Consider the following 72,089-nt stretch of genomic DNA (forward strand, 5'->3'; position numbering starts at 1 on the left):
ACTGACAGCTCATGCCTGAAAAAATATTGCTGTGGCATTTGCCAAGTAGCAGTATTTTATGTCCATTCTTCCTCCTACATTTATTAATGAGGATTCTACTGAAGGGAGAATCTGTTTCATTTCCTCCTTTTATTTATATACATCACTATGGACCAAATAAATATTTTCTTTTCTATGAATATGAGAAATTCTTAAGATTGTACATGGACCTGTTAAACTGCCTTCGGAAAGGTTGCATAGATTTACATACCCTCAAAGAACTGCACAAGTCTGCCACCTTTCTATACTCACATCAAGAGTAATTTGTAAAATAAACAAATTCATTTTTTAAAAAAAGTATATATAGCCATTGCTTATCTTTACATTTTATGCCCACCAAAGTGAAGCTTCCTATGTACCTTTACTGTTCATTTGTTTTTCATCTTCCATCATTTTTTTATATTAACAATGCATATTTTACCCCTGCCACCTATGCATTAATGAGCGCTTTTGCACTGAGGCTATTACTGCAAATGTAATAATTTGAAATATATTTTCTCAATTTCTTTACCTTTGCTAATGGGTGTCAATGTTAGTTTTAAATGGTCAAATATATTGATTTTTTTTTTTTTTTGGCTGTGCACACAGCATGAGGAAGTTCCAGGGCAAGGGATCAAATCTTTGCCAAAACTGTGACCTGAGCCACAACAATGACAACACCAGATCCTTAACACACTATATCACAACAGAGAACTCCTATTCTTTTTTTTTTTTTGAATGGCCATACTCACAGCACATGGAAGTGCCCAGGCCAGGGACTGAATATGAGCCACACCTTCACAGTGACCCGAGCCACTATAGTCAGATTCTTAACCCATTGTGCCACAGCAGGAACTCCTGTTCTTTTTTTTTTTTAATGTGTGCTGTTGCAGAAAATTCTTTCCCAAATAAAGATACTGAACATGCTCTCTTAGACTTGATACATCCGAATTTTACATGTATTTCTTTTTATCCTTTTGGATTATATTCCGCTAGGCTTTCCAACATAAACTTTTTTCTTTGTTTCAATATTTTCCCCCAAATCCAGGAATTTTTGAAGGTAGAATTTAAATCATTTGAGGGGGAAAAAGCTCCCTACTTCACATTATTTATAAAAATGGATTCCACATGGATATATGTGTGTTAGGAAAATATTTTTTATCAAGAAAATACAAACTCTACAAATCTAGTCATCTGGATAAATACATGGCAGATATCTATCTCTGGACAGTTTGCTAGCATTCAATTAAATTGAAATAAATACGATTAAGATGTTCATCATACTGATACAGTATTTATATACTATTATTGCCTATTGTCTTAGATTATAACTGATAGCATGCACTATATAAATTTTTTTTACTGTCCACAAAAGTTTCTCTAAAAGTTTTGGTTACATTTGATTGTTCTTACAAGACAGCTTAACACTAAAGCAAGTTTTTTATTTGAATAAAAAGGGGCCTATAAGTTGAAATAAATAACACCATGAAATATACATTTACAAAGATTTATGATTGATAATATAAATATTAATTTATATTACATTTAAGCATAACAGAAGACAAAAAAGAGAGCTGCAATAAAGATGGGAAAAAATACAAAGCCATATTATCAGGAATCCAGATCTCTTTTTAACACAACACACACAAGTGCCCCAAATGCTATATATAATTAGTTGTAAATATCTCATCATAAACCAAACATCCAGAGGGCTCCCTCTGCCCATCAGGTATTACCTGATGTGGTATGCCCTGAAGCACTTGGCATGGACACCCTTTTGGCACTTCTCACAGCGAGTGTTGGTCTGTGAATGGCACAGGGCGCACCGGGTCCTCTTGTCCTGATGGATGATCCAGTGCCCAATCATGTCAAAGCGGCTCTCAGTTTCCAGCCGCCTGCTTCGCCTCCCTTGGGATGACGTGTCCGCATTGCTCTCTAGGTATACACAGGCCACATATCTTCGGAAGGCCAGAAGGTCCACCTGGGCATCGTGGCAGCATATCCGGTGCAGCTGCCATGCATTGTTAAGAGCAGCATCGATCACATAGCCAATGAAACTTGAGTACCACTTCATACCCCGGATCTTTACCTTGTACTTGGCGATGTTCTGGTCCATCCGGCTGACACCTCCCACCTTCTCCTGGTACAGCCTCAGGAGGGATGGCTGATGAACTTGGGTCTGCGTCTTGGTCACTCCTGAGGGAGGGCTGGTCAGCCCCACTGGCTCTATGCCCACAGCGTTGGAGCAGATGTTGACCACGCTGCTATCATGCCAGCGGCATACAATGATCTCCTCACTTTCGTCAACTTTGTAATCAAACGAACCCCTCTTCATTTTTTTCAGTTCTTTGGGATCTTTAAGAGGACATCGCTCAGTTCTGTATTCACGAACAGTTCCTGTGGCCTTCACTCCTTTCTTCCTCAAAATGGACATCAACTTGACACTTGTAAAAACCTTGTCAAAAAATATGTGATATGGCAGACAGCCACGCGTCTGAAGTGCATCCACAAATTTTACCACCATACTGCCTCCCAGGTCCAGCCCTCTGTCTGGCTTAGTGAAGAGTGTGCCCTGTGAGGGCTCAAACCACACCAGATAGCCCCTGCTAGTAGTCCCACACCAGATCTTATAGCCCAGCCGCATAGGCTTCCCTGCAGGCAGCTGCTTGGACCCCCGGTGTCCAAAGTACTCACACATGGACTCACCAAAGCTGTAGAACTCTTCCAAGGGTGCATGCTTCTGGAAATTGTAGTTCATGCGAACAATGAGAGGCCTGACCTTGGCAAATCTATCACTTTCATCAAGCTCATTATTATCTGCAAAATGCAGGTATGAGAAGATCAGTTCAAATCTGTCCCTTCTAATTGCATCAGCCACAAGATGATGATGTGAATCAGGAGATGTTTCCCAAAACATCCTTCTCCTTGGATAGGAGATATACCCACTTAAAATCAAAATGCCCAAAACACACTTTAATTCCTGGGCTGTAAGAGCCAGGTTGACATTTTTCTGCCAAGCATAACGATTGGTTTCATTAACAATAAAATTAATTGTTCCTTCATCAAAAAACAATTCAAAGAGGCCTACAGGACTCAGTTCCTGGCTTTTGAGATCTTCCATATGAGGATCAGATGCTGTCCAACTGCTGAAGTCCGGGTGGATATCTCTTTTGGTCCAAACACGTTGAGGTTCCATTACTCCCTTCCGCTTCTTCACAGCTGGTTGCAGCTGCAGGTCGTCATCCTCTTCCCCAGTGCCAGAGTCCTCGGGGACAACAAGGGCATGCAGCACATTGCCAGGCAGATGGGTCCCTCGCCGGCTGTCTTCATCACCCGAGTCCTCATCAGTGAAGTCCCCTGCAGCATTGTTGGGTGGTGCAATGAAGATCTCTTCCCTCCTGTGGCCAGATTCCTCCTCCTCTAGAGCATTCAGAACCTCGAGCAACTTCACGGACTTTAGCTTTGAGCCAACCCCTCTCCCAGTAGTGAGGCTGCTGCAATGACAGGAAATAAGAGTGAAGAGAGGCAATGCAGGAAAGCCAGCGCTTCAGCAGAAAACCCAATTAAAAGACTTCCCATTGCAATAGCACCTCATAGTGCCAGAAAGGTGAATTTTTCAGATAAACAGATTTTTCTTTTAAACACAAAAGAGATTAATGATGACAGGCATTCTTTTTTTTTTTTTTTTTTTTTTAAGAGCGCCACCCATGGCATATGGAGGTTCCTAGGCTAGGGTCATATTGGAGTAATAGCTGCTGGCCTACGCCACAGCCACAGCAATGAGGGATCCCAGCTGTGTCTGTGACCTACACCACAGCTCACAGTAACATCGGATCCTCAACCCACTGAGCAAGGCCAGGGATTGAACTTGAATCCTCATGGATACTAGTCAGATTCATTTCCACTGTACCACAATGGGAACTCCCATGACAGGCATTCTAAAGTGGTAGTCCATATTTCCTTTCCTTCTTAAATAAAATGTTCTGAATAGAGGATCCCTTCCAATGAGGAATCCAGGTGCCAGTCATTATCTGGTTAACAGTAACCACCCACAGAAAGCCTGGGCCGCTAAAGTGGCACCCACTGATGTCTCCTGACTCAGTGTCCCTAGCAGTTCTGCTTTCATGCTTCTGCCTTACCTATCTCTTCCTTTTCTCTTATTCATTTGACAAATATAAGTTTTCTTACTTTACAAATTCTCAAATTTTCCCTACTTGAACTCTCACTATCCAAATTCAGGACCAAAACAGATTCATACAGATCTACACATAGCTCCCTCACTATCTGATATCCTACCCCATACTAACTGCCAAATAGATTTGGCAACATGAAAACCCCTGCCATTCTAACTCTCCCTGTGTATGTGGGAACCAAATGAATAGTAAGAGACACTTGTATTTAATGAGGACAAACCACTAGCAGGTGCTTCCAGTGGGCACATACCATTCCCCAACCTGCACAGCATTTGTTTCCAAATGGTGGAGATCAGGAGTTCCTGTTGTGGCTCAGTGGTTAACAAATCCAACTAAGAACCATAGGTTGTGGGTTGATCCCTGGCCTTGCTCAGTGGGTTAAGGATCTGGCATTTCTGTGAGCTGTGGTACATAGGTAGCAGACGCAGCTCAGATCCCTTGTTGCTGTGGCAGTGGCGTAGGCTGGCAGCTATAGCTCCAATTTGACCCCTAGCCTGCAGGGGAAGCCCTGAAAAAGGCAAAAAAAAAGTGGTAGAGATCAATTACAGATAAACAAAGAGCATCAGGTAGTGATAAGGGCCATCCTGAGAAAGGGACAGAAAGTACAGCAAAGGAATAAGGCTGGGGATGCTATTTTAGACAGATGATGAGGGAAGGCTCAAAGGCCAGACAGCCTGGAGAAGTAAAGGGGTGAGCCTTGCAAAGTTGAAGAGAGGGCATCCCAGGCAGAACTATAGGTACAAGGCCCTATGTTTGAAGGGACTTGATATCTATGAACAGCAAGGAGGTCAGTGAGGCTACAGACGTAGTGAGGGGAAGAGAGCAGAGCAGAACAGGCTAGGTGCAGGGCCAAGACCCCACAGGGCTCCAGGGGTCCTCATCAGGACTTCTAGTTGTGCTTGGTTATCACAGGAAGCCCCTGAAGGGAGCAGAGTAGGGTAGTGAGGGGTCAGATACTGGCTAGGAGAATAGATTGGACTTGGGAAGATGGGCACTGCTGCTACTCTATGCGCTGGCCTCTGCATGATAAAAGCTATGTACCAAAGGGTGGATGCAGGCTTTACCACAAAGGCTATCTCTCTGCAGACCTGCCCTTAGACTTTGAAAGTTAGGTTGCATTAGAGATTCATTCCAACCTCACTTCCAGGATACTGACTACCAGTCCCCATGTTGGAGGCTAAGGCAGGTCTGACCTCTGCAGAGGTGAGGTATAACTCAAGCTCTCCATGGGCCAGCCAGGAAGAGAGAGCAAACATGAAGTCCTTCATTACCATGGGCCTTGAACTAAGACATGTTCTCAAAGGGCATCAGCCATCTTCAGGCCTCCCCCAGCCTCTCTGGTCTGCAGAAGTAGATCCAAGCCTGTCCAGCCATGGTCTCTAGTAGTCTCACCACTCAAGCTGCTACTCACTGACAGGCTCTCAAACATCTTCAGAACCTGGCTGTTTAAACTCTTGGGAGCATAAAAGCCTTAAGGAACTGAGGCAGCCCTGGAGACAACCATCTTGCATCTTAAAAAGATGAGGAAAGTAAATCATGTTTTTAGATCAAAAGCTATACAGCTGTACCAGTACTGTACCACACACATACTCCTTTGAATGCTTTGTCTTTTCTCCAATCTTTCTCTCTTCTCCCCTTCCTTGGTACTTCACAGACACCAATTGCCTAGGGTGACCAGTAGGACTAAGAGCTGAAAATGTTAGGATTTGACCTTTCAAAAGTAGATGAGTAAATACAGTTGTCCCTTGAATAACACAGGTTTGAACTATGTGAGTCAACTTATACACAGATTTTTTTCCCAATAAATCTATACTAGAGTACTACGTGACCACCAGTTGGTTAAAACTACGGGTATGGAGGGCCTCAACTATATAAAGTTATACACAGATTTTCAAATGCACAGAGGCCAGCAACACAGCCCCCATGTGTTCATGAGTTAACTGTACTCGCATAAGGCCTTTCATCAATCATTATTCCTACCTTGAAGATGAAGCCATCATGTACTGGGAACATAAGGTTGTCTTTACTTGCAGAGTCTAAGAATCTGTAACACAACAGAAGTCGGTTTTAAAGAAGCATATCTTAATTAGCAAGGCAACTGGATCTTCTCTACCATCTAAGGGAAAAGCATTTCTAGACTCCCTACCAACTGAGGGAAATGAATTAAGTACTCACAGGAAATGGTATCCAATTGACCAGCTACTCAGAGGGAAAAAGAACAAGCTCCCACATCTCACCTCACAACAAAGGACATTCTAGGCAGGGTTTACTATAGTTGGAACTACTGGCATTTTGGACTGAATGAGTCTTTGTTTTAGGGGTCTGCCCTACATATTGTGTGATGTTTAACTGCACCCCAGGCCTCCATCAGCTAGATACCAATAGAATAACCACCCTCCCCAGTTGTGAAAAACAAAATGTTTTCTAGACATTGTAAGTGTCCCTCATGGGGAGGGCAGGAAGCAAAATCTTCCCTGGTTGAAAACTACTGTCATATACCAGTATTGCCAATAGAACTTGCCACAATGATAGAAAAGTTTTGTATCAATGCTGTCCAATATGTAGCCATGAGCCTTAAGCATTGGATATATGCCTAGTATGATGGAAGATGAATTTTAATCTTATGTAAGACTTTACCAAACAAATAAAAGCTGAGAGGGTTCACCATAAAATCACATGAAGACAGTGTAAAACTCATTGGTGATTGTAAATATAAAGTCAGGTTTTCTATTATGGTATAGCAGTGCCTAATTTACTAACAACTCTAGGTTTAGAGTTAAAAATAAACATATTTGTGCTGTATATTACATACCAGATATGAGTGATATCATATAAAATCATGGATTTGGAAAATAGACTTGTGGTTACCCAGGGGGAGGGGGATGGAGTGAGAGGGATTGGGAGCTTGGGGTTAATAGATGCAAACTATTTTTTGTGTGTGTTCTCATTCTTTTTTTTTTTAATTTTTTATTACTCAAATGAATTTATCACATCTGTAGTTGTATAATGATCATAACAATCTGATTTCACAGGATTTCCATCCCATAGACCAGGCACATCCCCCCATCCCCCAAACTGTCTCCTCCGGAGACTATAAGTTTTTCAATGTCTGTGAATCAGCATCTGTTCTGCAAAGAAGTTCAGTCTGTCCTTTTTTCAGATTCCACATGTCAGTGAAAGCACTGGATGTTGCTGTCTCATTGTATGGCTGACTTCACTTAGCATGATAGTTTCTAGGTCCATCCATGTTGCTAAAAATGCTGTTATTCCGTTTCTTTTAATGGCTGAGTAATATTCCATTGTGTATATGTACCACATCTTCTTGATCCACTCCTCTGTCAATGGACATTTAGGTTGTTTCCATGTCTTGGCTATTGTAAATAGTGCTGCAATGAACATCAGAGTACATGTGTCTTTGCGAGTCACGGTTTTCTCTAGGTAGATGCCCCAGGAGTGGGATTGCTGGATCAAATGGTAGTTCTATATTTAGTTTTCTGAGGAATCTCCATACTGCTTTCCACAGTGGTTGCACCAATTTACAATCCCACCAATAGTGTAATAGGGTTCCTTTTTCTCCACAGCCTCTCCAGCACTTATTGTTTGTAGACTTTTTGATGCTGGCCATTCTGGCTGGTGTAAGGTGGTACCTCATAGTTTTTTTGATTGGCATTTCTCTAATATTGAGTGATGTTGAACATCTTTTCATGTGTTTCTTGGCCATCTGTATGTCTTCTTTGGAGAACTGTCTGTTTAGGTCTTCTGCCCATTTTATGATAGGCTTGTTTGTTTTTTTGGTATGGAGCTTCAGAAGGTGTTTATAAATTTTGGAGATTAATCCCTTGTCAGTCAATTCACCTGCAAAGATTTTCTCCCATTCTGTGGGTTGTCTTTTTGCGTTGTTTAGGGTTTCCTTTGCTGTGCAGAAACTTTGAAGTTTGAGTAGGTCTCATTTATTTATTTTTGTTTTTGTTGTCAATACTCTGATAGGTGAATCTGAGAAGATGTTGCTGTCATTAATGTCAGAGAGTGTCTGGCCTATGCTTTCCTCTAGGGGTTTGATAGTGTCTGGTCTTATATCTAGGTCTTTAATCCATTAGGAGTTTATTTTTGTGTATGGTGTTAGGGAGTGTTCTAATTTCATTCTTTTCCATGTGGCTGTCCAGTTTTCCCAGCACCACTTATTGAACAAGCTGTCCTTTCTCCATTGCATATTCTTGCCTAATAGATGCAAACTATTGCTTTTGGAATGAATTAACCATGAGATCCTGCTGTGTAGCACTGAGAACTATGTGTAGATAATTACAACGCAGCATGACAATGGGAGAAAAAAATATTGTATACATGTATGTGTAACTGGGTCCCCATGCTGTACAGTGGAAAAATAAATAAATTTTTTAAAAAATCCTAAATTTTTTTTAAATTAACATATTAAAACAATTTTAACTACACTATTAGGTACACACTAAAAAATATATAAATTGTAACATCAGTAATCTAAAATTTGAGGGAGAAGGGAAATAAAATTTAGAAAGCTATAGAAGTTAAGGTGCTTAAAATAAGGTGGTTATCATTTTAAGATTATTTATGTAAATATCATGGTAAACACAATAGTTTATAGTAGTTACACAAAAGAATATGACAAAGAAGTCAAGGATAACAATTAAACAAATCATAAAAGAACTCAACAGGAATAGAAAAAACAAAGGATTCATAAAACAGAAAACAATGAACAAGATAAAAATAGTCCTTATCTATCAGTTACTTTAAATGTTAGTGGATTAAATTATCTAATCAAAAGCCACAGAATGGCTGAGTGAATAGCAAATACTCATTTGATCTTGGGCATCAAGGCTGAGAGTAAAAATATGGAAAAAGATATTTTAAGCAAATAGTAATAAAAAATTAAAAGCTTGGGATAGCTATACTTATGTCAGTCAAAATAAACTTTATCCTAAAAATGGTTAAAAGATTTATACTAAAAATCTTTATACTAAGGTCATTACATAATGAGAAACAACAATCCATCAAAAGATGTAACAATTGTAAATATCTATGCACTAAATATCAGAGCACCTAAATATATGAACCAAATACAATGAGAACAAAATGGAGAAATGAACATCAATGCAATAATAGTGGGGGATTTTAATATTCCACCCTCAACAATGACTCAATCAAAATTCAGTAAGAAAACATCAGACTTGAATACCACTATAGATCAAACAGACATAACAGACATACATAGAACATTCTATTCAACAACAGCAAAATACATTCTTCTTAAGCACACACAGAACATTTAACAGGATTCATGTTAGGACACACAAAAAAAGTCCTAGCAAATACAACAAACTGAAACCATACTAAGAATCTTTCTTTTCTGATTGCAATGGCATAACGCTAATAATAACAGGAGGAAAACTGGAAAACTCGAGAACACATAGAAAATAATTCTCCATGGAGTTCCCATCATGGCTCAGTGGTTAACAAATCTAAGAATGAGGTTGTGGGTTCAGTCCCTGGCCTTGACCAGTGGGTTGGGGATCCAGCATTGACATGAGCTGTGGTGTAGGTTGCAGACATGGCTCGCATCCTGAGTTGCTGTGGCTGTGGCATAGGCCAGTGGCTACAGCTCTGATTAGACCCTTAGCCTGGGAACCTCTATATGCCATGGGTGCAGCCCTGGGAAAGACAAAAAGACAAAAAAAAAAAAAGAAAAAAGAAAAGAAAAGAAAAGAAAAGAATTCTCCTAAACATCCAATGGATCAAAGAAGAATTTAAAGAACAATTTTAAAGTATCCTGAGACAAACATAAATGGAAACACAACATATGAAAACATGGGATGTAGCAAAAGCAGTTCTAATAAGGAAGTTTATAGCTATAAACACATACATAAAGAAAAGAGAACAATTTCAAACAACCTACCTTTACACCTCAAGGAACTAGAAAAAGAACAAACTAAAAGGAAGGAAAGAATTGGATCAGAAATAAAAGAGAAATGAAATAAAATAGAAGAGAAAAACAAGGAAAGATGAACAAAACTAAGCATTTGCTCTTTGAAAAGATAAACAAAATTGACAAACCTTTAGCTAAACTACCCAAGGAGGTTAAAAAAAAAAACCCAAATCAGCAAAATTATAAATGAGAGAGACAACATTACAACTAATATCACAGGAACACAAAGGGTCATATAGGGTATTACAAAGATTTATCTTCCACTGCCAAGACAGTGGACAACCTAGAAGAAATGGATTATTCTTAGAGACAAAAAATATACCAAGACTGAATCAAAAAGAAACAGAAAATTTGAACAAACCAATTACAAGTAAGGAGACCAAATCAGTACTCAAAAACCTCCCAATACAGAAAAGCCAAGAACCAGATGGATTCAAGGTGAATTTTTTTACCAATGTAAAGAATAATTAGGGGAGAGGGGAAGGAGACGGGATTAAGACAGCAGAATAGAAGGACTGGAGCTCAACTTCTCTCCTTAAAACAACAAAATTCACAACTAAAGACTGAGCAATCTCCACCCAAATGGACTGGAAACCCATACCCTACTCCAGAAGAAAAAGAGGAGGCCCCATCAAGAGGTAGGAGGGGTGATTTCGTGATATAAACAACCCCATACCTGCCAGGTGGGAAGCTCCACAGACTGAAAACTAACTGGTTCACCTACAGGAGTGAGAGTTCTGAGCCCCACATCAAACCCTCACATGCTCGGATTTGGCACTGGGAGAAAGAGCCCCTGGAGCATCTGGCATTGAAGGCCAGTGGGGCTTGTGCACAGGAGCTCCACGGGACTGGGGGAAATGGAGACCCCATTCTTAAAAGGCACACACAGACTTTCACATGCACTAGGTCCCAGGGCAGAGCGAGGTCTCCACAGGAACCTAGGTCAAACCTGACTGCAGTTCTTGGAGGACATCCTGGGAAAACAGTGGTGAATGTGGCTTGTTGTGAGGGAAGGACATTGAAAGTGAAGCTCTAGGGAATATTCAGCAGTTGCCTTTCCCTGGAGGTGGCCATTTTGGGAAAATCTGGCCCCACCCATCAGTCAGCACTGAGAAGCCCCAGGGCAAACAACAATCCAGGTGGGATCACAGCCCCACCCCTCAGTAAACAGGCTACCTAAAGAGCCTCAGGCACACAGCTGCCCCTAATCCCATCCAGGGACTAAGCCCCACCCACCAGAGGGATTAGAATCAACTTCACCTACAAGTGGGCAGGCATCAGCTCCTCCCATCAGGAAGCCTACAGCAAGTCCCCATACAGACTTCAGCCACAAGGGGGGGCAGACACCAGAAGTAAGAGAGGCTACAGCTCTATTATCTATAAAAAGGTCACCACACCAAAAACCTATAAAAATGAAAAGACAGAGAACTATAACTCAGATGAGGGAGAAAGGAAAAACCCCAGAAAATCAGCTAAGCAATGGGGAGATTCTCAGCCTCCAGGAAAAAGACTTTAGACTGTTGATGCTGAAGATGATGCAAGACATTGGAAATAAACTGGAGGCAAAGATGGATAACTTACAGGAAACACTGACCAAAGGGATACAAGATATAAAACTTAAACAAGAAGAGATGCAAAATACAATAACGGAAATAAAAAATGCACTAGAAGCAGCTAACAGCAGAATACAGGAGGCAGAAGAATGAATAAGTGAGGTGGAGGACAGATTAGAAGAAATTACATATGCAGAACAGAAAAGAGAAAAAAGATTGAAAAAAAATGAAGAGAGTCTCAGAGAACTCTGGAACAATGTTAAATGCACCAACATCTGTATTATAGGGGTGCCAGAAGGAGAAGAGAGAGAGAAGGGGACAGAAAAAATATTCCAAGACATAATAGCTGAAAATTTCACTCAAATCCAGGAAGCACAACGAGTACCATATAAAATAAACCCAAGGAGGAATACACCGAGACACATATTAATCAAACTGACCAAAATTAAAGACAAAGAGAAACTCTTGAAAGTAGCTAGGGAAAAGAAACAAATAACATACAAGGGAACCCCAATAAGGTTATCAGCAGATTTTTCAGCAGAAACTCTGCAGGCCAGAAGGGAGTGGCATGATATACTTAATGTGATGAAAGGAAAAAACCTCCAACCAAGATTACTCTACCCAGCAAGGCTCTCATTCAGATTTGAAGGAGAAATCAAAACCTTCTCAGATAAGCAAAAGCTGAGAGAATTCAGCAACACTAAACCAGCCTTACCACAATTACTAAAGGAACTTCTCTAGGCAGGAAAGAAAAGACAGCAACAGGAAACAAAAATAGCACAAATGACGAGGCTCACCAGTAAAGGTATATATACAGTAAAGATACGAAATCATCCATGCACAAAATCAGAAATCATGAGAAGAGGTGGGTACAAATGCGGGACACTGAAGATGAACTTGCAATTAAGAGAACAACAACTTAAATCAATCTCATATACGTATAGATTCTTACATCAAAACTTCAGAATAACTGCAAACCAAAAATCTACAATTGATACACAAACAAGGAATCTCTGAAGAAGAAATATATCTCATAGTAAATAAGTGCATAATCCACCATGAAGGGGGTCATTTGACATCATTCTTGGAATGCTGAAGTCTTACATCTGATTCTGATTTCCTCTCCATCAAAGAATTTATGATAATTATAATTAAACAATGCCACTGTACAATTAAATAATACAGTTCTACAATTCTATTATTAATAACCATTTCTCTCCATGGTACAATGTAAGGTCTATAATGTCTTGTTTATCACATCACCTAGAATGGTGTAATGCCTATATTGAAGAATCAATAAGATGTAACAAATTGTGAGCACATATTTATATAGTTACATTGTTTTTTAACCAATTAATGCATGTTATATTTTACTTATTTTCAGAGGGTGTATTATTTTTGTTATTCTTACCAGTTGTTATTCTTTTTATTATGCTATATGAAATATTTAATGGTATATAAGGCTTTCTTCTTTATAAATTTTAGTTGCATAATATAACAATTTTAATATAATGCTAATTTTTAAAGAAAAATTGAAATGTAATAGATAAAACTAAGTAGTAAAGATGAAAGCCATAAAAATGGGATAAAGTATAGAATAAATTTCCTATTTGTCTCAGCATATATTCCATTCCACTTCTCCAGTGGGAATCACTTAATCTGTTTCTTAAGATCCATGATATAATAATCTGTGTGAATGTAATTGTGTTTAAATGTATGTATTTTATTCTGTAAAAAATAAAAATAAAATTTCAAAAAAAAAATTTAAAAAAAAGAAAAAAAAGAAACATGCTTTTCCTGGGCTGTAAAAATGTAAAGTAAAATAAAAATAAAATCAGAGTGATAAAGTAAGAAAATGAAATAAAAGATATCAGAATTGGAAAGGAAGAAGGAAAAAATGGCTCTATTTACAGATGACATATGATACAAAAAACCCTAAAGACCTAAAAAAAAATTTAACAAATTCAGTAAGGTTGCAGGTACAAAATCAACATATGTAAATCAGTGGTATTATTATACTTTAAAAATGAATTCTCAGGAGTTGCCATTGTGACTCAGCAGGTTACAAACCCGACTAGTATCCATGAGGATGTGGGTTCAATATGTGGCCTTGCTCAGAGGGTTAAGGATCCAGAGTTACCATGAGCTGTGGTGTAGGTCACAGATGCAGCTCAGATCCCTCATTGCTATGGCTGTGGTATAGACCAGCAGCTGCAATTGCACTCCAACCCCTACCCTGGGAACTTTCATAAGCTGCAAGCATGGCCCTAAAAGAAAAAAAAATGAATTCCATCATGAAGAACTGGAGAATACTACCTCACACATAGCATTAAACAATATAAAGGAATAAATTTAACCAAGAAAGTGAAAGATCTCTATACCAGAACTACAAATCACTAATGAAAGAAGATAGAAAAAAATTGAAGAATATCCCATGATTATGTATTGGAAGAGTTAATATTGTTACAATGCCCATACCACCCCAAACCACCTACAGATTCAGTGCAATTCCCATCAAGAGATTTCAATGAGAATAGACTTGTGGTTGCCAAGGGGGAGGGGGGAGGAAGTAGGGTGGATTGGGAGCTTGGGGTTGATAGATGCAAACTATTGCCTTTGGAATGGATTAGCAATGAGATCCTGCTGTGTAGCACTGGGAACTATGTCTAGTCACTTATGATGGAACATGATAATGTGAGAAAATAGAATGTGTACATGTATGTGTAACATGGTCATCATGATGTACAGTAGAAAAAAAAACTGTATTGGGGAAATAACAATTAAAAAAAATAATTAACAAAAAAGAAGATTTCAATGGAATTTTTTATAAAAGTAAGAAAAACAATCCTAAAATTTGTATGGAACCATGAAAGATCACAAATAATCAAAGCAAACCTGAAACGAATAACAATGTGGGAGGAATTCAAACTATATCATAAAGCTACAGTAGTTAAGGACATCAAGACAGCAGAGTGAGAGGCCTTGGAGCCCAACTTTCCCCACAAACATGTCAAAAATATATTTATATATGGAAAAATTCTCACTGAAAACTAACTGTACAGTATGCAGAAGGACTACTGTACAAAGACAGATGTAGGAAAGATATATACATGACTGGGTAGGAAGCAAAGAAAAGATCATCTGGTCAGGACCTGTGCCCCTGAAAGGGCACTCAGAGGAAGGGAGATTACAAGGGCAGACTCCTGCCCTGGGAATTGAGCCATTCAAGCCACGGATTGGTTGCCTCAGTTCTGGGGTGATACATGGAAGAGATTAGACATTTTTCTAAAGAAAATATCAAATGGTCAACAGGTACATGGAAAGATGCTCAACATCACTCATCAAAAAAATGCAAATCAAAGCCATCACCTCACATCTGTTAAAACGGCTGTCATCAAAAAGACAAGAGATAACAAATGTGGAGAAAATTTAAACCTTGCACACTATTAATGGGAATGTAAATCAGAGCAGCCAGCATAGAAAATAGAAAAGAGGTTCCTCAAAAAATAATAATAATAAAGCTACCATACAATCCAGCAATTCCACTTCTGGGCATATATCCAAAGAAAATGAAATTACTATGTTGAAGAAATATCTGCATCCCTACATTCAGTGCTGCATTATTTTCAATAGCCAAGACATGTCCATTAACAGATGAATGAACAAAGAAAATGTGGTATGTATGTATGTATGTGTGTGTGTGTATATATATAGCGGAATGTTATTCAATCATAAAAAAAGAATGAAATTCTATCATTTGTGACAACACAGATGGACTTGAGGGCATTATGCTAAGTGAAACACATTAAACAGAGAAAGACAAATACTGTATGATTCCACTTATGTAGCATCTTAAATAATAAATAAATAAATAAATAAACTCATACAAAACAATCAGATTTGTGGTTACCAGAGGTAGTAGATTTGAGTAGAGGGAACTGGATAAGGAGTTCAACAGCAGAGTTGTGAAGGGAGAAAAAAGGACTGAATATAGGACTGTTAAAATCATCAAATCTTACAACAGGAAAATATATATGAAGAAAAGTGAGCAAACCCTAAGAGACTTGAGGGTCACCATCAAGTGAGGCAACATACACATTTTAAGAATCAAAAGAAAACAGGCACAGACATTACCTGAAAAAAATAACAGCCTGAAATTTCCCAAATTTGAGAGAAGTTACATATCTACAAATCTAAGAAGCTCAACAAAATTGCGGTAGAATAAACTAAAGAGACCCACACCAACACACACTGTAATTAAACTAGCCAAAACCAAAGCAAGAGTCTTTAAACAAAGAAGAGAGAAGCAACTCATATTACAAAAGATCTGCAATAAAATCATTAGTCAATTTCTTATCAGGAAACCTCAGAGTCCAGAAAGCAGTGAGATGATATTTTTAAAGTGCTGAAAGAAAAAAATTACAAACCAAGATTTCTATATTCAGCAGTACTGTCCTTCAAAAAGGAGGAAGAAATTAAGATATTCCCAGACAAACAGAAATACCAATACTAAAGAGAGTCCTTGATGTTGAAAGGATGCTAGACAGTAACTCAAAGCCATACTCAAAAAAATATGAAGTTACCAGCAAAGGGAACTATATAAACCAATATTTTTAAAAAATACTGTCATTTAGTTTTTCACTCCACCTTTTTATTTTCTATAAAATTTTAAAGATAGGCGTTCCCATTGTGACTCAGGGGGTTACAAATCCAACATAGTACCCACAAGGATACAGGATCGATCCCTGGCCATGCTCAACTGGTTAAGGATCCAGTGTTGCACAAGCTGCGGCATAGGCTGCAGATCCAGCTCAGATTCAGCAATGCTCTGGCTGTGTTGTAGGCTGCTAGCTGAAGCTCCAATTCAACCCTCAGCCCTGGAAAGTTCCATATGCTACAGGAGTGGCCATAAAAAGAAAAAAAAATTCTAAGATAAAAGTATACAAAACAATTACAAGAAATAAATGGTATCCAAATTGGAATATGAGATAAAAATTGGCACTGTATGCAGACAACATGATACTATATATAGAAAACCCTAAGGACTCCATACAAAACCTACTTGAACTGATCAACGAATTCAGCAAAGTAGCAGGATACAAGATTAACATCCAGAAATCGGTCACATTTCTGTATACTAACAATGACATATTAGAAAAGGAATACAGGAGTTCCCGTTGTGGTGCAGTGGTTAACGAATCCGACTAGGAACCATGAGGTTGCGGGTTCGGTCCCTGCCCTTGCTCAGTGGGTTAACGATCCGGCGTTGCCGTGAGCTGTGGTGTAGGTTGCAGATGCGGCTCGGATCCCGCGTTGCTGTGGCTCTGGCGTAGGCCGGTGGCTACAGCTCCGATTGAACCCCTAGCCTGGGAACCTCCATATGCCGTGGGAGCGGCCCAAGAAATAGCAACAACAACAACAACAACAAAAAAAAAAAGACAAAAGACAAAAAAAAGAAAAGGAATACAGAAATACAATACCTTTTAAAATTGCACCCCAAAAAATCAAATACCTGGGAATAAACCTGACTAAGGAGGTAAAGGACTTATATGCCGAGAACTATAAAACATTAATCAAGAAAATTAAAGAGGATTCAAAAAAATAGAAAGATATTCCATGCTCCTGGGTTGGAAAAATTAGTATCATAAAAGTGACCATACTACCCAAAGCAAACTACAGATTCAATGCAATCCATATCAAATTACCCAGGACATTTTTCACAGAACTAAAACAAACAAAATGAAAAGTTATGTGAAACCATAAAAGACCTAGAATTGCCAAAGCAGGGGGCATAACTCTCCCAGACTTCAGGAAATACTGCAAAGCCACAATAATCAAGACAGTGTAGTACTGGTACCAAAACAGACAGACCGACCAATGGAACAGAATAGAGAACCCAGAAATAAACCTAGACACATATGGTCAATTAATCTTTGACAAAGGAGGCAAGAACATAAAATGAGGAAAAAACAGTCTTTTCAGAAAGTGGTGCTGGGAAAACTAGATAGCCGTATGTAAATCCATGAAACTGGAACACACCCTCATACCATGCACAAAAATAAACTCAAAATGACTTAAAGACTTAAATATAAAACAAGACACTATCAAACTCCTAGAAGAGAACATAGGCAAAATATTCTCTGACATCAGCCTTCCAAAAGTTTTCTCAAGTCAGTCTTCCAAAACAATAGATATAAAAGCAAAAATAAATCAATGTAACCTAATCAAACTGACAAGATTTTGCACAGCAAAGGAAACCAAAAAGAAAACAAAAAGACAACTTAGAGAATGGGAGAAAATAGTTTCAAATGATGCAACGGACAAGGGCTTAATCTCTAAAACATACAAGCAACTTATACAGCTCAACAGCAAAAAAAGCCAACAACCCAATGGAAAAATGGGTAAAAAACCTGAATGGACATTTCTCCAAAGAAGATATACAGATGAACAACAAGCACATGAAAAAATCCTGAATATCACTGATTATTAGCAAAATGCAAATCAAAACTACTATGAGGTACCATCTCATACCTGTCAGAATGGCTATCATATGTCATATGTCAACAGAATGGCTATCATATGTCAACAAATGAATGCTAGAGAGGGTGTGGAGGAAAGGGAACCCTCCTACACTGCTGGTGGGAATGTAAATTGGTACAACCTCTATGGAAAACAGTGTAGAGGTACCTCAGAAAACTAAATATGGAACTACCATACGACTTAGCAACCCCATTCTGGGGCATATATCCAGACAAAACTTTCCTTAAAAAGACACGCACCCATATGTCCATTGCAGTACTATTCACAATAGCCAAGAGTGGAAACAAAGTAAATGTCCATTGACAGAAGAATGGATTAAGATGTGGTGTATATACATAATGGAATACTACTCAGCCATATAAAAGAACAAAATATTGCCATTTGAAGCAACATGGATGGAACTAGAGGCTCTCATACTAAGTGAAGTAAGTCAGAAAGAAAAAGACAAATGCCATATGATATCACTTATATCTGGAATCTAATATATGGCACAAATGAACCTTTCCACAGAAAAGAAACTCAGAGACATGGAAAATAGACTTGTGGGTGCCAAGGAGGAGGGGAAAGGAGTGGCAATCTGGGGTTAATATATGCAATCTACTTCATTGTAATGGATAAGCAATGAGACCCTGCTGTAGAGCACTGGGGACTATATATGGTAACTTGTGATGGAGCATGAAGGAGGATAATGTGTGACTAGGTCACTTTGCTGTACAGTAGAAAATTGACAGAACACGATAAATCAACTATAATAGAAAACATAAAAATCATTTAAAGATTTTTTTAATTATATGTTAAAGATGTAATTTTTGATATCAGTAATATAAGAGGGGAAGAACTTTATAAGAGTTTATCTATGCAACTAAAGTTGATATCAACTGAAATTGGTTACAAAGATATTCTATATCATCCCATGGTAACTGGAAAAAATACCTAAAGAATATGCATGAAAGGAGATTAAAGGTGTATCACTAGAAATGAAATTGAATACATTATAAAAACAATCCCTACAAATAAAAGCCCAGCACCAGGTGGCTTCACAGGCGAATTCTACCAAACATACAAAGAGGATTGGTGCACATCCTCCTTAAAATTTTTCAAAAGGTTTGGAGAAGAAGGAACACTCCCAAAGATATTCTATGATGCCACCATCACCCTAATTCCAAAACCAGACAAAGATACCACCAAAAAAGAAAACTACAGGCCAATATCTTTGAAGAATATAGACACAAAAATTCTCAACAAAATTTTAGCCAACTGAATCCAACAACATATCAAAAAGATCGTACATGGACTTCCCGTGTGGCTCACAACATAACTACTTGGCGTTGCTTCTACAGTGGCTGTGGCTTGACCCCTAGCCTGGGAACTTCCATATGCTGTAGGTGCGGCCATTTGTTTAAAAAAAAAAAGAAAAAAAAAAAAAGAATCGTACACCATGACCAGGTGGGATTCATCCTAAGTGCACAAGGATGGTTCAACATACACCAATCAACCAACACCATGCACCACATTAACAAAAGAAAAGTCGAAAACCACATGATCATCTCGATAGATGCAGAAAAAGCATTTGACAAAGTCCAACATCCTTTCATAATAAAAACTCTCACCAAAGTGGGTATAGAGGGAACACTCCTTTAGATAATCAAGGCCATTTATGACAAACCCACAGCAAATTTAACACTCAATGGAGAAAAGCTGAAAGCAAGCGTTCCCACTAAAATCTGGAACAAGACAGGGATGCCCACTCTCACCACTGTGATTCAACATAGTATTGGAAGCCCTAGCCACAGCAATCAGACAAACAAAAGGAATCAAAGGCATCCAAATAGGAAGAGGAGAGGTAAAACTGTCACTGAATGCACATAACATGATACTATACATAGAAAATCCTAAGGACTCAACCCCAAAGCTACTTGAATGGATTAACAAATTCAGCAAAGTAGCAGGACATAAGATTAACATTCAGAAATCAGTCCCCTTTCTGTACACTAGCAGGGAAATATTAGCAAAGGGATACAAAAATACAATACCTTTTAAAATTGCACCCCCAAAAAATCAAATACCTGGGAATACACTTGACCAAGGAGGTGAAAGACTTATATGCTGAGAACTAGAAAACATTAGTCAATGAAATTAAAGAAGTTGGAAAGAAATGGAAAGACTCTTGGGTTGGAAAAATTAACATTGTAAAAATGGCCATACTACCCAAAGCAATCTACAGATTCAATGCAATCTGTATCAAATTACCCAGGACATTTTTCACAGAACTACCAGAAACAATCCAAAAATTTATATCGAACCACAGAAGACCCAGAATTGCCAAAACAATCCCAAGGAACAAAAACCAAGCAGGAGGCATAACTCTCCCAGACCTCAGGCAATATTACAAAGCCACAGCCATCAAAACAGTGTGGTACTGGTACCAAAACAGACAGACAGACCAATGGAACAGAATAGAGAACCCAGAAATAAACCCAGACACCTACGGTCAACTACTCTTTGACAAAGGAGGCAAGAACATAAAATGGGAAAAAGACAGTCTTTTCCACAAGAATTGCTGGGAAACCTGGACAGCTGCACGCAAATCAGTGAAACTAGAGCGCACCCTCACACCATGCACCAAAATAAACTCAGAATGGCTGAAAGGCTTAAATATAAGATGAGACACCATCAAACTCCTGCAAGAGAACATAGGCAAAACAGTCTCTGGCATCAACCTTCCAAATGTTTTCTCAGGTCAGTCTCCCAAAGCAACAGAAATAAGAGCAAAAATAAACCAGTGGGACCTAATCAAACTGACAAGCTTCTGCACAGCAAAGGAAACCAAAAAGAAAACAAAAAGACAACTTACAGAATGGGAGAAAATGGTTTCAAATGATGCAACGGACAAAGGCTTAATCTCTAGAACATACAAGCAACTTATACAACTCAACAGCAAAAAAGTCAACAACCCAATGGAAAAATGGGCAAAGACCTGAATAGACTGTTCTCCAAAGAAGATATACAGATGGCCAACAAGCACATGAAAAAATGCTCAACATCCCTGATTATTAGAGAAATGCAAGTCAAAACTACCACAAGGTATCACCTCACACCAGTCAGAACGGCCATCATTAATAAGTCCACAAATAACAAGTTCTAGGGGTTGTGGAGAAAAGGGAACCCTCCTGCACTGTTGGTGGGAATGTAAGCTGGTACAGCCACTATGGAGAACAGTATGGAGGTACCTTAGAAATCTATACCTAGAACTACCAGCAATCCCACTCCTGGGCATATATCCAGAAAAAAACTTTCCTTAAAAAAGACACATGCACCTGCATGTTCATTGCAGCTCTATTCACAATAGCCAAGACATGGAAACAACCCAAATGTCCATTGACAGGCGATTGGATTAGGAAGATGCATTGTATATATACACAATGGAATACTACTCAGCCATAAAAATGCCATTTGCAGCAACGTGGATGGAACTAGAGACTCTCATCCTGAGTGAAGTCAGAAAGAGAAAGACAAATACCATATGATATCACTTATATCTGGAATCTAAGATACAGCACAAATGAGCCTCTCCACAGGAAAGAAAATCATGGACTTGGAGAACAGACTTGTGGTTGCCCAGGGGAGGGGGAGGGAGTAGGAGGGATCAGGAGTTTGGGGTGTAAGGATGCAAACTATTGCTCTTGAAATGGATTTACAATGAGATCCTGCTGTGTAGCACTGAGAACTATGTCTAGATACTTACATCACAACATGACAATGGGAGGAAAATTATGTATACATGTATGTGTAACTTGGTCCCCATGCTATACAGTGGAAAAAAAATAAAAAAATAAAAATAAAAAAATAAAAGTAAATCAAGACATGTCACTACAATAAAAATCAATAAATACAAAAAAAAAGTAGGTAGTAATGGAGGAAATAAGAGACTAGAAAGCTGTGAGACAAGAGTTCCTGCTGTGGCACATCAGGTTAAGGATCCAGCAATGCCACAGCTATGGCATAGGTCAGAGTTGTGGCTTGTATTTAAACCCTGACCATACGCCATGGTTGTGGGGAAGAAAAAAAAAAAAAAAGCTGTGGGGAGTTCCCGTTGTGGTGCAGTGGTTAACGAATCCGACTAGGAACAATGACGTTGCAGAGAAATATTCTCCTCTGAGTACTAATTTGATAGAGTATTGGAATGACCGGTTGAAACATTGGTTGTCTAAAATGGGGAAATATAAAGGCATGAAGGACTGGCTTTACATACTTTCGAAAGTGTCTACTCACACTCAATATGAGTGGGAGTGTCCCCACTGGATAGATTCCTCTATTTCTGGTGTATCTGAGGAAGTGGAGGTGAGAAAGGATGCTTTGTTTGGGATTCCTAAATGCTGGAGAATTAGCAGGAGGTCTCTTTGGTCCACTCAACCTTTGGTAGCGCTGTATCTTCACTAAATCTTTGTTTTAACCCCATCAATGTCCACTTTATTCATCCCACTTCTTTTTTTTTTTTTTAGCTATTTCTTGGGCCGCTCCCACGGCATATGGAGGTTCCCAGGCTAGGGGTCGAATCGGAGCTGGAGCCACCGGCCTACGCCAGAGCCACAGCAACGCGGGATCCGAGCCGCGTCTGCAACCTACACCACAGCTCACGGCAACGCCGGATCATTAACCCACTGAGCAAGGGCAGGGACCAAACCCGCAACCTCATGGTTCCTAGTCGGATTCGTTAACCACTGCACCACGACAGGAACTCCCATTCATCACACTTCTTAACAATCATCTCAAGATTTCCATCCCGCTGAGACAAATCCTATGACTCTCCCCTCTCTGTTTCCCCTTTGCTTCACCACTATCGATATTTACTTTATTCACCTTATTCCTTAATAATGATATAAAAATTTCCACCCTGCAAAAACTAGTCTCTTGATCCTTCCTCTGTCTTTCCTGGTTCTCCTGTGCCAGGAACCAGGGGCAGAGGCCAATGGAAAACCCAATTCAAAAGAAAACCAAGGGATTCCATTTCAAAGTTCAGGGAATTTTCACACACATACGTCTCATCCAATCCAATGCAATTAGATGCAAATGAGAGAAAACTTTGTATATGGGGGCTCCTTTGGGATAGAAACAAGTGAGCCATGCACCCACCATTCTGGTTTGTCTGGGGGCTGCCTGAGGGACAGATTTCTGTATCACCAGACCTGGACCAGAAATGGGCATGGTGGCAAGGTTTGGAAGCCACCAAAAATGTAGGCAGGTGCTACAGCACAGTAGCTGCAGAGATTCTACAATTCAGCAGGCAGATGCCTGGGAAATTAAGAAATTACTACCAGCTCCTAAGAAGAAATAAGGACAACCAGACTGTGGAAACAGAGACAAGCAAATGTAAACACACAAGCCCAGAGAAGAATTATTACTAGAAAAAGATGGATAGGTCCCAACTTCCATGTGGGCTGACTGGTGAAGGTATGAAGCCAATCCATTAAGATCAGGAGAAAAGACTGTCTTGTCAAATAGCCAAATCTCAAAAACAAATCACAAAGCATACAAAGAAACAAGGAAACATGGCTCAAGCAAAGGAACAAAATAAAACTGCAGAATGGACCCTAGAAAATCAGACTGTTTAATTTCTTAATGAGGAATTCAAAACTACTTCTTAAAGATATTCAGTGAGCCTAAAGGAAAACAGAGATAGACAATTAAAATCAGGAAACACATGAACAAAATGAAAATATCAACAAAGAGATAGAAACTATAAAAAGAACCAATGAGAAATCCTAGAGCTGAAAAATAGAATAACTGAGCCAACCTCACCCTGATACTAGAGTCAGACAAAAGCTCTAGAAAAAAACTAAAAACTAACAGCCTTCATGAATATTAATATAGAAATCCTTGATAAAATACTAGCAAACTGAATTCAACAGTACATTAAAAGGATTGTACACCACAACAAAGTGGGGTTTCTGGAATGCAAGAGCAGTTCAATATGTAAAAATCAACCAATGTAAAAATCAGGTAGAAATCAACCATATGTTCATAGTAATTGATACAGAAAATGAATTTAACAAAATTCAACATTCACAAACACTTAATAAACTAGGAATAGAAAGAAATGATCTCAACACAACAAAGGCCATATGTGGAGAAAACCACGGCTAACATCATATGAAACAGTGAAAGACTGAGGGCTTTTCCTCTACAAACAGGATCAAGACAAGAATGTCCATCTGAACATAATACTAGAAGGCCTAGCCAGAACAATTATATATAAATAAATAAATAAATGACGTCCAAACTGGAAATGAAGAAATAGCATTATCCGTTTGCAGATGACATGATCTTATATGCAGAAATCCCTAAAGATTATTTTCAAAACTGTTAGAACAAATTCAGCAAAGTTGTAGGGATCAAAATTACCACACTAAAATCGACTGCATTTCTATACACTAACAATGAACAATCTGAAATGGAAATTAAGTAAATAATTCCATTTACCACAGCATTAAAAAGAATAAAATATTTAGATGCAATCTTAACCAAGGAAGTGAAAGAGTTGTAAACTGACAAAATACTAATGAAAGCACTTTAAAAAAAAAAAACCAACAAATGGAAAGACATCTCATGTTCATAGACTGGAAGACAATATTGATAATATATCAGTACTACTCAAAGTGATCTACAGATTCAAGGCAATCTCTATCAAAATACCAATAGCATTTTTTTTGCAAAAATAAAAATCTATCCAAAAATTCATGCAGAATATCAAGGAACGCCAAATGCCCAAAACAATTTTGAAAATGAAAAACAAAGTTGGAAGCCTTACCCTTCCTCATTCTAATACAAAGTACAAAGCTACAGAAAACAAGAGTATGACATAGAGATAAAGACAGACATACAGATCAATAAATCAGAATAGTGAGCCAGAAATAAGCCCTCACGTATAAAGTCAGGTAATTTTCAAAAAGGGTGCTAAGACCAATCAATAAGGAAAGGACAGTCTCTAACAAATGGTGTTAGAAAAACTAGACATCCATTCAAAAAGGATAAAGTTGGACCCTTAACTTGCACCACACACAAAAATTAACTCAAAATGTATCAAAGACCTAAATGTAAGAGGTAAAATTATAAAACTCTTAGAAGAAAACATAGGTTAAAAGACTTATAACATTGGATGTGGCAACAATTTCTTGAATATGACATCAAAAGCACAGGCCCTGCTGAGTAGCATTGAGAACTTTGTCTAGATACTCATGTTGCAACAGAACAAAGGGTGGGGAAAAAAATGTAATTGTAATGTATACATGTAAGGATAACTTGATCCCCCTGCTGTACAGTGGGAAAATAAAATAAAATAAAATAAAATAAAAATTTTTTTAAAAAGTACAGGCAACAAAAGCAAATATAGACAAATTGGACTACATCAAACTTAAAAATTCATCAAAGGATACAATTAACAAAGTAAAGAGGGAATACATGGAACAGGAGAAAATATTTGCAAATTATCTACTTATAAGGAGTTAGGAGTTAATATCTAGAACATATAAAGCACTCTAATATATGGCACAAATGAACCTTTCCACAGAAAAGAAACTCACAGACTTGGAGAACAGCCTTGTGGTTGCCAAGGGGGAGACGGAGGGAGTGGGATGGACTGGGCATCTGGGGTTAATAGATAAAAACTGTTGCATTTGGAGTGGATAAGCAATGAGATCCTGCTGTATAGCACAGGGAACCATATCCAGTCACTTGTGATGGAACATGAAGGAGGATAATGTGAGAAAAAGAATGTATATATATACACATATGTGTGTGTGTGTGTGTGTGTGTGTGTATAATACTGCTTGCTATACCTTAACAACAAAATAGTGACCCAATTAAAATGAAGTAAATCAGAAAGAGAAAGACAAATACCATATAATATCACTTGTATGTGGGATCTAAAATAAGGTACAAATGAACCTATCTACCAAAACAAAGAAAAATGAATACAAAAACAAAACATTCACAGGCATAGGGAACAGACTTGTGGCTGCCAAGGAGGAGGAGGAGATAGGAGTAGGATGGACTAGGAGTTTGGGGTTAGTAGATGCAAACTGTTACATTCAGAATGGATAAACAACAAGGTCTTACTGTATAGCACAGAGAACTATATCTAATCTTCTGGGATAGACCATGATGGAAATAAAATTTTAAAAAAAGAATATATATATATTTATGACTGAGTCACTTTGCTGTACAGCAGAAATTGACACAACATTGTAAATCAATTATATTTTAATTTTAAAAATGTTTTTAATGGACAAAAAACATGAGCAACCATTTATCTTAAAGATATACAAATAGCCAATAAGCATATGAAAAGATGCTCAATATCACTAATCACTAAAGAAATGCAAACCAATACCATAAGGAGATATCACCTCATACCCATTAGGATGACCACGTAAAAAAAAAAGAAAAAGAAGGAAAATAGAAAATAACAAATGTTGGCTAGGACATGGAGAAACTGGAACCCTTGTACACTGCTGTCAGGAATGTAAAATTGTGCAACCACTAAAACAGTATGGTGGCTCTCAAAAAATTAAAAATAGAACTACCATATGATCCAGTAATCCTACTTCTGGGCATTTAAACAAAAGAATTGAAAGCAAGCTCTCAAAGAGACACCCAGGTTCATAGCAGCATGATCCACGGTAGGCAAGAAAGGATAGCTTCAGTTTTGTTGGATAAAATTGTCGTGGAGATTAGTTGCACAACAACGTGCAATGAATACACTTAAAACTACTGAAATGTGCACTTAAAAGTGGTTAATTTGGTAAATTTTATTAACTATTAAAAATAACAAAGAAAATTTAAAACAAGCATTATCAGAGAAAATGAGGGTAACTTCACAGGGAAAAAAGATTTGACTCATCAGAGAGATATAATACTTTAAAATTTTATACATCTAATAATATAACTTCAAAACACAGCAAATTAATATAATTATAGAAACTGACAAATCCATCATAATAGTAAGAGATTTCAACACACCTCTTTCAGTAATTGATGGTCAGGCAGCCAAAATGACTGAAACTTGAACAGCAAAACTGACATATTTGTCCTATGTAATCAGAGACAGGGTGTGACATTAGCATGATGGTGGAATAGGAAGTCCCTAGCTTGTATCTCCCTACACAAATGATGATTTGTCAGGCAACCACAGACAAAAGTGCCTTTGGGGAAGCTTTGGGATCCAGGTAGGAGGCTGCAAAACCCCAGTGTACCCCAAAACCAAGGATAGCTGCTTTGAAAAGGCAGAACCACACCCTGGTGGCAAGCTCACATGGTTCTGTCAACAAAATGAAAGCAGCCCCAACTCCCTGTGGACTGAGCTCCAGTCCTCCCTGGCTAGTCTTGTAAGCAGTCTCATCTGATAAGGGTCCCAGAAGGAGCCATGCTATCCAAATCCCTGGTACCAGGCCTCCCAGCCTTGGACCAGGCTGCAGATCCTGAAGCAGCCCTGTGACCTGGTCTAGCTCTGCCCTCACTCCTGCTCACCCAGGGACCCAGCAACACCCATCTGTGCCCCTGTAGCAGGCCCAATGACCTTAGTGCCAGCTGGGTCCTGAGGCAGCACTGAGACTTGGATTTCAATACTGCTCTAGTGTGGTCCTGGAGGCAGTCCCATCTACCCGGGGATCCTCCTGGCAGGATTCAAGTCAACTGGCAAAAATCACTAACCATAAAGAAAATGATTGATAAATTCTACTACATTTAAATTAAGAACTTTTCTGTTCATCAGAATAAACTCATAAATGGGTAAAATTGTATCAGAAGGCACTTCTCAAAGGAAATACAAAAAGCAGACAGACGTGAAAGGAAATGAAAAAAAAAAAAAAACACATTGAGATAGCATTTCAGAGATATCAAGTGGATAAAAATTTTAAAGGCAGAGATTATCAAGTTTTAAAAAGGACAATAAGTAATGCAAGAGGCCACATACTGCTGAAAAGAGTGTAAACAGTACATTAGTATCTACTAAAATTTAACACACACAAACTCACCCACCCAAGAGTCCATCCCAGTTATTTACCCTAGAGCAAGGGTTCTCAGCCTCAGCACTGGCATTTGGAGCTAGGCAATGCTTTGCTGCGTGAGAGGGCTGGAGGAGGTGGGAAGGCTGTCCTGTACACTGCAGGATGTTTAATAGCATGCCGAGCCTCTATCTACTAAAGACACCACCTCCCAGTTATGACAACCAAAAGTGTCTCCCTTTCTTCTCTTACCCCATCTCACCCCCCTAACCCATTTGAGAACTACTGAACCCCTGCAGAAGACCAGCTCAAGAATGCCCCCTGCAGCACTGTTTATTTACAGTAGCAAAAACTAGAGACAGCCCAAATAGCCATCATCAAAATGGAATGGATGCAGAAAAAGTGAGTGAAGGACTTGAACCACACACACCACTGAATGGATAGCAAATAAATGATACTAAGAAAAAAAAGAAAAGAAAGTTCGCTACATGATTTCATTTTATAAGGACCAAAAAGTAAAATAAAATTAAAAACATATTATCTGGGGACACATTATGATAAAACTGCAAAAAAAAAGACAAGTAAATGATTAAGAGGAACCTCAGGTGGTACAGCAGGTTTAGGATTTGGCAGTGTCACTGCAGCAGCTCATGTCACTGCTGTGGCATGGGTTCGATCCCTGGCCAGTAACTTCCACATGCTGTGGGAACAGCCCCCCTCCCCAAAAAAAGAGGAATTTCAGGATAGTGGTTACGTTTGAAAAAATGCAACTGGAGCAGACATACAGGGGATTTCTATGCTATTGACAAGGTATTTGTTTCTGAAACTGAGTGGAATGTCCAAAGTTCTTTCGTGACTATGCACCTTATATATATTTTGGATGCATACTGTGCACACTCACAGGGGCACACACAAAGGCACAGGGACAGTCCCACACACCTGAGCAAATACTATCAAGCTGACCCACTCCTTCTGGGGACAAGGGAGTGGGAGGGAAAAGGTATTCATCTGTGGGATTCTGGAGCATACATCTTTTGCAATTAGAGGAAGAAAATTAGAATACAATCTTCTCTCCACTCAATAAACGGTGTCCCTCATGAAGAACCTCCTTATAGAATCCTCATGAAATCATTTACCTGAATATTTTCAAAGCCCAGCCAGCCTGAAACCTGCATCCCAGTTTGTTAACACAGTACCTTCCAAAGTGCCAACTGTGGCTCAGCAGGTTAAGAACCCAACATAGTGTCCATGACGATGTGGGTTCAAACCCTGGCCTCACTCAGTGGGTTAAGGACACCCACTCAGTGGGTGAAGGCACTGTCACAAGCCACAGTGTAGGTCGAAGATGGGGATAAGATCCAGTGTTGCTGTGGCTGTAACGTGGCCTGCAGCTACAGCTCTGATTCAGCCTCTAGCTTGGGAACTTCCATATGCCATAGGTGCAGCTGTAAAAACAAAGAAAAAGAAAGGAGTTCCCGCAGTGGCTCAGCAGCAATGAACCCAACTAGTATCCATGAGGACATGGGTTCGATCCCTGAACTCAGTGGATTAAGGATCTGGTGTTGCCATGAGCTGTGGTGTAGGTCACAGACGCAGCTCAGATCACTGTGGCTGTGGCATAGGCCGGCTGGCAACTGGACCCCTAGCGTAGGAACTTCCATATTCCGCAGATGTGGCCCTAAAAAAGAAAAGAAAAAGAAAAACACCTCCACCCACCCACCTCCTCTTCCTCTAGTGCACTTGACATTGCACTTAACTTCCTCTACAGTTTGTAAGAAAAACTCAGTGCTCAACCAGATCACAAGCTCTGGGTATCAAGGAAAGCATTCAAGTATTAAATGAAACTGTGTATGTGACCACAACCTCCACAGGGCTCCTGCCTCCCTTCTCTTCTGACCCTCCTTGACACTCACACAGGCTGGCTGCAGATCCCAGGTATCTGAGGTGTAGGAGAAAGACCAGTCCTGCAACTCCCCAACTTCCTTTTCACATGTAGGCAGTCTGGTAAGAATGTGGACTATGGAGCCACCAGTAGTGACTGTGGGCAAATCACTTACCTTCTCTGTGCCCTCATCTCCTTACCTGTAAAATGGGACCTTCGTGATGCCAACTATCATAGGGCTGTTATGAGGATTATACTCAATGTGTGTGAAGCACATACAACAGGCCTGGCTCTACAAGTGGTAGCCAGAATTTCAGATCCACAACCCCTCACCCGCAATTCTCAAAAGTCAAAAACATTGTGAAAACTAAACATTTTTTCAAAATTTGGCAACAAACTCTCTGGCAGCAAAACCTGAACTTATCTGAGGTTCTTTATAATAATCTATTTCTATTGCTATAGGTATCAATACATATTGCTGCAGAAATTCTTTGATTGAAGGGTGCTTCAGTGTGATATTGATAAAATTCAAACATTCTGACTTTTTCCATGTCTGGTTGGGTTTATGTCAGGTAATATAACCTGGGTTGCCATTTCACAGTTACACTACCCTCAGCAGCTAATCTCATCACCTTTTCCTCTTTTGTGCCCTTGTGCATTCACCAACATTCAATGACAGTCCCCAACCAGTCATTCGTATACCAGCCCATCCTTATAGCCTAGGGAAAACCTCCCAAGGTCACAGTCCTATAAACCCTGGAAATAGGCCAATGTCATTCCCAGCTCAGTCCCCAGTCTCCTCCCACCTAGAATCAGGGCAATCCATGCCCTGCACCCTGCTTCTTCAAGTTGAAGCTTTCTCTATCACAGCTTTTACCTCGATTACTACACATGATCCCACCACATGCCCTCTGATGACAGGGCAGATACAGGATTTATTCACCTTTGTATCCCTAGAAGCCAACACAGCTGCTGGCATCTAATAAATACCTGTTAAACTGAACAACTTGTGCTGTAAGCAGTCATCCTCATCTATAGCCGGCTTTCATTTTCACCTTCACTTTTTGGCTTTAAGTACTTTTTTAATTTAGAAAAGTACTAGGAACTCTTAATATCTGATTGACCCTAAACAAAATGCATTCCTAAAGATTCTCTGAAACTATGCATAGGGAATGTCTATTAATGGAGAGTCAATTAATACAGTGGACCCAGCCAAGGACAAAAGGGGTAGCTAGGCAGGAAGGACAGGAGAAGCCATTTCTTCCTTTCCGTGGTCCTCAGGCTGTGTTCCCCAGCCCCTCCAACACCTACTGTGTGGTTCCATGCCAACCAAAACCAGCAGCAGAGAAAATGGACAAGAGTAAGCCATGCCCCGAGAGGCTAAACAAATTCCCAATAGAAATGATTTCCACACAAAGGTTGCTGGGCAGCCATATTAAGCACCCCATAAATTCTTCACTCTTTGGCAAAGATCAGAAGTGTCTACTAGATGGCTACACATGTATGTATAAAATTGCCACTTTAACAGGGCTATCAAAAAAGAGGCAATGCAAGAGATCAGGACCTGGAAAACAGGGCCTGGATATAGTCAGAAAAGTCACAAAACACTTCCCTAAGGAATAGATGACTAAACAGAGACCAGCAAAGAATAAGAATTTCTTGTTAGGTAGGGAATTGAACCCCAGGCAGCAAGAACAGCAAACGAGGAGGAAAGCAAAGCCAGTCAAGACAGGACAGAGACCAGAGGGAGAGAGGGTACACAAAAAGCCTGGACCAGCTATGCAGGGTCTTGAAGGCACTGTTAAAGATACTTGTCTTTATCCTACAGCAAAAGATAATCAAAAAAGATTACAGGCAGAGCATGACACAATTAGGTCTGCATTTCAACAAAGTTTATTCTGACTGTGGTATAGTCAACTGAGTGAGAGCACAGAGAGAAAGAGAGAAAGTCAGTATGGTGGTGCCTATGGGGAAAAGTGGGCTAGCCCAAAGGGGATTCAAAAAAAAAACAAAAAAAAACCAAAAAGCCTAGATTGATTGTGGGGTAGGGAAAGGGCTAATCAAGGAGGCCTCCCAGGGTTAAAATTGAGTGGCTAGGGTAGGGCCATTCACAGAGGCCAGGGGCACTAGAAGGGGACAAGATGTGGGTGATTTGGAGCTATATTTTGCACATATTGGGATGGAAATGCTTTTGAGATAACCCAGAAAAGTACAACAGGTCATAGACTTTGGGTCTGAGAAAGAGAAACGACCTAGGCTGAAGTCAAACAAGTTGAGTTTTCAGAAGATTTGTGGAATTCTCAAAGCCATAAGAAAGAATCCTTGAAGCCACAAGAGATCAGCCACAGAGGAAGCCCACATTGAAAGATAAGCTGGTCAAGGAGGGCATCTTCAGAGATGTAAGGGCAGGAGAACCAGGAGAGGCTGAGCAGCCAAGCGCCAAAAGGGTCAAGGCAGAGAAGGTAATCACCTGTGCCAAAGCTGCCCAGACGCCCAGCGGTGGCATTCCGGAAAGAAAAGCCTCATCGCTTTGAAATGTGGTGCTCCCAGGGCCACTCTGAAGGATCCTGGAGGTATGGGAGCCTCCACTGTTTATAATATAAATTTTTCCAACGAAATACAACTAAATGTAACTGAATCCTGACTTGGATCCTATACCATAAAAAGGAAATGGTTGAGATCAAAAAAAAGCTCTGAATAAGGCCTGTAGACATTAAGTGTGCGGGTTTTGCTAATTGTTCTTCTAAACAAGACGTTACCATTTGGTGGAACCTAAGTGCCTAGAATGTTCAAATTCTTTGTACTAGTTTGTAAACTGTTTTTAAGTTACTTAACAAAAAGATGTTTTTAATAAGACATTTTATAAACGTAAATGCCTCAAATCTAAGCCGGGCGCAAAACGGCTCAGGAAGGGCCTTTGTGAGATAGGCGGCCCTCCTCCTCCTCCTACCCATCTCAACACTAAACGAAAACGAGGGGGGGGGGGAAACAAAAGACCCTCTGCAACCTCGGCGATCCCAAAAGCAGGCCCAAGCCATAGAAAAGTCAGAAACGCCCCCACTCAGCGCGCCCCGCAAAGGAACAGCCTCTCTTCCGAGGGGGCGGGGCGTGGGAGCCGCACCGCCCGACCCCGCCCACAGATGTTCTCTCACTCCGCCCTAGCCCTAGCTCCGCCCGCAATCCATCAGGCCTCAGGCCGACCCGCCCCCGATTCCGCCCAAGGGTCCAGGTCGCTCCTCCCTTAGTACACCCACTTAGGGCGCCCCGCCCACCAGCAGCCTGACCCTGCCCAAAGACTCCCATCCCGACCTCGGCCCCGCCTCCCCGTGTCACGGCGGGAGTGCCCCCGTGAGGCCCTCCGAGCTCCGCGCCCGAAGGTCCATTGTCCCGGTCCTGGTCCCACCTACCCTGGGAGCCAACGCCTCGTGCACCGTTGAGAAAACGCAACGCCAGCGTCCGCCACGCCCACATCCAAGCAGGGCCGGTCAGCGGGGCGAGCCGAGCGACTCCTACTTACCCTGAACAGGCCAAAGAACCGCAAGTTGGCGCCAGATGCCACGGACAGCGAAGAGCCCGGAATGCCTCGGCCCCGCCGGCGTCGGGCGTCGCGGCAGCGCAACGTCCGGCACGAGAGCTCTCAGCTTGCCTCGACCCTGCTCCCGCTACCCGCCCAGGACACGCCCCTGCCCAGGACACGCCCCCGATCCGAGCGACCACTGAGACTTTGGCGCCTTGGTGGCGCCTAGAGGGAACTGGGAAGTGCCTCAGAGGCAAGGGTTTAATTGCAGAAATGTCCCTTGCCTTCCTGGAGCCTGCATACTTTCATTGCTGCTACTCATGAAGCTATTTTTCTCTCTAGGTCGTTGGTTCCCCTTTATGGTTCCTGACCAATAACAGCTTCACTTGGGAACTTCATAAAAATGCGCAACCTGGGGTCCCACCCCCAGACCTACCGGGAATCAGAGACTAGGGGGCCAGGCCCAACAATTCATATATTCCTGGCCCAACTCCTGGATATTTTGGTCTGGATAATTCTTTCTTGCTGGGGACCTGTCCTGTGTATTATCGTTAAGACCACCAAATAAAATATAGGGCACCCAGTTAAACTTGAATTTCAGATAAACAAAGGTATACTTTAAGATTAAAATTTATGTAGGAGTTATGTATTTCATCTAGCAGTTCAATCCACGGGTATTTTTATTTGATAAATCTGGCATCCCTGAGTTTAGGATCTGGGGCACTCTTCATCTCTAACCCACTAGGTGCCAGTAGCATACTACATCCCTGCTTCATCGGTTAAAATTAAGATGGTCTGCAGACAACATACCCTGGGGAAGTAAAATCCCCTTTCCACGTATATAAGACAGTGTGCTTTACAAAAAAGGGTGCCTTGTCCTCCAAATGTTTGTCTAAACACAAAAATCCTTGGGGCCAAACCATGCTAAACATTCCACAAGAAGGCAAAGTAGTGAAGGTTTTGTATTGCCTCTCCACTCTGGTACTTCTGCATAGGAGTTTTGGTCACTGTAAAGTGTGTTCCAAATCACCTGGGTCAGAAAAATACGTTAGCATCCCCATTTGTGAGATTCTGGAGCCAAAGGCACACTCCAGTTTGTCATTGTTTATTCCACAAATACATATTGATGCCCTGCAAACCAGGTACACCAGAGAACAGAAAGTTGTTCTCATGGCACTCACTTTCTAATAGTGGAGGCACTCAAGAAACAGTGTCAGAGAATTATACCCAGTCTCTTGAGATGGACAATAGCATGAGAAAAAGAACATGTGTGTATATATGACTAGGCCACTGTGCTATATGGCAGAAATTGACACAACACTGTAAATCAGCTATACTCTAATAAAAAAATAAATTTAAAAAAAAATGATAGATGCTGTGAAGAAAAATGAAGCAAGTTAAGGGAGTAGAAGATGAGCCCTGGGAGACTGGGATGCTATCTTAAATAATATAAGGGCAGTGTTTCTAACCTTGCTTTGTTCCCCAGAACCTATATCTCATTCATTCAACAAGTATCTATGAAATGTTATCTGTAACAGTCACTGCTTATATTCCAGTGAAAGAAACAAATAATAAACAAGTAAAACATATGGTATGTCAATGGTGGAAAGTGCTGTGGAGAGAAAAAGAAATCTGGTAAGAGTGATGGTGAGTCCTGTTTTAAATAGTTTGGTCAGGAAATATCTCCCTGGAAAAAAAAAAATCGTATTTGAAGGAAAAGCCAAAAAATATGAAGAATAAACCATGCAGAATTCAGGGGGGGGAAATACTTGAGGCAGAGAGAATAACATGTAAGGCCTAAGGTAGGAGCAAGCCCAGCACTTTTGAGGAACAGCACAGCTGGAGCTGAGTGAACACGGAGAGCACAAAAAATGAGGTTGAAGGAGCTCCTGTCATGGCCCAGTGGAAACAAATCTGACTAGCACCCATAAGGACGCAGGTTTGATCTCTGGCCTTGCTCATTAGGTTAAGGATCTGGCATTGCCATGAGCTGTGGTATAGGTCACAGATGTGGCTCAGATCTGGCATTGCTGTGGCTGTGGTGTAGGCTGGCAGTTACAGCTCCGATTCAACCCCTACCCTGGAATCTCCATAAGCTGCGGGGGGGCCCTATAAAGCCAAAAAAAAAAAAAAAAAAAAAGAAAAGGTGATAAATCATGTGCCAGAGTGTGACTGGCCTCAATATTCATTTAGGGTTCTAACAGAGGAAGAATGCAGTCTGATGAAGCTTTTATAAGTGCCCTCAGAGGTGAGGCAAAAGCAATTAGCCTAGCAGGAGAGTATTGTAGTTGTTCAGACCAGATATGAAGGTGGAGAGAAGTAGCAGGATTCAGGAAGTGTTTTGAAGGTAGATATAAGAGGGATGTTAAACATAAGGGAAAGTAGTCAGGCAAGACTCAAAGGTTTTTGGCCTTCCCAAGTAGAAGAACAGTGGTGCTATCAACGGAGAAAGGAAAGATGGCAAAAGGAACAGGTTTGGTGGGAGGTCAGGAGTTTGGTATTATATATTACAAATGTTCTGGAATCTTCATTCTTTGGGGACCTTGTTTAGCAAATTAGTGGAGGTGACTGCCTGGCTTATCTTTTCTAGATGGAGAAATGCCTATCTAACTCATACCCATCTTTGTCTTAATGGGTAGGAGCCTAACCTAGGCCTTTTTCTCCCACCTAAATGCTCAGTAAAAATCAGAGATTTTGCTTGGATGACTGGTTGTTCCACTAAGAACTTAAGGTTCCTCCCTATATGATTAATAGAAATACTTACAATACCCCTAGCTGATTCATAGAGTTTAACCTGGGGAGAGATTAAACCGAATCTTCCCCCTCCATTCTAGCTTCCCAGTTTCTTCCTCCTCAGACTGAAAGGGGGTATGAAAGGACTTCACTATTCATACAGCAATATCTGTGCTGGAGACTATGGCTCTTCATTTAGAGATGACTTCAAATAGAGGATGAAGGCCTCTGAGAATGAGGGCAACACTCTTCCAGAATAAACTAGCATACAAACCACCAGGAAGATCAGTCCCTATTATGGGCTATTAGGATCATAGATATTTGGAAAAGGGGGAATCTAAGATACAGGGAGAAATAAGTACAGAACAAAAATGGAGAAAAAGTCATGAAAACATGGACTAAAGGTGGAGAAGAGAGGAAAGAGGAGAATGGTAGAGTAATGGGTGCCAGTGTCCTCCAGAGATGCCCATCTAGTGGCTCAGGTCCTCTTTTCTTGACTTGTGTTACCTTATAACAATAAAACAGCCAGTCATTTTACCAGAAAAATGAATTTTTTGGGAACAGCAAAGAACTGCAATTTGGGACATGCAGCTATGGCCAACCACAGGCAAGTCCTGTGAAGCAAAAGAGAGGAAACTCTTATAAAGGAGAAAGGGAAATTGGGAGGGGCTTATAGACAAAAAAGTCCATTGATGTAACTGGGAGTTTGGTGGTTTTTCATTGGCTGAGTTGGGGCAACTTCATATTGGTTGTTCTGTTGCCAGGCAAGAAGATCTTTCTTCCTCATGCTGGTAGTGGTAGAGTAGGGTCATTTCTAATGAAGAATGTCTCTTCCTATTGGGATTTGTATTGACAGGGTGTGGTACATGTGTGAAGCTCCCTCTTCTGGCCTCACAACTCTAATATAATGAAGTTCCCTTTTATTAATTTTCACACTGGGCAACCTTCTTGGAGTACACTGAAGGGATTATTTTATCTTTTTAGGGCCACACTCACAGCATATGGAGTTTCCAGGCTAGGGGTGGAATTGGAGCTGTAGCTGCCACCCTACACGATGCCGAATCCAAACCTCCTCTGATACCTACACCACAGTTCAAGGCAATGCCAGATACTTAATCCACTGAGCAAGGCCAGGGATCTTACCTCTGTCCTCATGTATGTTAGTCAGATTCATTTCTGTAAGCCATGTCGGGAATTATGAAGGATTTTTTTTGTTTTAAATAAAGAAACCATTTTTTTACTTGAGGTATTGGATGTTTTAACCAGCCCTGGAATGAGTCGAATGTGCCCCCTCAAAAGATATATCCACCCAGAACCTCAGAAAATGACTTTATTTGGAATAAGAGTCTTGTCAGATGTAATAAATGTAAGGTGAAATGATCATGGATTAAGGTGGGTTTTAAATCCATTGATGGATATCCCTGGTGTTTTTTGGCTGTGGCTGCATGAATCAAATCTTTGCCTCTTTTTCACATGGTCTTCTCCCTTTATCTCCTGCTTTTTTGTTTCCTACAAGGACATCAATCATCCCACCTTGTGTTTTAAGCTGTTACTCAGTTTTCTGGCAAATAATAATAATAATGCGTTCTATTAGTTGTTTAGGTTTAGGGTTCGGCAGAGTGGCGTTATCATATATTTTTAAATGTTAAAATCACTTTTGTAGGTTATTTTTATTTCAGTTGGCACTGTTTTATGGCTTTGGTTAAAATTTAATTTTATTTCATGAGTTTCTCTTAAACACACTTTATGTCAAATTTTGTTGTGAATCATGTGCCCAGAATAACCAGCATGAAATTTACCAACCTTATATATTCTGCTGAGTATAACTCAATAAAACTTTAATTTATTGCTCTATTGTTTTTACTGCCGTGACTCATGAAGTTAAATTGAGCAAGCTACATAAACAGTGTGCTTAGTGCTTGTCCCTTTCAGCTCTTTATAATCTAGGGAACATTCTCCCTGCAATGTGGATACTAGCACATGTAATTTTACCAAAAATTAATAAAAAGATCAAGACCAAGTCTACATGTTTACAGATGTTTGATGACTCTACGAAGACATTTTGAGTGCCTTGCTTGGAATTAGCTACATTAAAAAATTGTTAAAGCTGGGTTTTTTTTTCTTTTTTTGCTTTTTTTAGGGCTGCACCCATGGCATATAGAGGTTCCCAGGCTATGGGTCTAATCAGAGTAACAGCTGCCAGCCTATGCCACAGCCACAGCAATGCCAGATCCAAGCCCCATCTGCGACCTACACCACACAGCTCGCGGCAACGCTGGATCTTTAACCCACTGAGCAAGGCCAGGGAACTTCAAAAGTTGATTTTTTTAATTGAAATTCAGGGTGAAAATGAAGGGGAAAAATAAACCCTGCATAATAAGAATTGGAAAAACCAGCCCTTTAAATCAGAATTCTTTCTAAAACTGCAAATTCTGTAATTGTCTTTAATTGATAAATAGGCTAAATTTTTGGACAACAGTATTAAAGTTTATTATCTTAGTAAATTTCAATAAGCCTTAGGATATCTTATTTATAAATAGTGTCTTGCTTTGGAGAGGTAACAAATTTTTTAAAGTACTTGTAAAAATGAAGAGGAATTTAAGGAGGGAAAGGAACTTGAGGAATTAAGCATATCTTTAAGTAATCATTTAGTTTATTTTGTGCATATGTGTACATGTGTATGTGTGGGATGAAATTTTATGTAGAAGTTCTCATATCTGTCAAGCATTGACTAAATAACACTTTGTGGTTGATAATGTTAGTAAATAATATTCAATTACATTGCTTAACTGTGTCAAGGGCTTTGACAGCCATAAGCAAAATCACAGTCTACCTAACAATTAAGTATGCTGAATGCATGACACCACAGTTGTGTGGGACCACAGACAGATTAGTCATCAGTACATCAGGATGCCTTATTTAGGGGAATGGGTGGAGATTTTAGGCAAAACAGTGCTGAAGAAAGAACCAGATGCCAAGTATAGTGTCAAGCTAGATTCTCATGCTATGAATGGGCCCAGGAAAATAAAAGTGGGATTAACTAAGAGGTTTCTGGTTTCTCAGACTTGCTTGTTAAGGAATGATACTGAGTGTGTTATACATGCTGATGAGAATTGAATTGCTTGGATGCACTCTGTACAATTAAAGTTTTAACATCATATGTAACATTAAAAGTAACTTTTGGTAAAGAATATCTATGGGGACAATAAATATATGCAAAATTGAACATAATATATATATCACAAATACAATGTATGTGCTTACATTAATGTCATATTAATATTATATTAACTCCATGATACATATGTATGACAGCATATAATAAATACTAGGAAAAATTAAACATATAGTATTAATAGTAATATAAGTGGGGAAAGACACTGAAACGTGGCATACAGAAAAGTAAATTATTCTTTTTCATATGTAGACATAGCACATGAAAAGAGCTGCAATGAATATAAAGAATTCATTTCTTTGATTTTTTATATTTATTTCTTTTTACTTTAAAAAATATTATTTATCCAAAGTTCAAATTTAACTGGGAGTCCTATAACCCATAGTGTGTAATGCTCTTATTTTTAGGTAAACATCTGAAGTAGATGGGGTCTCCAGCTGCCATACTGACAATAGACAAAAAGAGGCATGGAAGAATTTCCCTGATGGTCTAGTGGCTAAGACTCAAAGATTTCACCACTGTGGCCTGCATTCAATTACTGATCTGGGAACTGAGATTCCACATCAAGCAGCAGCATACCATAGGCAGAAAAAAGGGGGAGGGGGGCACAGGAGGGCAAGGCAGATGCAAAGAGAAGAAAAAAGCTGGGAGGCTACAGAGATATCCAGACATGAGATAAGAGTGGGTGAGACCAGGATGAGAGCAGTGGAGGTGCTGTGAAGTTGAAAGCAGAGTAGCTAGAATTTGTTTGCCGATGTGAGTGTGAGAGGAGTCCAGGAAGACCCCCTGGAATTGACAGAGATCAGGAGATTTGTTTGACCTAGTCTATGAGAGGACCCATCTGGAGTTCCCAGCTAGAGAGAGAAGCTGGCATAAGCCAAGTATAGCAGAGTATAAATTGTATTGAAAGGTGCAAATCTGAATGAGAGAACCAGCCATGAGAGTAAGTGGATGGCACAGCAGGCCCTTCCAGGCCACTCTCCACCAGGGAGTCTGAGCTAAGTAAACTTCAATCCCTTGCAGGGCAGACCTCAGCTACGAAGCTGGAGAGGACATGGCCCAGAAGCCCAGGCAATTCAGACAAATCTCATGGAAGGAGTTTAAGGTTCTGTATTCATCTCAAGTTTTTGTTATGTGGAGATAAAACAGAAACTTCAGGTTGAACTCTTCCTGAAATACATTGATCTGTGGTGACTTCATCAGTGATCATTCTCAAATCATTCATATTTAATAGAGCATGGCCCCTGAACTTGGACCTCCCCACTGGAAGCCAAGAGCCCCAGGCTGCAGTTCCCTAATCCCTGAATATGGTCATTCCCTATACTTTAAATCCTCCCCAGAAAGATATCGGAAAACACTTTCCAGTTAAATGAGGGGGTTGATTAATGAGGTTCTGAAAAAAGCAAGTCTTAACTTTATTTTTCCTGGTCCATCAAAGACAACAGGAACCTTTCCCCACCCTCATCCCTATGCTGCTTTCTCGGAGTCAGAGTCCTTCAGTCATGAGATCCTCAAATGCAGTCTTGCCACAGCCTCACTCCCTTGAGCAGCAGAGGGCTTGATGCTCATACCCACCGCCTTGTCACTCCAGTGTGTGTTCAGCTGTGCTGGCCTTATGGCTTCCACATGTATGGGGGCCACTCACCTTCGAAAGGGAGAACTGACGTTGCATGGGTAGGACTGTTCTCCACGAAGTCAGAGCAAAACTAGATAGCAGCCAATTCACACCCCTCTGGCTTCTTTCTGTTTGTTAAGTTCCTGAGCAACAGCCTTGTGTTGGAGGTCCCCCAAGACCACCCTCAGGTTCAATAGAAGGACTCATGGAACTGAGAAAACTGTTGTATTCAGTGAAGGGATATTGATTAAAATCAGCAAGGGTAAAACATATAGGGTCCAGAAAAGACCAGGAGCAGGCTGAAAGGAGTCATACAGACAGCCAGGGCTTACCCTTAGTTCTCCAGTGATGAGAGCACAGAGTACTATCAATCAGGGAAGCTCACCCAAACCACGATGTTCAGGGCTTTTACTGAAAGTCAGTCACACAGATGTGATTGACTCCCTGGGTGGCTGACCTTAGTCTCCAGCTCTTTCAGAGGTCAAGCTGATACAGCAAGGCCCCCAACATAAATCAAGTTGTTGGCATAGACTATCTGAGGTGGCCTGAGCCCCAGGTAAACAAACACATTCTTATTAGGCAAAACATCTTAAGGGTTCATAGGTTAACTCCCAGGATCCAGGCACAGCCTTCTTTGGAATATGCAGGAATTGGAAACTCCACATCTGCTGAGTCAACTCTTTACTGCAAACACCCCACAAAGGACGGAGGAGTTTTCATTTTGTTAGGTCATTGCCCAGAAAAGTACAAATTAGCTATAAAGATATTTTTATTTTTTTATTAAAGTATAGTTGACTTACAGTGTTGTGTCATTTTTCATTGTACAATGATAGCATAAAAAAAAGAATGCATGTATATGTATGATGGGTTCACTTTGCTATACAACAGAGATTGAAGGAACATTGTAAATTAACTATAATAAAAACCTGTAAAAAAATTCTTCTGTACAGCAAAGTGACCCAGTTTTACAAAATTCTTTTTCTCATATTATCTTCCATCATGATCTATCACAAGAGTTCAGATATAATTCCCTGTGCTATACAGTAAGGACCTATAAAGACTTTGGCTACAAAGGATTGGATTTTTCTTCAAAACATATTTTTTAATTTAATTTAAAAATTTTTTTAATTAGTCAATGAATTTTATTATATTTATAGTTATACAATGAACATCACAACGCAATTTTATAGCATTTCCATCCCAAACCCCCAGCTCATCCCTCCACCCCCCCAAACTGTCTTGTTTGGAACCCATGAGTTTTTCAAAGTCTGTAAGTCAATATCTCTTCTGCAAAGAAGTTCACAGTGTCCTTTTCTTAGATTCCACATGTAAGTGATAGCATATGATGTTTGTGTCTCAGTCTGACTAACTTCCCTTGGCATGATAATTTCTAGGTCCATCCATGTTGCTGCAAATGCTGTTATTTCTTTCTTTATGATGGCTGAGTAATATTCCATTGTGTATATGGTACCACATCTTCTTTATCCATTCCTTTGTGGATGGACATTTAGGTTGTTTCCATGTCTTGGCTATTGTGTATAGTGCTACAATGAACATTGGAGTACATGTATCTTTTTGAATCAGGGCCTTCTCTGGATAAATGCCCTCTCTGGATAGATAGTGGGATAGTTGGATCAAATGGTAATTCCATTTTTAGTTTTCTGGAAAATCTCCATATGGTTTTCCACAGTGGTTGCACCAATTTACATTCCCACCAACAGTGTCACAGTGTTCCCTTTTCTCCACACCCTCTCCAGCATTTATTGTTTGTAGAATTTTGGATGATGGCCATTCTGGCTGGTGTAAGGTGGTACTTCATAATGGTTTTGATTTGCATTTCTCTAACAATTCGTGATGTTGAACATCTTTTCATGTATTTTTTTGGCCATCTGTATGTCTTCTTTGGAGAATTTCTGTTTAGATCTTCTGCCCATTTTTTGATGGAGTTTGAGCCGTAGGAGGTGTTTATAAATATTGGAGATTAATCCCATGTCAGTCACTTCATTTGCAAATATTTTCTCCCATTCTATGGGTTGTCTTTTTGTTTTGTTTAGAGTTTCCTTTGCTGTGCAGAAATTTTTAAGTTTAATTAAGTTCCATTTGTTTATTTTTGTTTTTATCGTCATTACTCTAGGAGGTGGGTCTGAGAAGATATTGCTGTCATTTATGTCAGAGAGTGTTTGGCTTATGTTTTCCTCTAAGAGTATTATAGTATCTGGTCTTATATTTAGGTCTTTAATCCATTTTGAGTTTATTTTTGTGTATGGTGTTACGAAGTGTTCTAATATCATTTTTTTACATGTGGCTGTCCAGTTTTCCCAGCACCACTTACTTATTGAAGGGACTGTCTTTTCTCCATTGTATATTCTTGCCTCCTTTGTCATAGATTAGTTGACTGTAGGTGCATGGGTTTAATTCTGGACTTTCTATCCTGTTCCACAGATCTGTATATCAAGAAAAAAAAGAGAGTGGACTCAAATCAATAAAATTAGACATGAAAAAGGAGAAGTTCCAATGTACATCACAGAAATACAAAGGATCATAAGAGACTACTACATGCAATTATATGCCAATAAAACGGACAACGTAGAAGAAATGGACAAATTCTTAGAAAAGTACGATCTTCCAAGACTAAACCAAGATGAAATAGAAAAGATGAATGGACAAATCACAAGTACTGAAATTGAAACTGTGATTAAAAACTTCCAACAAAACATTTTTTAAAGATTACTTTGACCATTCTCTTGTGACTATAAAAACACATAATTCCTATTAAGCAAAAGGGATGACAAATTACTGAATCAAGTAACTTCAAATTTTACATGAGGAAACTCAAAAAGTTTAACCCATATTACACACTCATAATTTACAGGTTTTCCCAGAAATATCTGTGGACAGTGTGGACTGTCCTCACTCTATGGGTCCCTCTGCTATCTGGTCACTCATAGAGGAGAGGATAGTGTGGGTATCTCCTATGGTAGTGGACAGCAGACAGGGTTTCTCTATCCTTTAGAGAACCATTAATGTCGTTGGCAAAGTCCAGCATTTTAAAAAATGAAATGGAATATAAGACAAAAATATCAGGTAAAGATAGATTCTGCACAACTTGTGTTTCAGTTGTGACTGAGTGAGTGTAACTGTGGGTGTGACTGTGTTCGTAAATGAGTGAGAATGTATGTGTGATATGGGGGTGTGTGTACAAAAGTGGGCTGTGTCCTTTCACAACATATATTACACTTATGGCCCTTTGGCCAGTTGGAGGCAGTGTGGTGTGGCATGAAATGTCAGACTTGAGGGCCCAGAGGCCTGGACTTGACTCCTGACTCTATGTCTTTTTGACCTTGAGCAAATTTCCTGATCTCATTGGGTATCAATTTTTTTAAGAATAATGATAGTGCCTACCTAAAGGTTATCACAAGAATTGAATGAAAAAAATAATAAATATTTTTAAATAATATAAATTATTTAAGAATAAATGTTATATAATTCATATGTGTAATATATGAATGTAAATTAAATAATAATAAATGTAAATGATGCCTAATTCAGTAAATGGCAATTATTTTGTTATTTTCATCATTCTTATTATTGTTACAATTATAGGTCATGGTCAAATATGTTTGAGAAACACTAACTCAGAAGATAGGATTGATGAAGCCAAAGCCAGCTGGCCTTCCATCAAGCCAGCCACATTTTTTAGCCTCTGAAGAAGGCATGGTGTTTGTTTTTTGTTTTGCTTTGTTTTGTTTTTTGCTTTTCAGGGCTGCACCCACGGCACATGCAGGTTCCCAGGCTAGGGGTCGAATCAGAACTGTAGCCACTGGTCCACGCCATAGCCACAGCAATGCTGGATCCTTAATCCACAGGGCAAGGCCAGGCATCAAATTTGTGTCCTCATGGATGCTAGTCAGATTCGTTAGCCGCTGAGCCACAATGGGAACTCCAAAGGGATGGTGGTTTTGCATGGCCTAGGCCTGAGGAATAAAAGCCTTCTTAGGATGTAAGTGCCCCTTACGCTGGAGGAGTTGAATAGACTTCTCAAAACAACAGCTGACCACTTGCTAGGTTGAAACACTCTGTTTGCTGTGGTGTGTGTTTCTCTAACATCTCCTAACTCAAAACCTGTCTTTGCTAATCAAGGTTAGCATCATCACTAACAAGACAGACTGACATCAGGTATCCACTGATATAATGCTCTGGGGAGGACATACCATCCCTTCTGTGGCATTCTTGATAAAAATGCATGGCCTTCATCTAATAATGAGAAAATAGCCATTAGTGAAGAAGTTTGTGAAATGCGAGTAAAGACTGTACTTTAGTTAACTTCCCGATTTTGATAACTATACTATGGCTAGCATTAGAAGAAGTTGAAGGAACAGTACACTCTTTTTCCTATTTTTCTAACTTTTCTATAAGTATAAAATATGTTCTAAATAAATAATAAATGTGTGTCTATGTGCATAAACATAATTCACACATATATATATGCATATAAATATGTAAGTATGATCCATGTTGAGTGAATTTGCTGCCAGCAAGCCACAGAGATTTCCCTTCCTGAGAGTTTCTGATTAGTCTGCTTTTTGAGAAAGTATGATTCCTCCAGTATAAGTCCCCTGCTGACTGCTTCCATTATCACGGAAAGTATGCATCCACTTTTTTTTAAAGTTTCCTATGAAACACTCTGGGGAGGATCCCACATGGTACTGATTAAGAAGGACTAATTATGGTAATCTCTAGGCCCTTGCCAACATTCCCTGTCCCCAGAGACCAGGCTCAGGCCACATGTGCTGTGTGGCCTGAGCCACACATGGATACCATGTCCAACTCCCATTTCCCATCCCAGCACTTGGGAAAATATTTTTCAGTTGTACTATTTATTCAATACCTGAGGCTGTTTAATTTGAGTTGAAAGAGATCAGACTTTCAGAGCGAGCAGCAACAATCCCTGAAGGAGCCCTGAAACTAATGAATCCCTTTGTACCAAATCAACAATCATCCTCATTTTTCAGCATGAGAGAATAATTAGTTCCAGAGTTTTGAGCTCATTTAGGTGGTCACATTAGGATAGATATAGATAACACTATTTCTTTTAATGGAAGTATAGTCAAGCATCAGGCTAATGATATTGATAATAGTAATTAATACATGTATATTATTGACAATTCTAATTTCTATTTTTATGCCAATAAACTAAACATTCCTGAAGAAGCCTGGCATATGGCAGTACCTGAGAGCTCTGTCTTCATCACTTTGCCAGTTTTGATACAGGGCAAGTTGGTACAAACTGGAATTAATCTCAGCTCAAAAGACCTGAACTCCCTGATGGCTTTAGGGAAAGTTTTTTAAAGATAGGGTGAGGGAGAGGATTTGGGGAGTACATGATTAGCTCACAGACATTCTTCTGATTTATAAGTGGTAAGGTAATCAGAACACAGCATCACTAAGCTTCTGGTTTCAGTCTGGGATCTATGTGCTTATGGTCAGCATGCAATTAACTTCTTCCACCTGGTGGGGAATTCACTATCTCCAAAATAGCTCAAGGATATGACTCAGGTTATTGGTAGCCTTTGAGGAGGAACTAAAATTTCTTAGTTTAATGGCTAAACTCTTATTATTTTGTCTTGCTTAACTCTTTTCCTTTGTTTATGCATTTTCTCACCTCTCTGATTAAATTTGTTCTCTGGAACTCTGAGAAGACTTAGGAGGATAAACTTTTCCTACAAACAAAAAGCACCCAGAGGACATGGTAGGGAGGAGGGTCTATCCCAGGAAGCCCCTATAGGGTCCTTCTCGGTTACAAAATTCCACCAGTGCTATTATAAGACAGAAAAAAAAAAGAATGAGAGTTGAATAAAATCCCTACAAAAAATAGAAACATGCCAGAAAAAATCTCCCATGAAACAGATCACTTATGAGTTTAAAAAGAACTCATTATGAAAATAATATGACATGAAAGAACAACCAAAATCGAACATAGAAAACTCATTTTTTATTCAAGAAAGCATTAGAATAACAGAAAAACTGCTATCACAAAAAAATAAACTATAAGGAACACAAAAATAACATACAAAAAATGTGAATATAAATAGAAAAGGAAAGGAAATTTTCAAAAATGCAAATCAATAAAGAAGCAAATGAAGTAGATTTAAGAGAAAGTAAAAAAATAAATAAATTTGACATAGGTGGAGTTCCCATCGTGGTTCAATGGTTAATGAATCCAACTAGGAACCATGAGGTTGCAGGTTCAATCCCTGGCCTTGCTCAATGGGTTAACGATCTGGCATTGCCTTGAGCTGTGGTGTAGGTTGCAGATGCGGCTCAGATCCCAAGTTGCTGTGGCTATGGCATAGGCCAGAAGCTACAGCTCTGATTAGACCCCTAGCCTGGGAACCTCCATATGCCACAGGAGCGGCCCTAGAATAGGCAAAAAAAAAAAAAAGACAAAAAAAAATTTCACTAGGAAAATCCACTATATGGATAATAGGAGTACCTGATAAACAAAAATAAAGCAAAATAACAGAATAAATTCTAAAAACTATTATTCAAGAAAATTTCAAGAAAGAGAAAAAAAGATTTGAACCTACATTTGAAAGTGTATGCCATAAATCAGGATATCAGCCTAGAATGAGTGGTACCAAGACACACACTAGTAAGATTGTTGGACTTGAGAGAAAAAGAAAAAAAATCAATTGGGCATGTAGGAAAAAGGGAGCAAATGACTGGCAAGGGAAAGAAATTAGATTATCATCAATCTCTTGGACAGCAATACTCATGCCAAAAGAAAATGAGTAACAACAAACAAAGAAAGAAAATGTGGGTCAATGATTTCATGAGCAGCAAAACTGATAAATACTGTGATAATAGGTAAATGGTTATCATCATGCAAGAGCTCAAAGAAGATTGTTCCTATGAGCCATTTTTTATGTATCTGGTAGAGAATGTGCTTCAGACAAAGAAAATGACAAAAGAAATTGACATAAAAAAATGGAGGTGAGCATTAAATGCAGAATTTCTTGTAGAACTAATACTGAGTGAAAGTTGAAAGACATAGAATGTAGTTTGCAGCAGCTATATGGCCCAACCATGCAAAGTATAAACTTATTTTAAAATGAAGGAGAATGGAGAGAACAAATGCAACAAAAATATTAATGTATTTTCAGTCATTATAAAGTTGATGGCCGTATTAGTATTATTTTTGCTGAAATTTGTGTATGTGATATAGGGAAAAGCAAACAAATAATAATAAAATATGCTAATTCTATCATTCCCTATTGCCTTAAAACCAGGATTCTCAGTGTTTAAGAACAGAGAAAAAGATGTAATATATAGGATATTTAGTTACAAAAATCTGTGGACCTGAATTTAATTTGTAGGTGTGAATTTATGAAGTGTCTAATGTTTCAGCTTTGCGCAATTAAAAGGCTTAGAAATAGAGACCAACCAAGTAGTATTGAGTATTCCAGCTCCCAGAACAGATTATGGTTTTGAGACACCATTTCCCTGCTAAAGAAACCAAGGAGACTTGAACAAATGACTGATTTCAGATCTGGCATAAGAATGAGCCTAGAACATCTTGCCATGATGGCCAGTGGCAGAACTACTAAGGTCATGACAAAGAACCCAAGGGTCAACTTGAAAGGGCTCCCACCTGCCAAACATGGGACAATTTCAGTAACAATAATCATTGTAAAATATTTAAATGTATCATATACACTTAAAAATCATAATCTCATAATGATACCAAAAAAAAGTATTTGCCTAGACTTGGAGATTAATATATGATAGATTTACTAGCTTGAAAACTAGTAAATTAAAGGAAAAATAGGGCATTTACCTTGCCTTTATTATGTGATTTATACCAATGGGAAAATAAAAAGTAAAGAGGAAATGTCTCTTTATAAAAGTATTTCAACTAATTTTTAAAAAAAAGGTTGTATTCAAATATTACATTTTTAACCCTCAATGAAGTAATGGACTGAATGGTTTTGGGCGTTGAGCATCAACAGTTGATTATATCACAAAAAACGGATTAGACATGAAGTGCCCCCTAATGAAGGAATGCACCACCACCATTCCTTTTCCTGCCAAAGGGACTAAACTCGGACTTGAACAAGCCTCTGAACCAGTTTGCAGAAAGTTCTGAGGACAAAGAAGCAGGCTAAACAGCACCATGATTATAAAAACAGCAATCTCCAGACTAGGTGAAACTATAAGTCAAAGGCCCAGGAACTATAGCAGATTGTGAATTGTGAGATGCATTAAGGATAAGACTAAATCGTAATGTCCAAGGATGCACTTTGGGTGATAGAGCTATAAAGAAATGCAGACATGATTGTTATAAAATTATTTGGAAGTCACTGTGGTGGATGAAGCAAGTGTGACTGAGGTGGGCATGTGAAGACCAGTGGAAGACTGTTTTTATCTGGGTAGTGGTTATAGGGTGGCAACTCATAAAATGTCTTATGTCATACACTGGTTTCCTGTTATTTGTGTTTCATTTAATAATAAAAGCAGAGAGGACAAGATGGCGGAGGAGTAGAGGGACATGCTCGCCCTCTCCCACAAACACAACAAAAAAAAAAGCACATCTACAGAATAAATGACTCGCACAGAACAGCAACCAATCGCTGGCAGAAGAACCTAAACTCCAATAATGGCAAGAAGTTCGTGACATCACTGGGCAGAATGGGAGAAAAGAGGAGAGTGAGAGAAGGTGAATCCAAGTGGGACGGGTGCTCCCGAAAGGGAACTGCAGAGGAGAAAGGGATCCCGCACCCTGGAAAGTCACCTACACGGGGGAAAGATCAAACGAACCAGAGGAATCTCCAGATGCAGAGAAGAGTGTAGCAGTAAGTTGGAGTACGGAAAAGCCGATCAAGAACCGAACGGACCATCTGAACTACGGGCACAGTCACCAAAAATTGAGACATCTGGGTGGGGGCTGGACACCGAGACCTCGCCTCTGAAGGTTAGTCCCCGAGAAAGGGCCGGGGGATGCCTGGGTGGGGGCTGGGCACGGAGACCTAGGCTCCAGAGGATAGTCCCCGGGCTGGGGGGGGGCGGGGTGGAGCAGAAATTGCTTGGGAGGTCTAGAAACCATTTGACGGGGCAGAGAGTGCCTGGGAGACTAGAAAACAAAGCTGTCACAGAGGAAGGGAGCAATACTCTAGGGGCGGGGAAGTGGAAAGCTGCATCAGAGGGAACCTGGGAAAAGAGCCTGGTCTGCGCCCATGCTGGGGAGGGGAGAGAAGAATACCCCCCATGCCACAGCAAGCTTACAGGCCCGTTAGCTAGCTGAAAGCTGTGCTTCCCAGTGCATCCCCTCCCCCCACCCCCACCACCCCCTAAGCTCTCCCCGAACATGGGGCTGCCTGCCATCCAGGAGGGCTGGCCTCAACAATTGCCTGAAGCCTACCACCGCAGGGGCTGTCCCTGCACAGGCCTGCTTGCCCTTTGGAGGGGCTACACTTCCGCAGAGTAGCACCAAACACCACCAGCCCCTGAGAAAAGGCCTGCAGCCCAGAAAAGCTAGAACAAGCCTAGCCAGGCAGTGATTAGATCTGCCTAATTCCCGGACGGTTTTTCTGAGTCAGGCTGCCCCGGGGAGGAGCCTCTTCAGTTTCCAACGGCCCTGCTACCCGCCCTAGCCCCAAGGGGGTGCCTTAGTGGATCAGCTGTACACGACTGCCAGCTCCAGGCAGGACCCCCTACAGCCCAGAAAAGCTAGAACAAGCCTGGTCAAGTCGGGAAAAGATCTCAGGCGGTTTTTCTGAGTCAGGCTGCCCTGGGGAGGAGCCTCTTTGGTTTCCAACGGCCCTGCTACCCGCCCTAGCCCCCAGTGGGTGCCCTAGTCGATCAGCTGCATAGGACTGCCAGCTCCAGGCAGGACCCCCTACAGCCCAGAAAAGCTAGAACAAGCCTGGCTGAGTCAGGAAAAGATCTCAGACGGTCTTTATGAGTCAAGCTGCCCCGGGGAGGAGCCTCTTCAGTTTCCAATGGCCCTGCTACCCGCCCAAGCCCCTAGGGGGTGCCCCACTCCCGTGGAATAGCTGCTCAGCACCACCAGCCCCCTAGAAGAGCCCCTGCAGCCCAGAAAAGCTGTAACAAGCTTGGCCAGACTGTGAAAAGATCTGCCTACATTCTCAGACCATCCTTCTGAGTTGGGTTGCCCTAGGGAAGAGCCTCTTAGGTTCTCAGTGACCCAGATAGCTGCTCCAGCCCCTAGGGGGGGCTACACGCCTGAGGAACAGCTGCCCAACACTGCCAACCCCCTGCAAGAACCCCACAGCCTAAAAACACCAGAGCAAGCTCTGCCTGACCAAGTGAAATCTGCTACCATCATGGTGTGGACCTCCCAGTCCTATCTGCCCTCAGGAAGTCCTCATTTGCTTCAAAGAAACACTGTTAGCCCCATCAACACTCCAGAAAAGCCACACTGCCTCAAAAAAGATTGACCAACAACGCCAGCCCTCAGGAAATATTCCACGGCAGTGACAAGGCAAACACTGCCCGATAACGGAGAGTACAACTCCCCAGGAGAAAGAAAACAACAAGCAAGATGAAGAAGCTGAGAAACCACCCCCAGTCAAACCAACAAGAGAACTCACCTAAAACAGTCAACAATGAAACAGATCTCTGCAGTCTGACAGACCTGGAGTTCAAAAGAGAAATAGTGAAAATACTGAAGGAATTAAGAGAAGATATGAACAGTAATGCAGATACCCTCAGAAAGGAACTAGAAAATAGAAGGAGGAGCCAAGAAAAACTACAACATTCATTTGCAGAGATGCAAACGGAACTAAGGGCAGTAAAAACCAGAATGAATAATGCAGAAGAACAAATCAGTGATATGGAAGATAGAATAATGGAAAACACTCAATCCGGTCAACAGACAGAAAACCGAATCAAAAAACTGGAAAGCAATATAAGAGACCTATGGGATAATATAAAGCAGGCCAATCTATGCATAATAGGAATTCCAGAAGGAGTAGAAAAAGATAAGGGGATGGAAAATATATTTGAAGAAATTATCACTGGAAACTTCCCAAATCTAAAGGATGCTGGGTTCAAGATACAAGAAGCACAGAGGTCCCCAAACAAACTGAACCCAAATAGACCCACAGCAAGACACATCATAATAAAAATGGCAAAAGTTAGTGATAAAGAGAGGATCCTAAAGGCAGCAAGAGAAAAACAGAATGTTACCTACAGAGGAACCCCCATGAGAATATCAGCTGACTTCTCTACAGAAACACTACAGGCCAGGAGGGAATGGCAAGAGATACTTAAAGTGCTCAAAGGAAAAACTATGCAACCTAGAATACTCTATCCAGCAAGAATATCATTTAAAATAGAAGGGGAAATAAAAATTTTTTCCAACAAACAAAAACTTAAAGAATACAGCAACACAAAACCCAGGTTAAAGGAAATATTGAAAGGGCTTCTCTAAACCAAAGAGAAAGGAAGGAAAAGGAAGAAAAAAGAAAAGAAAAAAAAAAGAAGAGGAAGAACTAGGACTGAGGAAACCGCAATCAGAGAGCAGTCACTCTCAAATAAGCCAGCATACAGATTTATCATGAACAGGCCTCAAACAAAATAAAACTAAAAAGAAAAAAATAAAAAAGAGTCATCAAAACCATAAAATGTGGGCAAGGGATGTTAGGAAGTAAATAACCCTTTTTGTTTGTTTGTTTGTACGTTTCTCTTCTTAATTTTAATATAGTAATGAAGTGTTTGAACTTACAGGACCATCAGGCTAAAACACACAATTATGGGAAGGGGTTAGCATACTTAAAAAACAGGGCAACCACAAGCCAAAACCAAATATTGCATTTGCAAAAAATGGAAAAACAATACACTCAAGCAGATAAGCAGATAATAACAGGAGACCATCCAACCAAAAAAAAAAAAAAAAAGAAAGGAAAATGGAGAACCATAGAATCAACTGGAACACGAGGCTCAAATGGCAATAAATAATCATCTATCAATTATCACCTTAAATGTCAATGGACTGAACGCCCCAATCAAAAGACACAGAGTGGCTGAGTGGATAAAAAGGCAAAAACCTTCAATATGATGCCTACAACAAACTCACCTTAGGACAAAAGATACACATAGATTGAAAGTGAAAGGGTGGGGAAAAATACTTCATGCCAATAGACATGACAGAAAAGCAGGAGTCCCATCGCTCATATCAGACAAAATAGACTTTAAAACAAAAGACATAAAGAAAGACAAAGAAGGACACCACTTAATGATTAAGGGAATCCATCCAAGGAGAGGATGTTACTACCGTCAACATATATGCCCCAAATACAGGAGCACCCAGATACATACAACAAATATTAACAGACTTAAAGGGAGATATTGATGAGAATACAACCATAGTAGGAGACCTTAATACCCCCCTCACATCAATGGACAGATCCTCTAGACAGAAAACCAATAAAGCAACAGAGATCCTAAAGGAAACAATAGAAAAGTTAGACTTCATTGATATCTTCAGGACACTACATCCAAAAAAAGCAGAATACACATTCTTCTCAAAGGCTCATGGAACATTCTCAAGAATCGACCACATATTGGGACACAAAGCTAATCTCAATAAATTTAGGAGCATAGAAATTATCTCAAGAATCTTCTCTGACCACAACACCATGAAATTAGAAATCAACCATGGGAAAAGGAAAGAGAAAAAACCTACTGCATGGAGACTAAACAACATGCTACTAAAAAACCAATGGGTCAATGAGGAAATCAAGAAGGAAATTTAAAACTACCTTGAAACAAATGATAATGAAGACACAACCACTCAAAATCTATGGGATCCTGCGAAAGCAGTGCTCAGAGGGAAATTTATAGCAATACAGGCCTTTCTCAAAAAAGAAGAAAGATCCCAAATGGACAACTTAACCCTCCACCTAAATGAATTAGAAAAAGAAGAACAAAAAATCCTAAAGTCAGCAGAAGGAAGGAAATTATAAAGATCAAAGAAGAAATCAATAAAATAGAGACTCAAAAAACAAGAGAGAAAATTAATAAAACCAAGAGCTGGTTCTTTGAAAAGGTAAACAAAATTGACAAACCCCTGGCCAGACTCACTAAAAAGAGGAGAGAAAGAACCCAAATAACCAAAATTATAAATGAAAAAGGAGAAATCACAACGGATACAGCAGAAATACAAAAAACCATAAGAGAATACTATGAACAACTATATGGCAACAAGTTTGACAATCTGGAAGAAATGGACAATTTTCTAGAATCTTACAGCCTGCCAAAACTGAATCAAGAAGAAACAGACCAACTGAACAGACTGATCACTAGAAATGAAATTGAAGAGGTCATAAAATCACTCCCTACAAATAAAAGTCCAGGACCAGATGGCTTCACAGGTGAATTTTATCAAACATAGAAAGAGGAATTGGTGCCCATCCTCCTGAAACTCTTTCAAAAGGTTGAAGAAGAAGGAATACTCCCAAAGACATTCTATGATGCCACCATCACCCTCATTCCAAAACCAGACAGAGATACCACCAAAAAAGAAAACTATCACCCAATATCATTGATGAATATAGATGCAAACATTCTCAACAAAATCTTAGCCAACCGAATCCAACAACATACCAAAAAAATTATACACCATGACCAGGTTGGGTTCATCCCAGGTTCACAAGGATGGTTCAACATACACAAATCAATCAGCATCATACACCACATTAACCAAAAAAAAAGTCAAAAATCATATGATCATCTCAATAGATGCATAAAAAGCATTTGACAAAGTCCAACATCCATTCATGATCAAGACCCTCGCCAAAGTGGGCATAGAGGGAACATTCCTGAATATAATCAAAGCCATTTATGATAAACCCACAGCACATATAATACTCAATGGGGAAAAACTGAAAGCCTTCCCACTAAAATCTGGAACAAGACAGGGATGCCCACTCTCACCACTGCTCTTCAACATAGTTTTGGAAGTCCTAGCCACAGCAATTAGACAAACAAAAGAAATAAAAGGCATCCATATAGGAAGAGAAGAGATAAAACTATCACTGTATGCAGATGACATGATACTATACATAGAAAACCCTAAGGACTCAACCCCAAAACTCCTTGAACTGATTCATAAATTCAGCAAAGTAGCAGGATATAAGATTAACATTCAGAAGTCAGTTGCATTTCTGTATACCAGCAATGAAATATTAGAAAAGGAATACAAAAATACGATACCTTTTCAAATTGCACCTCACAAAATCAAATACCTCGGAATACACCTGACAAAAAAGTTAAAGGGCCTATTTGCCGAGAACTATAAAACTTTAATCAAAGAAATCAAAGAAGATGTAAAGAAATGGAAAGATATTCCATGTTCCTGGATTGGGAAAATCAATATTGTAAAAATGGCCATACTACCCAAAGCAATCTACAGATTCAATGCAATCCCTATCAAATTACCCAGGACATTTTTCACAGAACTACAACAAACAATCCAAACATTTCTATGGAACCACAAAAGACCCAGAATCGCCAAAGCAATCCTGAGAAACAAAAACCAAGCAGGAGGCATCACTCTCCCAGACTTCAAGAAATACTACAAAGCCACAGTCATCAAAACAGTGTGGTACTGGTATCAAAACAGACAGACAGACCAATGGAACAGAATAGATAGAACCCAGAAATAAATCCTGACACCTAGGGTCAATTAATCTTTGACACGGGAGGCAAGAACATCAAATGGGACAAAGAAAGTCTATTCAGCAAGCATTGCTGGGAAACCTGGACAGCTGCATGCAAAGCAATGAAACTAGAACACACCCTCACACCATGCACAAAAATAAACTCAAAATGGCTGAAAGACTTAAATATACGACAGGACACCATCAAACTCCTAGAAGAAAACATAGGCAAAACACTCTCTGACATCAACATCATGAATATTTTCTCAGGTCAGTCTCCCAAAGCAATAGAAATGAGAGCAAAAATAAACCCATGGGACCTCATCAAACTGAAAAGCTTTTGCACAGCAAAGGAAACCAAAAAGAAAACAAAAAGACAACTTACAGAATGGGAGAAAATAGTCTCAAATGATGCAACCGACAAGGGCTTAATCTCTAGAATATATAAACAACTTATACAACCCAGCAGCAAAAAAAACCAATCAATCAATGGAAAAATGGGTAAAAGACCTGAGTAGACATTTCTCCAAAGAAGATACACAGATGGCCAACAAACACATGAAAAAATGCTCAACATCGCTGGTTATAAGAGAAATGCAAATCAAAACTACCATGAGATATCACCTCACACCAGTCAGAATGGCCATCATTCATAAATCCACAAATAACAAGTGCTGGAGGGGCTGTGGAGAAAAGGGAACCCTCCTACACTGTTGGTGGGAATGTAAACTGGTACAGCCACTATGGAGAACAGTTTGGACATACCTTAGAAATCTATCCATAGAACTTCCATATGACTCCGCAATCCCACTCTTGGGCATATATCCGGACAAAACTCTACTTAAAAGAGACACATGCACCCGCATGTTCATTTCAGCACTATTCACAATAGCCAGGACATGGAAACAACCCAAATGTCCATCGACAGAGGATTGGATTCGGAAGATGTGGTATATATACACAATGGAATACTCCTCAGCCATAAAAAAGAATGACATAATGCCATTTGCAGCAACATGGATGGAGCTAGAGAATCTCATACTGAGTGAAATGAGCCAGAAAGACAAAGACAAATACCATAGGATATCACTGATATCTGGAATCTAATATATGGCACAAAGGAACCTTTCCAAAGAAAAGAAAGTCATGGACTTGGAGAAGAGACTTGTGGCTGCCTGATGGGAGGGGGAGGGAGTGGGAGGGATCGGGAGTTTGGGCTTATCAGACACAACTTAGAATAGATTTACAAGGAGATCCTGCTGAATAGCATTGAGAACTTTGTCTAGATACTCATGTTGCAACAGAAGAAAAGCTGGGGGAAAAATGTAATTGTAATGTATACATGTAAGGATAACCTGACCCCCTTGCTGTACAGTGGGAAAATAAAAAAAAATAAAAGTTTAAAAAAATAATAATAATAAAAGCAATTTCAAAAATACATCTATCTGGTCTTAGTTTGTAGTTTGGTGTGTAGTAGCCGCCTAATTTTTTTTATCAATTTTTGCCAAATGTCTAGTGAACTTGTAGAATTTAATGAGGGCCACAGAACCAAGTGACAATTCATACAATGTATTCACATCATTCTTAAGACAATCGTTCATGAAGCTGGACATGGAGGACAGGCCTTCATGATGTAAGCTTTAAAACTCAGCTGGAGTAGTTCCTACTGTGGCTCAGTGGGTTAAGAACCTGACATAGTGTCCATGAGGATGCAGATTCAATCCCTGGCCTTACTCAGTGGATAAAGGATCTGGAGTTGCCACAAGCTGTGGCACAGGTCGTAGACACGGCTCAGATCCAGTGTTGCCATGGTTGTGGCATAGGCCTGCATCTGCAGCTTTGATTCGACCCCTAGGCGAGGAATATGGAATATGCCACAGGTGCAGCCATAAAAATGAAAAAAATAAAATAAAATTCAGGTGGAATGGGCCTATGTCCAGTGGAAATAAATTGCTTGGAAATAACTACCAAAAGGCATATGCCAACGTTTTCTTATGGTTTTCTTCTTTTTGTTTGTTTGTTTGTTTTTGTCTTTTTTTTTTTGCTACTTCTTTGGGCCGCTCCCACGGCATATAGAGGTTCCCAGGCTAGGGGTCGAATCAGAGCTGTAGCCACTGTCCTATGCCAGAGCCACAGCAATGCGGGATCCAAGCCACGTCTGCAACCTACACCACAGCTCACGGCAACGCCGGATCGTTAACCCACTGAGCAAGGCCAGGGATTGAACCCACAACCTCATGGTTCCTAGTCGGATTCGTTAACCACTGCGCCATGATGGGAACTCCCTGGTTTTATTCTTAAAAGCCCAAAGCTTGGAACCACAGGCAATAAAATGAATACACTCTTATTACTCCAACAATGTGGATGGATCCCATAGACACAGAGCTGAGGAAATGAAGTCATGTGACATTGCTTAAATGAAGCTAAAGAATGGGTCATCCTCACTGTATTTCCTGTAGATCTCCATTTAAAAATTAAATAACAAGGGAAATAATAGGTAGAAAAGTGAGTAGAAAGCAGAATGCCACAGTAAAGTCTTACGCATGGGAAACACTCAATGTTTAGTAGTAGTTCTCAGCTAAGTGTGGAAATAAGCCTGATGTCCAAGGGCCCATTATTGAGGCTATGGGGCCATCATTCTCCCTGGTTTGAGGCTGGTTAGTGTGACAAGAATGAGCTACAGAGTGCAGAGGTCCCTGGAAAGGGAACTTAGCAATCACCTTGCCCAGAGTCTTACTTATAAGCTCCAAACATTCTCCAGCAGAGGTAGGATGAGTGAAGAAGAAGAAGTCGGGGAAGCAGGGAAGACCCACACAAACTCTGGGTGCCACCGAGAAGAGTCCACAGGGCACACAGTAGCAAAATAGCCCTCTTTTATCTGAGGCCTGCAAGTGAACAGCATTGACCAAACAAGAAATCAGAGAAGCTACAGAAGGGCCCAGCCAAGGAGCATATAGCTGTCAGAATCGCTATGGTTCAGGGTTCTGTTGCTGAAACCACATGATGAATAAGCACGTTGGTGCCCAGCTTTCTACATTTCTGAGGCCTTGCCTCCCTAACCCCTTTCTTCCTATAGAATTAAGTGGATCACTAAGATTCCTTGACTTGAAGCAACCACTTGCTATAAAGTGTTAGCTTCCCCAAGGCTCATACTGGGAGTAGCAGCAGTCTGCCTAGTTATAGAAAGCTGGCACCCATTAAAGGGACTTCTGGCAAGGGAAAGCAAATGTATATAACATCTGTGGACCCAACATTTGCTTGACCAGTGAAACCATGGTACACCTTGAGCATTCTGGCTACCTCTGACTTTTGAGTCCTTGTGGGCCATTGCCCTCCCTCACACACTCCTACTGCTGCTAGGAGCCAGAATGACACACAGAGTGACCAGGAGCCACCATTTCTAGCTATATGGTATGGCCTTGAAGATTATGTGGTGTCTCTGAGCCTTGCTTTCTTTATGTGTAAAACTGAGGCAATAGCATTGTACCATTAAATGAATTATGATATGTAAAGGGAAGAACATGGCTCAGACGGAGTGCTCAACTGCTGTGACTACTCACCCTGGAACTGAAGCCTTGGGTGCCCAGTTCACTTGCTTTTGCACAGCTATGAGTCAGTTCTGCCCTTCCCTGAACCAATTCGAGCCCTGCCCTCACTTGTTCCCTTCTCTGCTGCCCAGCACTACTCTACCTTTAATCTTCTGTTCCCATAAAACACCCAGTACACGGAGGGACAGTGGTATTACTCATGAGGAGTACTAGAGAGGCAAGAGGTTTTATTTACTGAAAGTTTGTGCCCTCCACTCCCAGATTCACATGTTGAAGCCCAAGTGTAATGACATTTGGAAGTAATGCCTTCAGAAGGTATGTAGTCTTAGATGAGATCATGAGGGAGGAGCCCCTTTGATGGGAAGATGAAAAGGAGGAAAGCCCTCTCTTGCTCCACTATGAGGACACTGCAAGAAGGCGGCCATTAGCAATTTAAGGAGAGGGCTCTCATCAGACACCAAATCTGCTAGCACCTTGATCTTGGACTTCCAGGCTCCAGAACTATGAGAAATAAATGTTTGCTGTATAAACTACCCAGTTATGGTATTTTGTTATAGCTTCCTAAATAGACTAAAACAAGGGAGTTAGTTGGCACAGAGTGAACTGGGTTGGTAGCCTCACACACAGCAGAGTAAATCTGAGAATTTGGCTCTCTGATTTTGATACAAATTGACAGTCCTGAGGACACCTCAAAACTTAGAAAGGTCAGAACAGACCCCTAACCTTGCCTTCCAAATCCAGCCTCTGTCACATGCCTCAGGCCTCAGTAATGATGATCTTAGGAGAAAACTATCTCCACCTCTTGATTTGAAATTCAGTTCAGCATTTCCCATCCAGGCTAGGAGCTGACTTTTCTGCTACAAATGTGAGCTTTGTTGACCTTAAATAAACAGACTGCCAGCCATCTCTCTAGCAAATATAGATTTATTTGCGATTAGCAGAGAATTGCAATTTGATGTCTGCAAACATAGTGAGCCACATGCAAGTCCCTGCAGAACAAGGGAAGGAGAACACTTTTATAGAGGGGAAAAAGGAAGTTGGGGGGGGGCTATAGAAAACAAAATGTCCGTGCCTTTTAAAAAATAAATAAATAAATGTTATTGGAGTATGGTCGACTGATAAATTTGTGTTAGTTTCAGATGTACAACAAAGTAAATCAGTTATACCTATACGTGCATACATCCATTCTTTTTCAGATTCTTTTCCCAAATAGGTTATTACACAATATTGAATAGATTACCCTGTGCTATACAGTAGGTCCTTGTTACCCATCTATTTTATGTATAGTAGTGTGTATATGTCAATCCCAACCCCCTTTGGTAATCATAAATTTGGTTTCAAAATTTTTGAGTTTCTGTTTTATAAGTTCTTTTATATAATTTTTGTTAGAGTTCACATCTTTCTTGCTCTGAATTACTTGTTGGCTGAGTCCTTGTTAGAAAAAAAGGAGTTTTTTCATCCCATGGGGCTCTGCTACAATTGCAGGGTGTGAGAGCTTCCCCTTCTGGTCTCCCAACTCTATTTAATTGAGGTTTCTGTTTATTAATTTTTTACATTTCCCTCTTTGAAGCAAGATCTTTCTCTGAAAGCATAACTGATCAAGAGTCAGGTTTTCTACTTTCAGTGACTTTTTGTCTCAATATCAAGAAGCACCTTTCCTGGATGTATTATCTCAAGTTAGAGGGAAAGTGCACAGATTGGAGATCTATTAAGTCAAGTTCAAGTATTAAGGAGAGATAAGTCTCAGGCACTTTTTACTTAAAGTCCAGTATCATCAAGATCATGGACATTGAAAGTGATCTGAAGTGTTATGTATCATCAAAGATTTGGCAACAAAATCCTCACAGGCCTGGTCTGGATATCTTGGGAAAGTTGTCTTATCAGATGCAATCATCAGTTCCAATAAATCTTTGCTTTCAAGTCACCAGATGATGTGGCCAGGTCCAGTCAGGGTTTGATCCTTTTTTTTCTTTTTTTTTTTTTTCATTTTTTAAAGTTTTACTGAAGAATAGTTGATTTACAATATTGCTGTAATTTCTGCTGTACAACAAAGTGATTCAGTCATACACATAGAATGGACTAAAGCCCCTCATAGACAGTCCACATAGATGGACTAAAGCCCCTCATAGACAGACCAGTCAGAGGAGCCCCATCCAGCAGACTGCAAATTCTAAAAGTGATTCATGAATATGTATGTTTAGGATATATTATGTTTAAGGAATATTAGAATGGCCTCACTAGACTTCAAACTTTTTTTACCATGACCCAGTATAAAAAGAAATGTATCTTACATCTCTACCCACTACCCAGGAGGTACCTATCTATGGATGTAACTATATACCCAACTACATCCAAATATATAAATGAAACACAAGTTCTACAAAATAAATAAATAGGGCAATCCTTCAAATATTTTATACTCAACTGTACTCTAGTTTATTTAAAAGATAGGTGAGAATATATATAAAATCTAAATAAAATAATAATTTTAAAAACTCTGAACTCACAGATACAAAAAAAAAAAAACAAAAAAAAAAACAAAAAACACAGACTGGTGGTAGCCAGGAGCAGGGGGTAAGGGGTGGGTAAAATGGGTGAGGGTGGTCAAAAGGCACAAGCTTCCACTTATAAACAAAATATAGATCAATGGAATAAGATAGAAAGTCCAGAGATAAACCCATGCACCTATGGTCAACTACTCTATGACAAAAGAGGAAAGAATATACAATGGAGAAAATACACTCCCTTCAATAAGTGGGGCTGGTAAAATTGAACAGCTACATGTAAAAGGATGCGATTAGAACATTTTCTAACACCATACACAAAAATAAACTCAAAATGGATTAAAAACTTAAGCGAAAGGCTGAATACTATAAAACTCTTAGAGGAAAATACAGGTAGAATACTCTCTGACATAAATCACAGCAATATCTTCTTTGATTCACCTCCTAGAGTAATGAAAATAAAAACAGATTTCCCACATGGCTCAGCAGGTTAAGAACCCGACTAGTAACCATGAGGATTCAGGTTCCATCCCTGGCCTCATTCAGTAGGTTAAGGATCCGGCATTGCCACAAGCTGTGACTCAGATGCAGCATTGCTGTGGCTGTGGTGTAGGCAAGCAGCTGCAGCTCTGAATCAACCCTGAGCATGGGAAATTCCATATGCCATAGGTAAGACCCTAAAAATACAGGAAAAAGAAAAGAAAAGAAAAACAAAAATAAACAAATGGGACTTAATTAAACTTAAAAGTTTTTGCACAGCAAAGCAAACCATAAGCAAAAAAAAGATAACTCGCAGAATGGGAGAAAAAATATTTTCAAAGGAAGAGGCCAACAAGGGATTAATCTACAAAATATACAAACAGCTCATGGAGCTCAATATCAAAAAAACAAACAACCCAATCAAAAAATGGGCAGAAGATCTAAATAAATTTCTCTAAAAGAGTAATCTTAAATGTTCTCATCAAAAGAAAAAAAATGTGTAATGACGTTGTTGCTTAGTGATGCATGTTTACTAGACTTATTGTAGTGATCATTTTGTAACACATGTTAATATTAAATCATTATGTTGTATATCTGATAGAATACAATAAGTCAATTATATCTCAATTTTAAAAAAATCTGTGTTTGTGTGTTTCTGGATAAGCTAAAGTAAAAAATAAATAAATCCATTCAGTCATTCATTCATTAAATGATTATGACCCAATTCAAATTGATTTCAAATCTAAATGGCATTTCAACATTTTACAAATGTTGATCTAAATTACTTGGTCCAAGAGGCATGCATAAGCTATGTGATTCTTAACTGATAAACTTAATTATCACATATATAGTATACTAATATTCTACACTTTTTTCTTTGCATGTCAGTTGTAAATAGAATACACCTGAATGTCATATGTTGAGAAAAGAAAGAGAGAGGTTGAGGGAGGAGAGACTCTCCTTTGCCTGGAGTTCTCCCTGGACCAGGCAATAATCTTCAGAACTCTGAGCTCATAGAATGTAGTGGGCACAGCCCACACATGCGCATACATGTGTATGTTCCAGGACCCATATCCAGTCTTAGAGATTAAAGGATTGCACAGTGTCTCTCCCAGGTGTAAACATGAGATACCCACAAACATAATCACCTCCACAGTGGCTTCACAAATGCACCACATATCATCACATTGACAGGTGGCTGCATACACCTGCCATCTCTCCACTGGAAACAAAATACATAATAATTGCCTCTAGCAATGCAGAATAACATCTACATCCAAGGACACAATGGGGATATAATGCTACCCCTGCTCACCCCAGAGATATAATCAGCCAACCCCTCCTTTCTTCATTGCATAACCAAATGGAGCTGCTGATCAAAAACCAGAGATACTCAAGTGCCTGGGCTCCAAGAAGGCAACCCAGTGGCAGGGAAGGGAGACAGTGCATGCTGAATACTTTGTGTTGTGGGAATTCCTAGGGTGCACCAGCAGCCTGGCCTGAGATAGATGGGCCAAACTGACACAACTACAGTGCAATATCCTTCTTCAGGAGAGTCCCAGGTAGGGAAGCTCTCTGGAAAATGAGAAGGTCCACACAACTCAGCTCCCTCTGAAAGCTCTGAAAATAAAAGCCTCTCTGCTGTCTTAAATTTAGTGAATATGTAGAGCTCCCCATTCAATAGATATTTATTGAGAATTCACTATGTGTCAAGAACTGGGATACAGCGGTGACCAAAATGTTATTCCCTGACCTTGCAGAGTTTCAATTTTCTATAGGGGGAGACTTTAAATAAATAGGCTATTAGAAGATGACAAGCACTGTGGAGAAAATAAAGCAAGAGGCAGGTGAAGAGTGGGGCAGGTGTGTGATCATTAGAAGGTGTGACTGGGAAAGTAGCATTTGAGCAAAGACTGTAGAAGGTGAGGACAACTAGGAATCCCAGGGAAGACAATTCCAGGCAGAGACAACAGTTCATTCAAAGACTTGGGCTGAAGGCAGCCTGGGATGTTCAGTGTCCTGCAAGAGGCCAGTGTGCTTGAAGCTGAAGGCAAGAGGGGGAAGGCTGAAGACTAATAGGGGCAGAGCTTGGTGGGCACTTGGAAGGCTCTGTAGGCCTTCAGGGTTTCTTATGATAAAAATGAAGAGGCATGGGGTTAGGGAGGCAAGCAGAAGGCACTCTGATCTGACTCATGTTTGAAAAGATCCCTGAGGCTTAAAATCAATACTGACCCCATGAGGCCAGATATCCTAAAGCATAGGAAGGTAGACAAGCCTGGGGTGAGCCTGGGGAGAAAGCTTACCACTGGAGCAGTAGACAGAAAAGCCTCAGGCTCATCTCAGTCTTGAACAGGCAGAACCCATGGTCACTAATACAGGATAGAACCAGGACCAGAGGCACCAGGAGGAGTGCCTATTACAGGGGCACCTCAGTACCATAAACAACAGCACCACCACAAACAACAGTACCACCACACATAGCTCCACCACAAGCATCTCTACTACACACACATCTACCATCACATACCTCCACTACCATACACATTCACCATCCCCCACCACACACTTCCACCACCAAATACCTTCACCACACACACACACCCATGCTACCGCACACGTCCACCACACACAGCTCTACCAAACACACCTCCACCACACACAGCTCTGCCATGCTCACCTCCTTCACAATCCACACCTGCATCACTCCACATCTCCACCATATACACATCCACCCTACAGTCCAGATAGCCACCCAGCAGTTCTTCTTCACCTGAAATTGCAACTACCCCAGCTCCTTTGTCCCCTCCTTTGCTTTTTTAACCCTTAGCACTATCATCAATTGAAGGTACAATTTATTTCTTATTTTATCTGCCCTTAGATTGTAAATTCCACAGGACCCCTGATGTTTGCCTGCCTTATTCCCCACCATATACTGAGGGCCTATACTCCACAGTTACACAGGCATATTTCAGAGTGACTACATGAAGGAATGTGAATGAGGTATTGATTGGACAGTGGAGTTATTGTTCAGTACAGCTATTAACTATATGTAAATCCCCTATAGGGAAGGCATGGATTTTTTTTCCTTGTTCTTTTCAGTGATTTAATAAACATTGTTATGTGTCTATGCTTTGACCCTGTGTTTTTAAGTTTGGCAAGTATCCATTTTACCATTTTTTCCCCTTTTTCCCTTCCTCTGCCTCCTCTTCCCTCCTTTCTCTCCCTTTCACTTCATCCCTCATCCCATTGACCCTCCCTCCTTCTTCCCCCTCCTTCTCTCTCTTTTCCTAACTCCCTCTACCCCACCCTCCCTGTGCCCCCCTCCTTCACTTTTCCCCTCTCTTCCTTTCCCCCTCCCCTCTCTTCCCTTCCCTCCCTCCATTTGCCCCCCTTCGTCCCTGCATCTTCCCTTCCCTCTCTCTCCCCCTCCCTCTATTCTTGCCAGTATCCTTGTTTCCTCTTTCCCTTATTTCATCACTTCAATTGCACCATATTCCCAGAGGCGTTTAAGGTAGCACAGAGCCTGGTACTTTTGTGGATGGCTTGCTCAATCACTGTTTAACTGTAAATGAAGAAATGCAAGGGAAAAGAGACCGTCCAAGAAAGATGACAAAGTTTCCTTTAGGCCTATTTCCAGCCCACCAACCAGGAAGACAGGTACTTTTCCTGTCTTCCCCAAGTAAACTAGTCCTTCAAGTGCTTTAGAAGAGGGCATAGTGGAGTCAACTGCGATGGAGAGATAGGGAGTCATCTTCTAATAATGGTGAAGAGTGTCAGTCAGTGTCCCACCTCTTACTTCCTGGTCCTCTCTGTCTGGGAAGGGAGGCCCAATTTCTCCACTCACACCAATGTCATCTTCGGGGAAAGAGCCCTTACAGAGGTTTTTGAGGCTATGGCTCCCTGCCTGAGAGGTCAAGGGAGGAAGGTCTCAGAGACAGCTGGTGGAACGGAACTGACCGTCTGTCTACCTGAACTCTCCCTCCACAGACAGTCTTCCAGTGGAATTTTGGTATCCTGGCCTCTGGATACCTTGGGAGGGGAAGGATATCCCACACCCCTTATCTCATCCTCACCAAGGCACAGCTTCATTCCTGAAGAGGTTCAAGAATGATAGAGGGACTGGTTAAAAAGCTGAGGTCTGTCAAGGCATTACCTCTGCTCTGACATCCCAACAAAATCCCCAGAAGCAAGTCTAGCCCCACCTCAAGGGCGGTGGTACCCATTTGCCCTTACTCCTGAGATTTGCAAACAATGATTTTGCTGACTTTGTAATCCAAAGTAGAATCTGAATACTTATCAGTGAAAAAGTGAATAGGTAAAAATGGTATATCTATACAGTGAAATGTGATTCATCCTTAAAAAGAAGGAAATTCTGACATGCTACAAAACGCATGAAACGTAAAGACATTATTTACATGTTCACTTACATTGAGTGAAATAAACCAGTAACAAAAAGACAAACACTATTATTATTCCCTCATATAAGGATCCCAGAATAGTCATATTCACAGAGACAGAAAGGAGAATGGTGGTTACCTGGAGCAAGGCAGAGGAGGAATGAGGAATTAGTATTAACAGGTACAGAGTATCAAATTGGGAAGAGGACAAAGATCTAAAGATGTAGGGTGGTGATGGTTTCACAACAATGTAAAAGTACTTAATGCCATAGAATGCACACTTTAAAATTATTAAGATGGTAAATCTTTTAAGTTATGAGTCAGATGCCACACAAGAGGCTTTTATCAATGTTTACTCCATTTTACCACTACCAGGGGAAATGGGAAATGTTGATGCAAAAACTGAGGGACTTGATGGATGTCACACAGCTGGTCACAAGTCAAGCCAAAGTTGACCCTCAGACTCCAAAGTTTCAACCTCCACCCTCAAAATCTGTGCTCTTTACCTAGGACATGAAACACATTGCAGGTTCATCCTTCCAGGGGCCACAGAAGGAGAAGGCAAGCTTGGAGCTCAGGATTCATCAGTTTGAACTGATAGAAATTGAGGAGAAGTTGGGATGAGGATGCCTGTAATCTGGAGAAGATGAACAGGACTCCTGGGGCGCAGGCACTCTGGGGTCAGGTTCCTGATCCTTGTGACTTCCCATTAGCTTCACCCCAAGAATGCAAGATGCTTCCCAGCAGTCAGGCACCCTCGGCTTCCAGGAAAATAAGAGACTGAGCAGCACCTCCTAGCCTTCCCCAACCTGCTGCATCTCTGCTCCCAGAGCACCTCATAGGACAGAGACACAGCCTTGCTTCTGAGCTTCTCAGGGATAGGAGTGCCACTCCACATGGAAGAGGTGGTATTTTAAGAGAAAGGGAGACAAAATAAACCTCACTGAGCAAGCCGAAAACCTACACCAAATATATAAACTGATTCATAAGCAATTAATTGTTCATCTGCAGCTTTTTTTTTCATTTTTTGTATATTTTTTTCTACTATACAGCATGGTGACCCAGTTACACATACATGTATACATTCTTTTTTTCTCACATTATGTGTTCCATCATAATTGACTAGACACAGTTCCCAGTGCTACACAGCAGGATCCCATTGCTAATCCATCCCAAAGGCAACATTCTGTATCTATTTACCCCAAGCTCCCAGTCCCTCCCCCTCCCTTCCCTCCCCCCGGGCAACCACAAGTCTATTCTCCAAGTCCATGACTTTCTTTTCTTTGGAAAGGTTCCTTTGTGCCATATATTAGATTCCAGATATAAGTGATATCATATGGTATTTGTCTTTCTCTTTCCAACTAACTTCACTCAGGATGAGAGTCTCTAGTTCCATCCCTGTTGCTGCAAATGTCATTATTTTGTTCTTTTTATGGCCGAGTAGTATTCCATTGTGTATATATACCACATCTTCTTGATCCAATCATCTATCAGTGGACATTTGGGTTGATTCCATGTCTTGGCTATTATATTCAGTGCTGCAATGAACATGAGAGTCCATGTGTCCTTTTAAGTAGAGTTTTGTCCAGATATATGCCCAAGAGTGGGATTGCTGGGTCAGATGGTAGTTCTATGCATAGTTTTCTAAGATACCTCCATACTGATCTCCATAGTGGTTGTACCAGCTTACATTCCTACCAACAGTGCAGGAGGGTTCCCTTTTCTCCACACCCCCTCCAGCATTTGTTATTTGTGGACTTATTAATGATGGCCATTAATGATGGCCACCATACCACTGGTGAAGTGGTATCCATTATAGTTTTGATTTGCATTACTCTAATAATCAGCGGTGTTCAGCATTTTTTCATGTGCTTGTTGGCCATCTGTATATCTTCTTTGGAGAAATGTCTATTCAGGTCTTTTACCCATTTTTCCATTGGGTTGTTGGCTTTTTTGCTGTTGAGTTGTATAAGTTGCTTGTATATTCTAGAGATTAAGCCCTTGTCCGTTGCATCATTTGAAACTATTTTCTCCCATTCTGTAAGTTGTCTTTTTGTTTTCTTTTTGATTTCCTTTGCTGTGCAGAAGCTTGTCAGTTTGATTAGGTCCCATTGGTTTATTTTCGCTTTTATTTCTGTTGCTTTGGGAGACAGACCTGAGAAAATATTCATGATGTTGATGTCAGAGACTGTTTTACCTATGTCCTCTTCCAGGAGTTTGATGGTATCTTGTCTTATATTTAAGTCTTTCAGTCATTTTGAGTTTATTTTGGTGCATGATGTGAGGGTGTGTTCTAGTTTCATTGATTTGCATGCAGCTGTCCAGGTTTCCCAGCAATTCTTGCTGAAAAGACTATCTTTTTCCCATTTTATATTCTTGCCTCCTTTGTCAAAGAGTAGTTGACCATAGGTGTCAGGGTTTATTTCTGGGTTCTCTATTCTGTTCCATTGGTCTGTCTGTCTGTTTTGGTGCCAGTACCACACTGTCTAGCTTCAGCAATCAGGCAAACAAAAGAAATAAAAGGCATCCAAATAGGAAGAGGAGAGGTAAAACTGTCACTGTATGCAGGCGACATGATACTATACATAGAAAACCCTAAGGACTCAACCCAAAAACTACTCAAACTGATCAACAAATTCAGCAAAGTACCAGGATATAAGATTAACATTCAGAAATCAGTCACACTTCTGTATGCCAACAATGAAATATTAGAAAAGGAATGCAGAAACACAATACCTTTTAAAATTGCACCCCAAAAAATCAAATACCTAGGAATACACCTGACCAAGGAGGTAAAGGACTTATATGCAGAGAACTATAAAACATTAATCAAGGAAATTAAAGAAGATGTAAAGAAATGGAAAGATAGTCCTTGCTCCTGGGTTGGAAAAATCAACATTGTAAAAATGGCCATAGTACCCAAAGTAATCTGTAGATTCAATGCAATCCCTATCAAATTACCCATGACATTTTTCACAGAACTAGAACAAACAATCCAAAAATTTATATGGAACCACAAAAGACCCAGAATTGCCAAAGCAATTCTGAAGAACAAAAACCAAGCAGGAGCCATAACTCTCCCAGACTTCAGGCAATATTACAAAGCTGCAGTAATCATCAGCAACTTTTAATAGAAGTTCAAAATGGGTAGGGACATGAATCCTCATGTTAGAGCAAAATGGGATTCAGAAACAACCCACTAATCATGTCATAACCAAAGGACACAGCAAGTCCAACAAGGCTCAGAGCCAAGAAAGACAAAGGGGACATGTTACATCCACCTTCTCCAACCCCCCACCCATAATAGGGTGGATGACACTGACCCCAGATGTGCAGGTGGAATGAAAGGGCAGAAAAGATGGGTTTCCAGGAGGAAGAGAGCATACCAGAGACAAAGTGGCAAGGGCAGAGTGGGGTCTGGGCCACAGGTACCACTGAAATGGTGGACCTTCCATTGCACCCCCAATCCCTCCAGAGGGCAGCTAAATGCTGATGGTCAAACCAGAACTTTTCCTCTATGCATAGTTCTTGAGAGAAGGAAGACCAGGTTTCAAGGTGGAGAGATTAGTCATGCATGGGACCACCTCAGGGAACCCCAAACCACTCCTGTAGGATTTGCTGGAAGATGAGCACAGGACCTAGATGGAGGGATGTGATGAGAGGTAGAAACCAAGGGTCTGCCCCACCCAAGCTGCTCCAGTTTGCCTGGTCCTGCTGGGCCACTGATTAGAATGCTTTTGCACGTGCACCTATTGCATCAGAAGGACTTCTTGGACATCTGCTGAGGGAAGAAAACAAGTCTCAGCATTTGGTTTTCGCTAACAGCCCTGAAATCCAACTCTCTTCTCCCTGCACTCCAACTCTCTTCTCCCTGCACTCCAGCAGTGTCTGTCAGTGGAGAACTGAAAAACAAGAGAAAGTGAGACCAGGGAGCCTAGCAGCATGGGGACAGGAGCACGACAAGCACATCCCTGTCCAGGACTCTGAACTCTATCCACCCTCCCCAATGTTGACAGGCAGGCTCTGGCCCTGACCTGTGCACATGCCCTACCAACAAGCAGGCTCTCAAGTATGTAGTCCCTCACCTTCTCTCACAGCACAGGCTTTAGGATGAACTTGAAAAACCCTGTAAATAACCCCTCCACTAACCAGCCTGCTACCCCCAAAGGGAGTATGTTTACATCTTTCTGGCTGAGGCCTGGTTTCCTTCCATCTGGTCCAGCACACTTCCCTGGCCATATCTTCCATGGGGCTGGCTTTTGGTGAGCTGATACAAGGTCTGGGGTGGGATAGGACAGATCCCACATCTGTGAACAAAGGAGGGACCCCTTCCCCTGCATCCCGTCATTTTGCCTTCTCATAAGGGTGAAATGGTCCAGAGTGGACCCAAGTACAGACTGTCTCCCTTTTACCTGGGAGTTGATGCAGACAGAAGACGACACATTTGGCAAGCTGGGTCTCTACCCTCCTGAAGGGTGCTCCAGGCCTGGAGTTCTGTGGCAGCCCTTCCTCAGCACTGCACACATTTGGAAGCTGATCTGCTGGTTGGGTCTCAGATGTGTTCCTGTGTGCATATCTACGTGCATGTATACATGCACACCTGTGCTGTCAATGCAGTACCAGGGCTTGAATCAGCTGTTGGTCACATTTCTTCCAGTCTGTAGCCTTGTGTGGGTTTCCCCCAGGAAGTGTGTGCTCAGAAGACAGGCAGAGCTGGGCTCACCCTCATCTCAGATATAGGTCTGCCAAAACAATCAGGCTTACTTAGAAATTCCCTGACTTTCCCCTTCCCACATGAGTCTTGGCTTCCTCATCGGGAAATAGCCTCCAGGTGTGTGGGTGAGGAGTGAGTTCTATAACATCAGAGCTATATTAGCAGGAGTGATGTCAATCCCACACCCTGGGCCCTGGAAACAAGGGGACACTCACCAAAGAAGGATGGATGTTCCCCAGAAATTCAACAGTGGATATTTTTAAATCTAAAAATCAGAATTTTTTTGAACACTCTTTTGTTGCAGTTTGGCTATGTTTTACTGAGAATTTCACTTATCAGTGCTTAGGGCTTCTAAGGCTGTAATTACCTCCTAGAAGTAACATGAATGGGCTATGGGACAAGGAGGTTCTCAGCAGATGTTAGCCTGAATCCCCATCAGCCTTACACATGACTGCCTGTTCCTCCTTTCCTTCTGGGCTCCAGCGCCTGCCCAGATCTCCTTAACCCTGTGCCCTCTTCTCTTACTCCAGAATGCTTTTCATCACCTGACATACTGTATAGTTATTCTGTTTAGTTTCCCTC

The 72,089-nt window shown here is 40.4% G+C and overlaps 1 protein-coding gene across 1 annotated transcript; it reads right to left on the bottom strand.

The window, feature by feature from the left end:
- Positions 1 to 1,480: 1,480 nt before the first annotated feature.
- Positions 1,481 to 33,797, bottom strand: PGBD2 (piggyBac transposable element derived 2). Its single transcript, XM_047776358.1, has 3 exons — positions 33,661 to 33,797; positions 6,192 to 6,255; positions 1,481 to 3,512 (listed from the first exon to the last, which is right to left on the bottom strand). Exons 2-3 carry the CDS (start codon positions 6,209 to 6,211, stop codon positions 1,751 to 1,753), a joined length of 1,782 nt encoding a protein of 593 aa, XP_047632314.1. The 5' UTR covers positions 6,212 to 6,255; positions 33,661 to 33,797; the 3' UTR covers positions 1,481 to 1,750.
- Positions 33,798 to 72,089: the final 38,292 nt, after the last annotated feature.

The sequence above is a fragment of the Phacochoerus africanus genome, chromosome 4 (assembly GCF_016906955.1).
Source record: "Phacochoerus africanus isolate WHEZ1 chromosome 4, ROS_Pafr_v1, whole genome shotgun sequence".
Taxonomy (NCBI): Eukaryota; Metazoa; Chordata; class Mammalia; order Artiodactyla; family Suidae; genus Phacochoerus; species Phacochoerus africanus.

Excerpts from the sequence above, each read along its gene's own strand:
- PGBD2 (XM_047776358.1), bottom strand. The coding sequence starts at position 6,211 with ATGATGGCTTCATCTTCAAG. Across the intron at positions 3,513-6,191 it reads ATGATGGCTTCATCTTCAAG|CAGCCTCACTACTGGGAGAG; the intron begins GTAGGAATAATG and ends CTGTCATTGCAG.